Raw genomic sequence first — 72,089 nt, 5'->3', positions numbered from 1 at the left:
GAAATGATAAATAATATCGGTGGCAATTTAATTTTTGTTTTAGTTTACAATCTGCATTCGATACTGTATCACAATCATATTTGTTTAAAATTTTAACAGAAAACCATATACAACCAAACGTATAAGCTGCATACGCAATCTGCCACTGTCAGCCACAAGACTTGACAATCATTGTCGTGATGATATTCTGTAAGTAACAATTTTTGTCATTTACCTCAGAAGACGGTTGAAATACTGTACTGTATGTGTGTATACCATTGAATGGTGTGGTGGTGTGAAGGAATGTGTGACGGAAAAAAAAAGAAGTCACAAGTTCACATTTTTATTTAATCCCAATATTGTTTATATAAAAATGGGGAAAAAGATACAGGAGATATACATCTTTGTGTAACACATTACCCTAAATTATTGTCCAATAAAACTTTTTGTAGGTCTGACCCTTGAAGAATACGGAATATAATAACATTTTTTTTTTTACTTTTTCTTTTATAGAAATACCAGCAATTATATGCGATGTGTTGCGGCAAAAGAAGGCATTATTTATTTTGTAAAAAAAAAATGTGGCTTCAGCTACGAAGAAGCAGACGCGGGCAGTAGAGCTACTGAATTTAGTCGCCGGGAATTCATCACATCGCATAAGACATGGAATCGTTAATTTCCTTTAAACTTACGAATGTTGAGTCTTCCGGTTGATCTGGTTTTTTTTAAATTACATTATTTTTTGTAAATACTTTTTTTCAAATGCGTCAACAACCGCCCCAGGATACTCATAGCCCCATTAATAAGATCCCTAAAATCACAGATAAGGATGACATTGATATAGACTTGTCATGCTTTGAGCGTATTGCAGCAGTGCCAAATTCCCCCTGAAAATTGGACCCTACACCTTCTCCCAAAATTAACTGGTAAAGCCAGGGAGGCCTACAACGATATGCCTTTACTGAACTTCGCATACAACGACCTTAAAGATGCTATCCTCTTAAAGTACCACCACACAGCCAAAACATGTCGGAAACAATTTAGACAAACCCCCAAACCCCTTTCAATGTCCACTAGAGAGTGGGTTGGAAAACTTGATCGAGACATGACGATGTGGCTCCGAAGTGCAAAAGTTAACCTACAAGACCCCAAGGAAATTCTTGACTTTTTTCTTTTAGATCAGGCAATCCAAAAACTCCCTTTCCACTTGCTTCCCTCATCAAAGAAAGAGAGCCCAAAACGAGCAATGAATTTTCCTTAATTGCCGATACCTTGATTGAAATTAAAGGTAAACCCTGGATGGAATCTATCTCTAAACCCAACACCAGACCTTCCCCAAGAATATCCACCCTCCATCAACAGCCCCGCCGTTTCCTAGTTACAGTCCCGCATCCCAAGGCCCTTCCCAACCTACATCGAGTTATTAATTAATTTCATCTTGTATGTATAATCTTAAATATAATACGCTTATTTGCTTATCAGATTGGATTTAGTTACATGTAGTATTAAGTTTACTGCCACTGTCATGATGATGTGTATGTTGAATTGTGTTTTATTGGTTCTCCCGTCCTGCCCACTAGATACAAGAGGCTTTTCACAACTATGTTCCCTGAATGAAGTTAATTACAATGGATCACAAGAAACTTTAACACTTACTTGAGAATAAACGATTGATAAACTATTTCACTTTATTCCATGGATTGATGATAAACTTGAATCCCGAAATGTACACTTTTTAAACATTTTCTTCAAGATATAATGAGCAGTCAGCTGCAGTTATGTTGTTCTCAGATTTTTTTTGTTATGAACTGAATTTTGGGAAGCAGGTCAACTTGTTTCTAGGCAACAGCTGATTGATGTATCCATCGGGAGTAAATGCAGGAGTTACTGAATTTATGACCAACTGACTTTTATTTTCAACTGAACATGATTGCTGAGCTATATATTATTATGAACACTTTATATTATTATTATGACTTTTAATTTGAGAATTTTGACCAATTTTACGTTTGTATATTTTGCCACGTTTGCCGATTTATTGATTTGTGACGATTTGCATTACTTTTTCTTTTGTTTAGATTTCAGATGTTCATAGTTAAGTTTGTTTTCTCAATACATTTTTGGCTCAGTGACTCGTTGGTTTCGAAGACACGGCTGCGAATTAACGAGCGGGGGAATGTAACATGGTGGTCATACTTCCTGTCCCCTTAATATAAATATATGTTTTGTAGTTAAGTTAGTTAGTTCGGGTATTGGTTCTTGAGACTATAACATCAGTCAGAATCACTACATTTTCACATTGTTCTATAATATTACTTTTGATTGAATAAATATATTTTGTACATTGAATAATTTTGTGCCATCGTTGATATTGTCTTGGCCCTCGACACGACTACCGTTACAAACTTGCACCATCCATAGCTATTGTCTACGACAGATTTCACGATGTTTTAGACGCCAATGAAGTAGATTTAAGCGCTTGTACAGTCAGAGTTCAACCATGTGCTAACGTTCTTTAAATGCAATCAACCAGCAAACGTTTGGTCACAGCTTTTCGCGTTATAAATATACTGGGAATAAGGCACATCTTGAAGATTGCCGAGCTGTGTATCTCACTTCCGATTGGCAATGCAGTGACCGAACGCACGTTTTCGTTCTTGTGGCGCATATTTTCGAAAGAACGTCAGTCACTCTCCAACGCAACTCTGAATGACATCCTGCGGCTACGTGTAGATGACAACTTCGCGGACGAGCGGTACAATCGTACTATCGACCTTTTTTTGACTACTAACAGAGATGGTGTAATCAGAAAGAAAAAGAGACTTCCTGATGGCTACCGTACATCACAAAAGAAAAGGAGAACCGACGTCGCCGTTGATGACGAGACATTGTCATCCGAGTCGTCTTCCGAATCAAATACCAGTATTACATCAGACTCATCATCGGACGAGTAGCTGAAGATCGTCGGAGATTACCTCCCTGCTACCTATTCTTGTCAATTATTAGCAGACTATGGGCCTAATATTTTACATTTAATATTATACTCTTTACTTGTCAATGTTTGATTAAATCAGGGATCTCCCTGACTACACTTGCTTACGTTTTTAATTTTTAATCATTTTATTATTTATTTATAATATGTACAAAAACATTTGTTTTATTTAAATAACCAAATAGGAATTAGTTTAGAGTTAAAATATTGAGATGATCCCTCAATCTGCTCCACCACACTAACGTACCTGTGTAAAGTGTAAAACGATCCCCAATTCATTCGAATCGCCACAAACACAACACCACCACGCAGGCGAGCGATTCAATTGTTATCAGGGTTACATTTTTAATAGGTAGGCCTAGGCTAGTATTAAGTATATTTTAGTTTTCCTCAACATAGCATTAACATTTATAACATATTTCAATATTTAAACAATGATTTTTTGTATCACTACACTTTATTCTAGGCAAGGCTTCCTTCTTAGTCTAAGTCAGGCATAAAAACGTCTTTAAACCTCTATCACCACCATGGAATCATGCCTATTACTTAAAATAAACACTTTAAAAAAATGCTGACGTGAATTGTACAGCGCCGGCGATTTATTGCCGACGTACTTTCTTGCTAATTTTGAGGGCTGCTAATAATAATACCTAGTATATTAATTACCTATACTAATCACATATGCCTATATAAACACATTTCACCATTAAGAACGGCTGGCAGAAAAACGTTTTGTTCATGTTGTCCCATAATTAATAAAGGGGGGGGGGGGGCAGTATTGGCCGGGGACCTAGCAGCTCTATTTTTCAAAATGTTGTATAACATTCTCAGGCAGATAGGCTCAACACAGGTGTATAGTAGCTGGTGTGTACTGCATAGGGCGTATCTGATTGGCAGCCCGCGAAATTTACCTCGGCATTGCCGAATGCCGAGGCAAATGCCGAGGTCCTGCAAGCTTACCACGGCATTGATTTGCCGAGGCTCTTTTTATTGATTTACCGTATATTTCGGTGTATAAGTCGCACCTGTGTATAAGACGCACTCCCTAACTGAGAGTAAAATATCGGTATTTTTTATATCGTCGATGTATAAGACGCACTTTATATTTCATCTAAACAATGTTTTTTTAAATTGTAATCAATGTTATTGTAATAATATATTTTGTTATATCTACAACGGCGTCCTTTATTTAGGTTTTTTCTTACCTAGGCTCGGCCGCGGCCAGCCTCAACAAGTTCTTTCTAACTTGTTATTCATGAGTTTCGCACCCTCAACATCGAGTGCATGACCGTGTGTGTAACACGCACGTGTGTGGGCTAGCCTCGCTCGATCATTTCGAGAGGGCGCACGTTTTCACGGACAATCGTACTCGATTAGTATCTATGTATCCGAGAAGTGTGTACGCTAGGTCCATGCTAAATCAACTGGAGAATATACTAGTCGAATACCGTACACCATGTGGCCGCCAAGAAGGGCTTGCGCTGGGGGTACGGCGGTCGTGCATATAACTCTAAATAAATACTAGCCTAGGCCTATTCCAATCGTAAACGTTTACACATGAAATTTTATCGGAGTGCCTAAAACAGCTCCATAATGAACAAATCTTTTCATCATATTTAGTATAACATCATGCTCAAATGCCTTGAAAACTAGGCAGAAGCAGGTTGCCGTTACGTTAGTACACTGTAGCTAGGCCTAGCCTACTCAGGCCTAGCCAACGAGGTGACGATATGTACAATCTGTGTGGTGAGGCATTTATGTTCGGTGTATAAGACGCACCCTTAATTTTGAGGTCAAATTTGCGTGTCAAAAGTGCGACTTATACACCGAAATATACGGTAGGCCTTGGAGTAAAATCAAGGCTACCACATAAACAGCAAATAAATAGTTTTATGCCTATTACAGTTTTTTCAAATTTACCTTCGTTACAAGTGAATTAAATATATCTTTAAATATTTGTACGTTGGAGTTATTATTAGGCCTAGGCCTACACTGGTTTTATTTTAAACACAAGATAGGGCCGGAGAGAGAGAGGCGAGGCCAGCGGTGTTTACAACAACAACGAACCACGCTCAGCTCTATCGTCGTGTGATGTGAGTTTAGTGAGGCATGACAAATCACATGACTTATTGTTACTTGGTAGATTCCGGTTTTTCTGCTGTGATCATTTTATTTCTTTAGTCATACTAAAATTGTTGATTACTTTTATCAATTTTTATATGAACATGTAGCCTTTAAAGTTGTAATATGAATTAACAATCAATAAATATTTAAAGGGGGGTTCCGGGTTTAAAATGAATAGTAAAAAATGTAAAATATATTTGTTTGTCTCTTGAACGGTAAAAGTTTCAATTTATATAAGCGCCCAGTGAAGCAGAACGAAGGCTGTGAAATGAGGCCAGATTACAAGTGCAGCTACGGCAAAATCACACTGTGGTTACAGAATAGGAAATTCGTGAAATGGTCAATCTTCCGACGACTCGTTATCATTAACCATATCAATTACTTTTGTAAAATTATACTTATCTAATGTAATTTTAATCGGTCTTCCCATTTATAAAGTCAATTTTTTATGAAAATCCATCAATCGGTCTTCCCATTTATAAAGTCAATTTTTTATGAAAATCCATCAAAACAGTGAAAAATTAGATATGTTTGCACTTTACGTTTGCCGATTTACGCACTGACTTAGGGAAAGCCTTCAAAATCAATAAAGCGTAACGTATACATTCCTGAGCGAGGAGAGCGAGACGACGATACACGTGCTCTCTCTCTGCCCATGCCTGGCATCGTCACGTGATAAGCAGATACAATATACAATACCAAACTGGTCGGGTCGAGTATACCCCGTCTATAATCACAACATGAACGATGTACAGTATTTGATTGAAGGTCGACTCGACCTACCGGAATGGTATATATAATATAGCTCGAATGAGAGAGTTGGAATATTTGTAAACATAAGTACAGTATTACTAATTTTAAAAAGTGTAGCCTATAGTAAAAGGCCTGGTAGTATCAATTCGCATAGGGTCCACTACACTAGCTAGCTCAATTTTTAACTGGGCCGGATCGGCCAGGTCTCTTTCCTACTACCTGGTCTACTTGCTTGATGCAGTATCCGCTTTTTGGAGAGTAAACTAGGCCTATTTTAGGCCTACTTAGACGATCGGGACACCATACGTGCGGACGGCGATCGGACCTGGTTTTGCCTCAATATTTACAGCCGATTTTGTAGAACGTTTTAGGTTTAGATTGTTTAGGAGTTTGGTTGATAGGATGGGTTTGGAATCCACTGAGTTTTGTTATTTATGGGCCAATCGTTTAGTAGTAGGCTAGCTAGGCCCATGATGGCCCCAATGTTTTAACGTAGCCATTGTGGCATGGAATCCCTAGTCAGAAATGGCTCTCACCCATGAATAAAATGATTTAGGCTAGGCCTAGCCTAGTACGTGAAGCCGATATACGATCTGTACTATTCGAGGTATAAAAATAGTATATAATTTATGACTCCGTAATCTGTACTAGTAAATTTTGTATTTCAATAAATGTCAAATAAATATATGCTACTACTGTTATTATTACACTTTAGCCTAAAGTTTAGGCCTAGCTTAGAAAATCTACAAAAAATGTATTTCACAATGATCGGGTGGTCGTCGTTTGACAGGGGAGAGAGCTAGAGATGCAAGTTGACAAACACAACGTACAAGCTTGACGTCGCGAGTTTGGAATCCACTGATGACGTGATTTTGTGAATATCTCATGAATATTAATGAGCTTCCCTAAGCTGCTGAAAAACAGACTTTCCATGAATTTACCCTAAAATGTATATGAAATTTAATTTTTTTAATTTCTCGTTATTACTTCTTCATTCTGACATGTCTATATTGTTATAATATTTTTTATTTAATAAATAAACGATATTTAAAAGCAATTTTAAACCCAGAATCCCCCTTTAAAACATTATAGTTGTATTGTCAGTTTATTTCTTATTATTATATAATGGAAGAGTCCAACTTGTATTGGGGATTGAAAACCGCCAGCGGATATCACGTGACTTTAGCAAGCGGTGCGTGTACACAATTAAACCATTCAAGGCTTTTTATTACTACTAGTTAATAATCTACTTAAATCCTTCTTTCTGATTGGTGAGTTGTTTCATCATTGTATAGCGTTATATTGTTTGATAACGTAAGATGATCACCAATACTACTGTTATTAGGCTGCCTTATTATTTTTTTAATTGTAATAATAACATAACGGCCCCCATCCCATGTCTATCAATTAAAATATACTACAATTAATGTTAATTGGTGACAACAAATATATAGGGTCTATATTTAATGTTAATGTCATTATTTATGTAATCGATCGATAACAATTTAATTAAAACATTTATTTGTATAAAAATTATAATGAATAAACATCTTTTGATTCGATCATTGGATGGTGTATGTGTAGGCCTTCTATTTGATTTTATGGAATATTCATATTGCAGATTATGCCTTCTAAAAAAGTTGTATTAAAGTGGGGGTTCGAGGATGACATTGTTAAAAAAATATGATGCAAAACATGCCGCGAGTTTTGTAAAATTTGCGAAGAGACACCCTCGATGCGAGCCCGTACTGGTGCCGTTAAGCCTGATTGTTTTGCCCGAGGAACTTCAACAATTAAAAAGAACAATTTTCAAGATCATGTTAAAAAAAGCAGGGCTCATGAAATTTCTGTGTTAAGACTCACAGAGTTAAATAAAATGAAAGAAACACCAATGGAAACCTCTCGTAGCAATATACTTTGATGCCATACCTTCAGGGCATGTCACTTAAACAACACAATCAACTACAAAAAAAATTTCAATTGGCGCATTTCTTAGTTGGCAATGCCAAATCATTCAAATTCTATGCCGATATGGCCGAATTTGAAAAAAAATATCATGGAGTGGATCTTGGAACCGGGTACATAAATGATAAGTCGTGTAGAGAAATCGTGTTCTATATTAGTTAAAGTTTAAAGTTAGAAAAGATTACTGAACCACTAAACAACAACAAAGCAAATTACTACAGTATTCTTAACGACGGAAGCAGCAGTGCAAAAACCATGGATGAGAAAGAGTTATTTCTAATTAAGACTGCTGCTTTCGGTGTTCCGACCTTTAATGTTATGACACTGGAAGAGCCGAGTAGCACAACCGCTGAAGGTCTAAAGGATGCTCTTGACTCATCGTTTGCCAAGATGAATTTTACGTTCGATAGGAAATTTAAAGAGTTGGGCATGTGCAGTGACGGTGCAGCCGTCAACTTGAAACTACACAGGTAATTTTAGTAGTAATAAACTTATATATATTCTTTACTAATTCAAATAAATAATCAACAGTATAAATTATAGTAGTAATTAATACAGTACAGTGGCGGATCTAGCAAGGGGAGGCGTATGGGGCATACGCGCGCCCCCCCCCCCCCCCCCCTATTTTTTTAAGATTTTTTTTTTTTTTTTTTTAAATTAAATAGATTTTAAAAACATGTATCGTTTCGACGGTCATCAATCACCGATGGTTTGCACATTTTCATAGTGAAAATAGTACGTCGGAGCACATCGTCAGCTTGATCGCATTCCACCAAGCATGTACGTTGACATCCTTTGTGTACTATCAATCTCTAGCGTTACCAATGATCATTCACAGTTAAGTGTAAAAGGAGCAAGTTGATAAAAGCCATGTGGTGAGCTTGGTCGCGTTCCACTAAGCAGGTCGGCATCCTTTGTGATCGTCACTCCCGTATTGTAGAGTAGCGGTACCTCCGACGATCAATCACAGTCAATGAATAGAGTTGATGAAGCCACATGGTCAGTGCTACTATACTACGCGCCCATTTATTAAGTACAATAAAAACAAAGGCTAGGACTGTATAGTGCATACGAAAAATATCCCGTCTATATTTTATTAAAACGTATTACTATTAAAATATTAACAATGCTGCAGCATTTCATGACCCTTGTTGTTTTATTTGCTTTTCCGTCGATGATTCTCATAAACAAATCGCGATAACAAAAGAGGTGTTTTGTTTTTTTCAAATCACTAAATATAATGTAATGATGATCGAGCCGGACCGCTAATTTTTAAACGATCGTTTAAACCAGGCCGTTGAATAAGCCATGATTTTAATTGTCAAAAACATGATCGTCAGTCGATGGCTCGGAGTTTCGATAAATCTCCCGTCGCATGTGTTACGTGGTGGTGGAAAACACTCTCAGCAAGTTTGCTTCATTAATATACATGAGACTCTGTGACGACCCGCTTTAACGTGACGTCATTTTACTAGCTGCATGCGAAGAAGTAGTCACCGCGATCGACTCGGCGCGCATGTAAGAAAATAATACCGGCCTAGGCTAGGACAAGTTTATGCTTATATAAAAGCTGAAAAACATCGTAGCGTTGTAAAAATTTAGATGTAAAGTACAGGCAAGTTGTTAGCTTGCTTTGGTACCCTAGGTAAGTATCAGCTGCATGTTCCACATGTCGTAATTTGCGAGCTTTAAAATGTTTGGTAAATGACAATGATGTTGATGTTTGTAAATCGTTTTAAACGACTTACAATGCACTAGAACACCAAAATTTCCAGGGGCCGTCGGCCCCTGACCCAGATGTTTGCTCGCTTCGCTCGCAAAGCTACGCCACCCCTATTTCAATATCCTGGATCCGCCCCTGCAGTATGCCTAAAATAAAAAACAGAATATTTATTCAATTGTAAATAATTAATTAATTTTTTTTCATCATTTGTATACAGACTAATAAAAGAGGAAATCGGGGAACACTATACTTTTACTCACTGTCCTTCGCACAGGGTTGAGCTGGCCATTAGAGATGCGTTTGGCATAGTGACCTCATCAACGGGCAAATCTCCGATGGCGACTTTTCAAACAACACTCGCAACACATCGGACAGGTCTACCGCAAATACAAGCGACCTAATGGAACCAGGTGGACAGAGCATCAAGCTGCTGGATTGTCATCATATACATGCACAATCTTCCTATATTAATTAGTTATTGCAACAACCAAATCGCCCAACCCACTAACACAACCATGAAAAATCTTCAGGAATCACAAACAACATCACAAAGTTAAATCATATAATATTCAATTAAGCTAGATATCTTGAAATACCTGACCCCACTCACAAAATCACTGCAATCAACAGATCTAATCTTGCCCGACCTAATTTCTATCACAACATCCGTTCTTTCACAAACATCAAAATTATCTCAAATTGTCCACGAAAATGACACGTCCGTATTTCAAAATGATACGTATTTCCCCACAACATCTCAAATCCTGAAAGATGTCGTCGTTGATGAGAACCCTGTAATCCAAGAGAGACTTACACTTCATCAAGCCGAGGGCGATGATGGGCATATGACATATGTTCTGTGGCTACCTCGTTAACACTTTGACTGCCAAACACGAAGATCTTCGTGTTTGGAAACACAACGCTTGACTGCCAAACACAAAGATCTTCGTGTTTCACCTTTTTTTACGAAATCCGGTAGATAGGTTAATTATTGGTATATACTATAAATATGGACACTATATTCGGTCTGGACCGTCAATATTTTACTATTTGAAAGTAACTAATCTGGTTACGAACAACTGTCAAAATGGTACCTTTCAAAATAACATACACCGCGCATCACAGTAGCGCGTAGAGCGCGATGGCTTGGCGCATTGTGTATCGGTCGCGCGCTAGCTATGCCGCCGAAGCATTACAAAGGTTTTTGTGGATTGGCATGTTTGTTTGTTATCTGAATAAAAAATAATAGAGTCATTTTCAATATGAAGTCTTTAATTTTATTAATTATTTCACGCAACAAACTTGGCAACAAATGGTATGGATATTATCATCAGTTTACTAGGCTAGTAGTACTAGCCTAGGCCTAGTCATAAAACGGTTACGGACCAACTTTAGGCCTGGTTAACTAGGCTTGGTGTCTTGGATTTTGGCGAAACATTGATGTAAGATTTATGATCTATAAAATGTAATACATTTTTCGATAGTGATAACTTGTTTTTATAGGCCTATCGGTGCCGTGTAAGTAACTTTTTCATTGTTTGTTGATCTCACCGGGTGATATTTTCATATTGTGATGTCTTGCACAAAATCGCGAATATCTCGACTTTCTTGCGCGAAACTACGAAAAATTCAAAAAGTGGGTTACTTTTATTTTACTATTACGATTTACATATTGCGATTTGAAAATCGTTCTTGGTACCATTGTAAAGCTAAAATCTTTATGATTATTTTAGTCTAAATTACATATAAATCAGATCACATACATAGTTTCAATCAGCTTTAATAAAAACATCAAATTGGGCTAAAAACGCTGGCGGTGGCAGTTTCTAACTGGAAAAACCTCTGGCAGTCAAAGTGTTAAGGGCAACCTAAATCAGGCGAAACAACAAAACTTGGCAGAAGTCCGGAAAATCCTTTACAAATTAGTAAACGCCTTCAAAGACCGCTTAAGTTCGATCACAACTGACGATGTGTTTGTTGCCGTTGCAGAGGTTCTAAACAGCAAGAATTACAGATATAAGGAGAGCGAATCTATTTACGATAATGTGAAAGTGATAGTCGATAAGGGAGCGTGCCCAAATGTTTTTACTCCGTTTAACTTGTTGTAACGCAACTAGTTTAACGATTTACCGTTATATGCAAGCTAATTTAAATGGGGTTGGGCGTGTTCAGTGAGGCATATCAAGCCCTCCGTTTACTAGCTACTATGCTGTTGTGATCACTCCATTGTTTAACGCGTAATTAACGGGAGACCGGACATGCCGTTCAGTGTTGCGTAACGATGATTCCAACGCGTTATTAACAGTCCTTGTTATGGTATGTTGCATGAAATCCTATGATGACTCAAAATAACGGGTTATTAGCAGTCCGGTCATTGTTGTTACAACGCGTTGTTAACACGATTGTTAATTCGTTTAATAGCTTTTTGGGCTCGTATGTTATGTTATAATTATATTTATTAAAATAATCATTATCAGTATTATACTGTATCCTAGGCCTACCGTAAAATAAAAATATATATAGGCCTAGGCCTACACGGTAAAATAAAAATATATAGGTCTAAGCATACTATTTACGATCCGATTCATGGTATTTTTTAGCCTGGTACGTCGGGCGACGCGTGTCTAAATTTCTAATAGCCGACTTTCACCTGAAAAAAAATACGCATTTTTGATCCCTGGATGTAACATGATATCGACGCGAATACCGCACTACAGAGAGCTAGGCCATGAACGATTCGTTAAAAGTACACCGCCAGACAATCGCGTAGCTATTGTTTAGATTACACTATAAACAATTAATAACAAAGAAAGCCTAGAAAGATAAGCTCCTCATCTCGTTAAAATTGTTAAATAATTTTGCTTTGACTGAGCCATTTTGTGACGGTTTCAACTCTTATCCATAACATTTCATTAATTAAACAATCAAATATAGATTTGCACTTTAGACAATATTTTTTAAAATGAAAATTTATTGTATCAGTTCAGACTGTGAAGAACATGGAATTCGAAAGGTACACTTTATTTAACGCCAGGAATTCTTCTCACGGAAAAAAATGTGCTGATTGCAATCTGCATAAGCAACCAAAGATCCTGTATCTTTCTGGGATTCTGCCTTTTCCCCAGATGTATTGTTATTTGTATATGACATAAAACCTCAGTACTGTGGAATGATGCTACTCTATATAGGCCTACTGTCATTCAATACTATCGTTCGTTAGCTCGGCGTTTAACGGACACAAACACTCAGTAACCTGTGGAATAATGCTATACTCTGTATGCTGTCATTCAATACTATCGTCCGTTAGATCGGCGTTTAACGGACACAAAAACTCAGTAGATTGTGGAATGATTCTACTCTATTGTAATTCAATACTATCGTCCGTTAGCTCGGCGTTTAACGGACACAAACACTCAGTAACCTGTGGAATGATGCTATACTCTATCTGTCATTTAATACTATCGTCCGTTAGATCGGCGTTTAACGGACACAAAAACTCAGTAGATTGTGGAATGATGCTACTCTACTGTAATTCAATACTATCGTCCGTTAGATCGGCGTTTAACGGACACAAAAACTCAGTAGATTGTGGAATGATGCTACTCTACTGTAATTCAATACTATCGTCTGTTAGATCGGCGTTTAACGGACACAAAAACTCAGTAGATTGTGGAATGATGCTACTCTACTGTAATTCAATACTATCGTCCGTTAGATCGGCGTTTAACAGACACAAAAACTCAGTAACCTGTGGAATGATGCTATACTCTATATGCTGTCATTCAATACTATCGTCCGTTAGCTCGGCGTTTAACGGACACAAAAACTCAGTAAATTGTGGAATGATGCTACTCTATTGTAATTCAACACTATCGTCCGTTAGCTCGGCGTTTAACGGACACAAAAACTCAGTAGATTGTGGAATGATGCTACTCTACTGTAATTCAATACTATCGTCCGTTAGATCGGCGTTTAACGGACACAAAAACTCAGTAACCTGTGGAATGATGCTATACTCTATATGCTGTCATTCAATACTATCGTCCGTTAGCTCGGCGTTTAACGGACACAAAAAGTCAGTAAATTATGGAATGATGCTACTCTATTGTAATTCAATACTATCGTCCGTTAGCTCGGCGTTTAACGGACACAAAAACTCAATACAGTATACCATGGAGCTATAAAATTGTATAGCTCCATGAGTATACTGTGGAATGATGCTATACTCTATATGCTGTCGGCGTTTAACGGACACAAAAACTCAGTAAACTGTAGAATGATACTACACTCCATATAATAGGCCTACTGTCATTTAATAATATCGTCCGTAAACTCGGCATTTAACGGACTCAAAAACTCAGTAAAACTGTGGAATATGATGCTATATAATACTGTCATTCAATACTATTGTCCGTTAGCTCGGCGTTTAACGAACTCAAAAACCCAGTATACTGTGGAATGATGGTATACTCTATATGCTGTCATTCAATACTATCGTCCGTAAACTCAGCGTTTAACGGACACAGAAACTCAGTAAATTGTGGAATGATGCTACACTCTGTCATTTAATACTATCGTCCGTTAGCTCGGCATTTAACGGACACAAAAACTCAGTAACCTGTGGAATGATGCTATACTCTATATTATGCTGTCATTCAATACTATCGTCCGTTAGATCGGCGTTTAACGGACACAAAAACTCAGTAAACTCCGGGAATGATGGGTATTCGAATGATGCATACTCTATATACTGTCATCTATCGCCCGTTAACTCGGCGTTTAACGGAACAACGCACTGAATAGTAAATTCGCGCTTGGTTGAGAGCAAGTAGGGGAATTCCCTTTTTTGCGACGCCTCCCTACTGCAAGAAGGCAATTGCACATTGTTTTTATATATTTATTTTATATATATACTGTATAAGTGTTTTGCCTATTACACCATTTAGGCCTAAATAGAAACAATAATTGTTAATGTACACAGTTTTTTTTTGTATTTTGTAATAAACATGACACCCTTGCAGCAGTATCACAGAGGCTGCCAAAAACACCGTTGTGCGTGTGTACATCGCATCGCGGTGATAAAAAACCATGTGCTTGCTAATAACGTGACGTCATATCGCCCAAAGTTTCATCCTCTGTTTTTGGACACATTCGAGGTCAGCGATAGTTAAAGTAATGATTTATTTACGTAATACAATAATTGTTAATGTACACAGTTTTTTTAGTATTTTGTAATAAACATGACACCCTTGCAGCAGCATCACGGAGGCTGGCCAAAAACACTGTGGTGCGTGTTGTACATCGCTTCGCGGTGATAAAAAAACCATGTGCTTGCTAATAACGTGACGTCATATCGCCCAAAGTTTCCTCCTCTGTTTTTGGACACTGCTACTCCTCGCGCGGCAGCTACAGTCAGTAAATGTTTTAGCTCTAGATAGACGGCGACCGGTTTCTATATTGTTTGGTCCATACCATCTCCATAAAGGCTATACATGCTGATACTATCGATACGACAGTCGGGGTTTTATCTGTGTTTACAATTTCGCCATTTTTTTTTTCGGTCAAGTGTACAGGGTAAAAAATAAAAAAGGAATTAACGTCAAGCATGCTAAACAAAAAATTAGTATATTATAGGAATGTTCTATAAGTTGAAAATGTTCAACAAAAATTGTGGAATTGTAGATGCTGATAATTTAATGTTGGGTAAGGTTGTTTTAACAGCATTTTTTTGCCGTCGAAATGACGGTTTACCACATCATCTGCAGTTTCAAGGCCCTTTCTACAGCAATTGCCGTCGATCTTCATATTATTATTAGATATTATTGTATTGAACTCTGTAATGTGTGGTGTGATATTGTCAGTACAAGGGTCCGTTAAATGAGCGTTTAACGAATATAAAAACGATCTGTTAGGTCGGCGTTTAACGGACGAAAACAACGGACGTTGTTCTTCCGTTGTACGCGTTAGATAGTAAATTCAATTTCATTGTACAGTATTAACCATGATACGCTCTGCTGAGTACAGACCGCCCAACTCATTAACGTTTTGCATATTATTAACGCATTTAAAAGTCTATTAACGGAGTAAAAACATTTGGGCACGCTCCCTAAGTACAAGCCATTGCTAGAAGCAAACAGCTGTATTCTGACCAAAGTGTATACAGAAGTAGACATTTTACACAATCATATTTTAAAGTTTTTCAAAATTAGTTCTCCATCCAAAGTTTGGCCACAAATATTCAACATGAAGCAGTCACCTGGCATTGTCAATATTTTGCACATTGTGTATTTCTTTACCAATTGGCAATGCTGAAACGGAGAGAGTTTTTTCTTTTTTATGGCGAATTTTTTCAAAAGAACGCCAATCGTTGTCCAACGACACCCTTAATGACATCCTTAGATTGAGGGCCGATAGGGACTACGATCCAACACGATACAACAGGGCCATTGAGCTGTTCCTATCGGTTCATCCTTCTGGGGAAGTCCGCAAACGTGCTCGCCGTCTAGATGGTCACGCCACAAAAAAACGGCGAGCTGGCGAGGACGGCGATCATGTCAATTGTATTTTTGTTCACTAAAAAATCAACTTTCCTTACGGCGCTTTTGTAAACAAACCGCTAACACGAATCACGTCATGTTTGGTACCTATCTGTTTGAAAATATATCAGCTACCATCATTTTTAACAACCTAAGGGATTTTTTTTAATCTGGCCAATGGAAATTGGTTTTATTAAGGTGTTAGGTTGCTGCAATTTCTAACAAGAATTTGTGAATCCTTGACTGTGATTGGCTATAGAGATAAATTACGCTCTCTGATTGGCTGATGCTCTTGTTTACGATGAAGCAGCATGGCTTCCATCGTAGTTTCTCGAATGAACGTTTCAACATTTTGTGAATATTTAGGAAGTTAATCGTTATTTTTATCCATATATTTTTTTAAATAACAAAAAATATAATATTATGTACCACACAGTGATATATTTTCGACTAGTTTGCCGTTATTGAGAAGAAAATAGAGAGTTTTGACAGAGAGTCTTGTCGCGTTGATAGCGGGCTAGGCTAGGCCAAGCTAATTGGCGTCGCTACTTCATTGTTGATTTTCTCAAAATGAAGATTTCCTGAGCTAGAAAGTCACTCGTATGTTTTCATTAATAACTATTCATAAATAAACCAATTTTAATAAACAACGGCTCATTTTAAAGCTTATTAAATATAAATTACGAATATATAAAAAATCTTAAAAAATTATTATTTCCGACACTACGCCGATTTTGTGATGCCATGCCTCATATTAAGATAAATTAAAAATTTTTAATAAAATATTTCTTACATTTGCATAATTCATACTCCGCCAAAATAAGTTGTAAAACAAAATTTGATAACATATTTGAAAAAAAAATGTCCTTGCCATTATTTTTCTTTTTCAATTTTTTAAATTACTGTGTTTAGAAAAAAAGTTACAGATGCTTTTTAGGTCCCAGGGGAGCAAAATAAACTTAGGGGTCAATGGGTTAAAGTGAATTATTGTCAAATGAGAGCAAAATTAGAGCAAAATCAGAGCTATGATGAACCTGGCTGTAACCACACTGACTGGTTGAGTTGGCATGGAATGACCCTGTGTGTGATTTAACCTAATTTTAATACTGATTTTATATTGTAAAGGCTACTACTACTTAGTAGGCCCAACTATGTCCTAGGCATACTTTTCTAAACTTACCAGAATAGATTATATTCAGTCAGGGTGCCCAGAATCAGTTCAGCTCGCTGACCGCACGCCCATGTGGTACCAATGACATACCGAAGTCCTGTGCCTGTGTACAAACAAGTTTACAACACTCCAACAGGCTTGCCCTGTTGTTCTTCTTCAAGCATAGCTGAAACACTCAAGTAGTAAAGTGTATACATGAACTAGAGGCCTATATAATTAACTTCTTGCGAATTCTGGTTGATGGACACATATGGACTGCATGATTGTAATTTGTCATGCTAGTCTCTTTAGTCTAAACCATAATGGTTCGCCTCTGCCTCATCCAAAATCTACAGCGCAGTCAGTGGGTGTGACTGTGATGGGGAGGGCATAAATCATGTAAGTTGGTGGATAAGTTGTCTATGGGCGGCTATCGACCATAATAAGTGAAAGTTTGATGGGTTTTTTGGTCTTTGTGGCTTCATTACAATCAGGCTTGTTATGGTAGGGCCTGCTTTATCAAATTGAAAAGTTACGTTTTGCATAGGCCATATTGTTTTTGAAACAACTTCCATATTCGATTTATTATGTGTTCATGATGTATAAAACACAGAAATAAGAAATTTATTTATGAGTTTGCTATTTTGTAAAATGTTTTCTTTGGTTTGGATACGTTTATTACACATTTATTCTTTACATTTACATACAACTAATAAATATTATTGAACGTTGAATTTTCTTATGATATTTTATACACATTATATTTTATTAATTATAAATTAATTTTAATACAATTATTTCAACTTTAATATTCTTTGCTTCTAATACTTTCTTACATAAAAACAATGTTGATTCAACTTGAACAGTTATGTGACGTCTTTCTTTTTATGGAAACTTTCTTCAGACTACTTGGATCGTTTTTACAGTATTGTTTACAGTGTAAAAAGCTGACAATGTTCAAATGTACGCTAGGCTATAAGTACAGAAGGAGTATGCAGAAATATAATTATACTTCTCAAATAAATACTTTCTTTCATTCCTCGGAGCATTGCTAGTTATATTAACAATAAATTTTTATAAGCAAAATAAATGAACTTAGCAAGGTTAAAATTATATACTTTCTTTTTTACTTGACATTAATATAAAGGACATTGTAATAAAAAATGAAGCTCGTTTTCGACTAAATTATTGAAACAAACTTTACAAAGTCTTTCCTTTTGGCGTTCTTTTCCATCTAGTAGAGCAGTTAATGACATGAGCTGTGCATTTTATTACCAAAGCATGAAACTTGGCACAAAGTTTCTTTAATGTATATAGATTCAAAATATCGGGGGGTGCCAAGTGTCCAACGTCCGGTATGGCGGCCATCTTGATTTCAAAATGGCCACCATAAAAACAAAAAATGTTCATATCTTGGCAACTATACACATTAGAGACTTAATTCTAGTCTCAAATTGTTCACAAACTATATATTTCTATTTGCTCTAATAAAAATTTTTGTCCAAAAATGACCGGAAATGACGTTTCTTTCAGTTTGACCTTTGACCTCGTATTTGTATATCTCTGGAAGAAACGTCATTTCCGGTCATTTTTGTACGAAACTTTTCATTAGAAATAGAAATATGTGGTTTGTGAACAATTTAACACCAGAATCAAGTCTCTACTGTTTATAGTTGCCAAGATATGAACACTTTTTGTTTTTATGGTGGCCATTTTGAAATCAAGATGGCCGCCATACCGGACGTTGGACACTTGGCACCCCCCGATATTTTGAATCTATATACATCAAAGAAACTTTGTGGCAAGTTTCATGCTTTGGTAATAAAGTGCACAACTTGGCTATTTTTATGGCGCTAACTGCTCTACTAATCGTCCTTTTTCAATTTCGAGGTCAAAACACCCAATGTAAACTTAGTTATAATTTGTTTACTAGCAGTTACTCGTGCTCCGAACGGGTTTTTCTACTTTAATGTGGTTATAGACTAATTCGCATGGGAGGAGTAAGTATAATAAAAGCGCACCCGGCCTTTCCTGATAAAAGTACTCTGACAACACAGATAATTGCATCATTGGAGTGGAGTTGTGGCTTGGTGGTTATGATGATTGGCTGCCACTCCAAGGGTCCTGGGTTCAAGTCCCGTCACATGTCAGGATTTTTTCTAAGGACCAAATTACAACTCCACTCCCAAAGACTTGTAATAAGACTTTGTTTATGTAGAGCATCTTGTGTATATGTTTGTATTGTGAACCTCTGAGGGTCCCTAATGATCAGCAATTGCTGGATGGATCACCCTCATTAAATATGGTTTAAAAAAAAAAAATAAAAAAAAAATCAAGAAATCAAATTCGGAACTATTAATATAACGGCCACTGATTTTGTTGTAGATAGACGAAGTATTCTTTCAGTTTGAAAGAATATCTGTAATCTAAAAAATGAAAGCAATACTGGATGTGGAACTTTATTCTGTTAAGACTTTACGAAAATAAAAGACGCTAAAGAAATATTGTGATGTGTGAATATTAATCTATGGTGCGCATTAAAAAGTGACAACGTGCATGTGCAAGGAGGACAGGAAGTAGATGAGAGGGACATTCACGTTGAACTCTGTCAATCAGTTGGCAGTTTAAAAGTTTAAAATATGAATTTATAGAAATAAGATGTAAGCCTAATGTAATAATAAATAATAAAACTACAGCTGCTTACGGACTTGAAATCAACACAAAAAAGTGCGCGTGGTGATGGTGGTCGAAATTACATGATGCGCGGACACTAACGAAAGTATAAAATACCAAACTATATATGGTTTTTTGTGCAACTGCATCAATAACATTTTCCCGTTATCGCGGACCATTATTCAATGGAATGGCACCACGCGCACTTATATACAACGTCATACGTTCACTGGCACGGAAACATGTCGTAGTGCACGTCCTCTTCTTAAAACGTAAAGTCCCTCTTTATAGTTAGGACACTACTTCCATTGTATTTTACTAGGAAACAAATCTGTGTTTATCTGTTTCTCATTTCATATAATGCAGTCCATCTGCTTTGTATTAATTCAAATTAATTTTTAGATGAGCTTATTCGAAACGTCATAACAGCAGAGCAGAAAAAAAGATTCAAAGATCCAAATATTAGACCACCGGTATGGAGAGCAGGTAAATATTATATTTCAAAGATGTTTACTGATCCAATAATTAAAACAGCTGGAGAAGACAAAGCACATCATTTCAAGAATTAGGATATCTTCCAAAATTCCAGATACTCGTATATAAAGTATGAAAGGGGAAATCGATAAGACAACCTTACTTCAATATTTATCTTATAAGAATAGTGGGCGACCGATACTACAAACTGGTTTTACTTAAAAGCTTACATGAAAGTAAAAGGCTTCGATACAAAAGAATAAAACTCTATTGCAAATATATATATTGAACAAATACAAATACATACAGATTATATTGACATGCCATCAATTATATTGCATCACCAAACACATTAAATGATTCATGAAGCGGGATATCATAATACTGTACATGTATTATCTTTTCCACCTTGGGCAAAATATATTTTGGTACAGTTATAATGCTAGCATTGTATATTAGTTTAGATATGGAGTTTTAATTTTCTTAGTTTAGTTTTCCAAAGAACGTAAGATTTCTCCTCTTTCATAATCTTAAGATATTTTCTAAAGAAATAATCTTATCGTCGCATTTTTTCTTTTCACATAATTTGTTATCGTATCCAACATAATTTCCTAGAAACTTTACAGGTTTCTTTGTCCATGTAACATTACATGGTTCTGACATATTATATTTACTCGCACCAATCCACATACCATTTGTTTTTCCTTTGTTCAATCTTAAACCTGATATTCTACAGAATAGCTCAATCTCATGTAAAAAACAATTCAACGATTTTTATCTTTTGTAAAGATGATAGTATCGTCTGCAAGCTGAGCTATCTTAACAGTACATTCTTCATCATTTATTTTTGGCAATTCAATTCCCAACTACCAAAATAAATAACAAGGCCGATAAAGGACACCCTTGTCTTATTCTACATTCCATCTTAATGCTTTCCGACATCCAACCATTATTTACCATTATACTTTCTGTATCAGTATATATTACTTTAATCCATTTAATAAAAGAAGGACCAAATCCTAATTTTTTTAGCGTTTTTAACATTAAATTTCTGTTTACCGGATCAAACGCTTTTGCAAAATCGAGGACAATTAAGGCGCCGGGTTTGTTTTTGATATTAGTAAAAGAAAGTACTGTTATATCTTCTACAAGTCTTATATTTTCACCACCAAACCTTCCAGTAATGTAAACTTTTTGATCAGAATGTATTATAGTTGATATTAATTTTTGTAATCTGATTGATAGAACATAAGCTAATATCTTATAATCTACATGTGTGTGAGTGTGATAGGTCGCCAGTTTTATAACTTCTCTCTTTGTCCACTTTTGAAAAGGAAATGAATTATACCTCTCCTTTGTGAATTGGAAAGTATATATTGTTGTGATAATTATAGTTCAGAGCTGTGCACAGCATTTCTTTTATATGGCCCCAAAACTTTCTGTTACTTGCACTGAAAAGAGGATAGAACTACCCCTGAGTCCTGAAAGCCCTGCTATTCATTTATGGCGGTTTTATTTAGCCTGTTGCAATTACTTTTATTTATATCTCTCCAGCCACTGACACCCACGGAAGTTTAAGTAATTTTTTTACCACACTAAAACGGTGTTAAATACAACTGTCATGTCGATTGGTATAGAGATGCTTGTGACGATACACCGTCGTATACGATTTTAAATTGTTATCATCATCTCTAGGTGGGCTCTAGGCATGTAACGCCAAATTTGATTTAGCTGACCAATTTTGGACGTCAAAACTGGGTTAGGATAAAATCGGTCATGGCAGTAGGAATTTTTTGGCCGCCAATACCCGGGCCAAAGTGATATGCGCATAATATAATCATGTTTATATCATTCCAAATTTGAAACGATAAGATGAGGAAATCTGTGAGAATGAGAAAAAGTAGCTCCAACCGAGATTTGAATCCGGAACCTTCTGCTTGATATGCAGATGTCCTAACCATTAGACCACTGGGACTCGATTGGATAGCGACTCTTTAACATTCTCGGCGTGGTTACGGCGTGCATAGTACAATTGAGGGACTAGGCTAGTGCTGTTCCGCCGCCGTACCACGCCGAGAATGTTCAATTACAAAAAATCATTTAATGAAGAAAGAACAATAACTGTTACCTCAGAAAGTCTTGTAAGAAATATTTCTTGTTGTATAGGCCTATTATACAATCTGAATGGCCAGAATAGCCGCCCATACTACACTAAAAATGCAGAGCTGCTGCACTAATGCTTTGCATGCTGCACACGGCGGCATGGCATCAATAAAGATAGGTTTATTACTGTAGTAACTTTGATGGCACACAGTCCATCCGATCCCCAAACCACTTGACCACCACATTGCAACGACACAACCATCCAAACAGTCAATACATTGGACAAAGAATAAGATGGTATATCGTTGCAACGTGCTGCTACTGTAGACATACGTCACTCTACCATTATTAATCAGCATTCATCCATCATATAGGCCCTAGGCTAGGCCTAGTAAAAAAAAGTGAAGTGAGATGATAGATGACAGTAGGCGGCTACCTCTACTAGCTAGGAACAACTGAACTAAACTTTTAAAAAGCGGCGAAGATTGAAGGTGAATCAAGGTAAATCAAGAGTATTTCTTAACTAACTGACTACTAGATTATTATGGGGTGTTTCGAAAGCAAAAAAAGTTACGACAACATTAAAATTATATAGACTTTACTCATAAATAAAACAGGAGATCATGTTCTAGCCTACTAACCATGAGAAACATAGGCCTACCTAGGCCTAGTCTTTTATTTCATCAAAATTGAACAACCCATTATTTATTTTTATTAATATTTTTAAAGTTGTGTATAGCAAGTTGTATGTAAAAGATACGATTTTTGGCACTTTTTAACCATTTAACACATCTCAACCATTTATAACATTTATGTTTATTATTAACACTTTGACTGCCAAACACGAAGATCTTCGTTTTTGGAAACACAACGCTTGACTGCCAAACACGAAGATCTTCGTTTTTCGCGTTTTTTAACGAAATCCGGTAGATAGGTTAATTGTTGGTATATACTATAAATATGAACACTATATTCGGTCTGGACCGTCAATATTTCACAATTTGAAAGTAACTAATCTGGTTACGAACGACTGTCAAAATGGTACCTGTCGAAATAACAAACACCGCGCATCACAGTAGCGCGTAGAGTGATGGCTTGGCGCATTGTGTATCGGTCGCGCGCTAGCTATGCCGCCGAAGCATTACAAAGGTTTTTGTGGATTGACATGTTTGTTTGTTATCTGAATAAAAAATAATGGAGTCATTTTCAATATGAAGTATTTAATTTTATTATTGTATGTATACCCTAATTGTTTTGGTGTTTTACTGAAAGTGACCGAGTTTCACGAAACAAACTTGTTTTGAAATGGTATGAATATTATCATCAGTTTACTATCTAGGCTAGTAGTACTAGGCTAGCCTAGGCCTAGTCGTAAAACGGTTCCGGACCAACTTTAGGCCTGGTTAACTAGGCCTGGTGTCTTTACTTTGTGGATTTTGGCGAAACATTGATGTAAGATTTATGATTTATAAAATGTAATACATTTTTCGATAGTGATAACTTGTTTTTATAGGCCTATCGGTGCCGTGTAAGTAACTTTTTTGTTGTTTGTTGATCTCACCGGGCGATATTTTCATATTGTGATGTCTTGCACAAAATCGTGAATATCTCGACTTTCTTGCGCGAAACTACGAAAAACTAAAAAAGTGGGTTACATTCATTTTACTATTACGATTTACATATTGCGATTTAAAAATCGTTCTTGGTACCATTGTAAAGCTAAAATCTTTCTGATTATTTTAGTCTAAATTACATATAAATCAGATCACATACATGGTTTCAATCAGCTTTAATAAAAACATCGAATTGGGCTGAAAACGCTGGCGGTGGCAGTTTCTAACTGGAAAAACCTCTGGCAGTCAAAGTGTTAATGGGGCATTCCACAGTATTTGGTCCGTGGGTTTAAAAATTTCATTTACTGATTTTGATGTAACTCTGGCAAAGAATATATATCACAAGAATGAGTAATCCGCGATTTTCCCTGTAACAGTAATATTGTCCATGTGGTAGGGCGCCGCCATAAGTGAGGATGTATACAACTTTTTGTGACGGTTACACAAATCTAACGCAGGGTTTTCATGATAAAAAATGTTATCAACTACATGCCAACATCATGTTAAATGCTGTTTGGATATTTAATTGTTTGTTTCATGCAATTTATGTAGTAAAAACTGCCGATTAAACAATTCGCTTCATCAACCGGGCGCTACTTGGCGTGTTGTCGTTTTCACGAAAGATAGTTTAATAATATTTCTATATTTAACTTGTTTCTGGTAAAACAAATAAATGTTAATATTGTATCATAATTAATAACATGTATTTTATACTAAATGATATCATAAAAACAATACTTAATTTACCGGGCGTAGATTAGTACGCGGCAATGGTAAAGAATAGGCCGTGCTGAGTAACGCTTCGTTGATTTTTGGTGTTGCTGTTCGGCCTTTTTTGTGAACTAATTTAGCATGGCAGTAAATAATTGTCTGTAGAAGTAAATGTACACTAGTTTGTTATTAAATATGTATTATAAAATGTTTTAAAATTGCAAAATATATTATCATAATTCTATTTAATGTGACATGTATAATATCTATTAAATCTAGTCGTATTTAGTCTGTATACATCCGCCCTTATGAGGGCAGGCATCACTCTCTGTTACAAATTTCTCATGTAAAAATCGCAGAATATTCACTCTTGTGATATATATTCTTTGCCCTTGGCCATTTCTCAAAGTAGACATGTTGAAGTTTATTAAGTAACATTTTGTTTATTTTTCTGATATTTATTTTTTAAGTTATTGAATATTAAATATGATATATTATATATTTGACATTATGGCGGGACATTTTTAATCCTATTTATTTCATAAACTATGTATCTTATTACTGTTTTTACACAGTACACAGTACAGATAATAAATACTGCAACATTTGGATGCGTAGACTACGTTTTGTACGTGTGGCAACTTCGTAGGTTTCGCGTGGCGTAATTTACGCAAGCTAACCCAATGTTCAGATTATTGTGTACTGTGCTGCATGCACCACACACGGAATTAGTTAACGAATGTGAATACTAGTTTTCATCAAATTTAAAATGCGAGTTAATTACTGTGAAGTAATAATAAATGTATTAGTATTAATTACTGTGTGTTGTGTTAAAATGGGACATTTATTTTTAAGAAAGAAGAACAAGCGTACATCTATCGGCCAACGTACGTTAATGACGGCGGTCGTTGTCTGTTGTATGAAATGGCCTTCGACTAGGCCTACTGTAGCTAGCTACTGTACAGTAGCTAAAAAGGTAGGTTTACCTACCGACAGTTTAATTTTAGGTATGCCTAGCTAGTACTTGTAGGCCTAGTTAGTAGTAGTACTGTATGATAATCCATACGTTAAATATGATACATGGCGTGAAAATGTGATTCACTTTGTGAATAGTATTTCCCAAATGGTATAGGTGACAGGATATTTCCTCGATACGACAGTTTTCATCGTGTAGCTGCTGTTTACCCACGTGTGTGTTTCGCGCAGTAATACTCTATTGCCTGAACTATGTTTGTTTACTCGGCTGTATAATAAACGATGTTTCGTTTTAAAATTGCGTTTAAATGAAATATTACGCTTATTTAGTACTATGGGATAATATGGACTGTTTAAATACTGTAAATGTCAAAATAATAGAATACAATACAAGTACGATATATTATTTTTGTTCCAACGGAAATCGAGACGGATCACTGACTCCATTCGTAATTCATTCGCCCAGTGTGTTTATATCCACGTGTGTATGATCCGTGGATGGATACTCTCTCTGAACTGTACTTGTTATGTTTTGTTTTTAACCTTTAATTTAGTGAAGTTGAACTTTTAAATAAAGTCTTGCATATTTCCCAAAAAGCTTTGGGAAAAAATCCATTGTTTAAAAAAAAATACATACGCCAACAAAATTACAATAACACAACAAATATGAATTTGTTCAATGTCAATAAATATAAATTTATTTTGATAACAATGCTGGCACATCTTTATCCAATATAACTTATAGCATTGTAATGAAACTTCACCAATACAATATTAACCATTTGATGCAGCCCCAAAAGACAAGAATATACATATGTGCATAGTTTAATTAGTGTAAATCAAAGCTTGTCGCATGTAATGGGGACACCAAAACACAATTATTCAGTTACAACAACTTTAATTAGAATTTCATACAAAAATGTGTATATTGTTTGGATTAATTTTCATAACTTTCAGAAATATTATGAAAACATTTTTTAACTTTAGTTGCATTAAAACTTTTAACATTCAAATTTTAAATATTAAACTGCATAAAAATATCACTTCCATAGTACAATATTGTAATGTAATACTAAATTAAATTAAATGTAAAAATAAACTAAATTATTCAAGTGACATTGATTTAAAACTGGGAAAACTGACTGGCCACATTATAGGTTTGCTTGTCGCGTGTAATGGGAACACCAATAAATACCATTCCCCAGTTTTTAGTAAAGATTTTGGTTACAGTATCATTTTGAGCTCTAATAACATGCTCGTGATCAACTATCAATTCAACAAAAGGTAAGTTTCTTCATTATTTATCCATTTATTTGTTGTTTTTCTTTAAATATTGTTGAACACACACTTTAAAGTTTGTCATTTACACACAGCGATCCTATTTCAGATGTTTAGGATGTGTTTAGGCAATGTTTGATATTAAAAATTACATTTTATTATGTTAACAAACCTACACAGGACAAGAATACAATCAAGCTGAAGCTTGTTTTTTCATTGTAGTCCTGTTTACAAACTGTGCAAGTCAAAAAATTATTAGCCTAACTTAATTACTAACTACTTTACAATATTATTACGCCAATTCAGAGATGCTTCGTCACTTACACAGGACACTTGTTTTTCATTCAGTAAATAGTTTTGTAGCTCTGGTCAAGTTGAATTTAAACAATAAACAGGAGCCTAAGGGGGCATCAAGTTTCTATTTAGTGTTTGTGTCATCCAAGCCTGTCCTCTGCCAGCCACACATGACAAACAAAAACAGCTTAGTGTTCTGGTGTTGATGTTATTAACACTAAATATACTAGTTTGAACACTATGGAAAAATTTTGTTCCTTTTACTGTTTTTATTTGTGTCTGTTGTCAACCTCTCTCTACATTATCTACGAAGTAAAAACTTCTAAGAAAATGAATACATTTTTCTGCACAACTATCTTTGACCAAATTTATTTGACAGTATTCAAAGAGGTCTCTAGCATTATAACAGCGGAGCCACTTGTTACTACTGTTGATGCATGGCTCTTAATTACAGTGGATTCACCATCTGATGGTTCCTTTCCATGACGTGACCCAAAGTAATTATGGTGGATGACGTAACCAAATTCTTAATTTGAAGAAGCGATGTCACTTGTCAGCTATGGACCCTTTGGACTTGTATTGTGCCTCACATCCATCGGAAAACCAAACCATTGTGGAAACTGTGAGGTTTTGCTTCTGATTAAGATGCACAGCCAATAACTGCATATATGCATGTACAACATCATGATCATGTTTGTTGTCATCTGATATGAATACCACTGACTCCATAACTTTCTCAGCGCACCTCTCACATTTATAGTAGTGAATGAACTAGGTGAATGGTCACTTGGGCTGTGTTTATACAACACGCTTCTTATTTACACGCATGTTCGTAGGATGCGTGTTATCACAGATCAAGGTCAATCCCCTAATCTGCATCGTTCATACATAAAAGATGAACTACTGTGTTGAACGTTCGTGCTTTGTGAACAGGAAGTTTCGTCAGATACAATAGTATTATGGGATGCTAGGTCAAAAAAACAAAACACCAGCTTCCGTTTATTTCGCGCGTTAACGATTTTCGTGAATATATACACATCGCCAAGTCATCATTTTTGTTAAATTATATTTGGTTTGTTTTGTTATATTGCCGTCAAAATGGAAGAGTTTATTCTGTTGATTTTGGCGATGCTATCTGCTGACGAAGGCCTAGGCCTCCAACAACAACAACATCGTCAGCGACATGGTCGTGGGCAGCAGATTATGCGTTTGCGGATGGTCAACGATGATGCTGCAGTTGTAGGCCTACATCTGCAATTTTTATATTTTGTACATTTATTTGCGTTTAACCTTATGCGATTGCATAACGAACAGGAACAAAGGCCACGAATCAGAAGGTTTGGTCACGTTTTCCGATCAGATGCTTGGTGGACCATTGACGTCGAAAATGTTACCAATCGTCGGTGGATAGAAAATGTTCGTATGTCCAGACCTTCTTTCAATTTGTTATGCGATAGGCTGAACGACAGTATTATGAGGAAAGAGAATAAATTTGGCCGAAATTTAACAAGTAGGAAATGCGTTGCAATGACATTATATAGATTGGCAACATGCTGTGACCTCCGAACAATTGCTAACTTATTTGGTGTTGCTCGGAGTACTGTGTGTGTGGTTGTGCACCAAGTGTGCCAAGCTATTGTCCAAGTACTTCGAAATGATTATATTGTTTGGCCACAGGGGCAACGTTTAGAAGAAACAATAAATGGGTTTCGCCAAAAGCATGGTTTCCCGCAATGTGCTGGGGCCATTGATGGCTCACACATACCCATAATTGCACCAAACAAGTATCCCTCTGATTATTATAATCGCAAAGGCTGGCATTCAATTGTGCTACAGGCTGTGGCAGATCATAAGTTAAGGTAAGACAGTTTATAAGTGACAATGTTTATATTTGTAAATTTACAAATGTATTGAATAATTACTGTTGCATCCAGTGACGAAAATTATATCAACTTTTTGAAAAAATAGATTCACAGACGTCTACGTAGGATGGCCAGGGAAAGTCCATGATGCACGCATCCTAAGAAATTCTACACTTTTTGAACGGGGGAATGAAGGTGAACTATTTCCAAGGGTTAGTATATTTTGTTTCAGCATATTTTTACAGTGATTTTATTGTTTCTGAACATAACTATCAGGTACAGCATCATAATAAAATACATTAAATTAAATTAAAAATTTTAGAACCAGATTACAGTATTATTATTATTTACTCAGGATTTCTGTTTTTTTGTTGGCTTCGCAGTGGACTGAAAACATTCACGATGTACAAGTGCCTGTGATGTTATTGGGAGATCCTGCCTACCCATTACTAAAGTGGCTCATGAAAGGCTTTCCGGTAACAGAAAACATTGCGAGAGAGCATACACTATTCAATTACAGACTTTCAAAGGCCAAGATGGTGGTCGAGAGATCATTTGGTATGCTAAAGGGAAGGTGGCGTATTCTTATGAAACGAAACGATAGTGCCCTTCGACATGTATCTCAAATGGTGGTAGCATGTTGTATCCTACACAACTTCTGCATTGATGAAGGAGAGATATACAATCAAGAGTGGGATGTTGCAGATGAACATTACCAGCAGCCACATGTAGAAGATGCCATTATAGGGCAGCTTTAGTACAGTACTTTGCCTAGATACTGTGATGTAGACAAGCAACCATTCTGTAATAAATATTTTTGCTATCAGTAAATAATGTACTGTAATTTCATTCAATTTTTGGGTAAACATGCGACTTTATTCATAATTTAAAATATACATTACAGTAATAATGAGATAAAAAATAACTTGGAAAAGAAGACATCGAATATTGAATGTTTTTTTGTAATACAGCAATTGCATAAAGATACTGAATATGTAAATATGTCTAAAATTTTATTTCTTAAAAATTAAAATGTAAATACAGTAATTTCACTTAAGGTCAAATACACCAATAACTTTATTCACAATTATACAGCAAAATGATGCAACAAGTAACTTTTATAATGCAATATAAGCAACTGCATAAGGCCATCCATTCTGTAATGTACATATGTAAACATTTTCTATTTTTCTTTTTTTTTAATGTAAACAATTTCTGTTAAGTTTAAGTACACCAATGAATATATTCACAATTAAAATTATACGGTAATGATGAATAGGTTTGCATAGACTCTTGTATTATGGTGCATTGTTGCTGATGTAACCCCTTTACCGATTGCTTTTAAGTCAATTTGCACATACAGTACAGTAGTGCAATAAATAAATGCTGTAAGGTTTCATACAAATACATTTTTTAAAACTGGGAAAACGAATGTGCAACATGCAATAATACGTGCAAATATTTAAACACTAAAACATACACTATTTAGAGTTCACCAGTAATGACAAGCTTACAACCACGGTTTGTGTGCATCAAACTTTGCAGATGAAGATTGAGAGTTTATATCTGGAACATTGATTTGAGCAGATGTGCTTGGGTGTGATGCAGAAAGTGGGGAATTATAACTTGCTGCTTGAGAAGGAAGAGATTACTGCTGACTTGACTGGTAATAATGTGAAGGATGAAATTGCTGATGAGGAGCAGGAGCTGAATAAGGCATTGCATTTGCTTCATTTGTTTGTCGGTTATTGAACATTTGTCCAAGCACTGTATACAATTCTAGTTGTCGTTGATGAGCTCGTTCGGCATCTTTGCGGCGTTCTTCAGCTTCTTCTACTCGTCTCCGTTCTTCGAACATGAGTAAGTTTTGTTGAAGTTCCAATTGGTGGCTATGGTGAGACGCACCAAATTGTTTGCTGGCTTCTGCAATGGACTCCGTAAAACATGATACCATTTCATCTACCTTTGCCTTTTTTTACCTAGATAGAGAAAATTTTAAAATACATTTAAAGCTAACTATATCTATATAGTTTTTAGGTAGTTTGGCTAAGCAGTAAAGACTTTCAATTAATATTAGGTGAATATTAGGTGATATGGCTGTCTTTAAGCCAAGTTACTAAATCAATGTTACTTCAGTCTACATAGGATCATCTTATTTAATTGTTCTTAATTAGAAATGATTAGATTGCATGTAAACAAAGGTACCTTTGCCTTTTGATTGTTGCTTCTCCTGTTTATGTCGAAGATTCTTTTCTTTTTCTTGCAACTGGTGTAAATAGATCTAGATGAAAAATGTTTGTGTTAATGCCAAAAACAATGAAGTACTATATATTTATTCTTAACTGAACATATTTAGATTTAGTAGGTAGTTGTTGAATGACCATGTTTTTTCATTTGCAAGTACAACCTAAACACTAAATTTGTTTTACAATGCAATTGTCAATAATGGTCACTGATAATTGTTATTTAAATGTAATGGACACACCGTTATTAATATAATTATAATTAGTACGCCTACCATCAACTGCATCCTCTGTCGGAATGTCATCTCCCTGGAGAAGATCCAGAAGATTAGAGTTGCCATCGTCTTGTGTCCCTTTCGGACAAATTTGATTCATCAGTAACTGTAAATTGAAACAATAATTTTTAATTTAGTATAAATAGGCAGTGTGTTGACCTTGTTTAAAAAATAATTAAGTTAAGTTGCTGTAGGCATACATGCCATTGATGAAATACAATTTAATCTTATTAATTAAAATTTCAAAGCTAAAAGTCAGATTTGTGTAACATCGAAGCTGTTCAGTTAGGCCTAGGCCTACATCAGCTAGCCTGCCAGGTTATACCCAAACTAGTGTCATTTATAGTAAAACATTTAAGGGTTTCCCAAACAAAGGGTTTCCCAAGCAAAGGCCCAACCAAACAAAGGCCCTGCCCCTCCTGACTGAAGAGAACAATAATATCGGCCTAGATTTAGGAAATAATATCTCCGATTATATTGGTAGATAGTTGTTAATCTTACCTGATGGTTCATTTGTTTCAAAAGTTGTGGCATCCATTCCATCCAGGACGATGTTTGGCCTGCTGACAGGTCGATCTCCAAAAATAGAGTCCATTTCGTGGAAGTACAGCCATTCTGTAGGAGGATTGCCAGACTTGTTATTTTTATCTTTTGCGGCAGTGTATTGTCGTCACAAATTCTTGCATTTGTTGATGACTTGTTTATTGTTGAAATCGTAGCCGTTTTCACATAATTTTTTTGCGATTTCAACATAAATGGACACGTTTCTTCTTGTCCCGTCAAATCCAACTTGTATGTGCTCTTCTCCCCATATTTCTATCAACGCACGTGTTGCAGCGTCACTCCAACCTCGGTTGCCTGTTGCTGTCTCCGTTGCGTTTTTTTTGCTCATGTTTTTATTTTTTGGCTGTACTGTAATACGTCTTCTCTCGTGCAATTTTTGTAAAGAAATGCTACCTGTTCTTATTACGAGATTGGTTAATACAATAGAAAGGCTATCATTGTGTATTAAATGAGTTAATTGCCGCTTTTATTTTGTATTAATTTATTTAGTTTATTGATAAAATTTAATGTAGTGTGAAAATTGCCAGCATGAAACAAAGCCGGGCCCGACGCATCGTCTTTTGAATGACTTATCTTTTTTGTTTTTAAAAAATAAACATTTAGAAATAAACATTTAGCGTCACACAACGATTTCTGATTTATGTACTTTAAAAACGATAAGATAATACACAAGCGGCATCTTTTGAATACTTATTTTGGTATCAGTCCTTCCTGAATACTGTAGGCATAGGCGAGGCTAGATTACCATAGAGATGACATAATATCCGACGAAAGCTGGTTAGTAATAATTTATTACATTGGAGAGGTCAACTTGTCCCCCGAGGCTACTTAAAAAGGCTACTTCAGCTACTCCAACCTGTCGTCAAGTAGCCTTTTCAAGTAGCCATGCCAATGTCGATGCGTGTAAATTTAGCGTGTTGTATAAACGGGCCCATAGCTATCTGGTAGTCCATATCTATCTATCTAAAATAGATAGTTTATTGACAGTTACTGGCTATTATCAGTTTGTTTATGTCTATTAATAGGTTGCTGGTAGCCCTTTTTATAGCTATTATAAGTAGACAATAGATAGATGTATACAACTGTGTTACGCAAAGATTAAAAATAGTGAAAAATCTATCTAATACTATTAGTGAGGGTTTTGAATTATGCTAATGAGGTAAAACCTATTAGGAACTATCTAAAATCTATCTGAAATGTACTTATTAGTAGGTGCTTAATAATAGGTAATAGAGCTATATCTATTAAGGCGATAACTTATAAGGCTAATAGATATAGAGCTATATCTACTAAGACTTTTGTTATGGGCATGCAGTATCTACATCATAGCTATGCATAACTTGGTTCCAATCTGTGTTTTTTATGGTATTAATAAATTCATTATCGTTACATTTTTTAAATGAACGTGTTTTAATAATTTTAGGTGGAACCTCAACTTTTTAATTTTTTCGGATTAGGTAAATTAGTGAATGGTCACTTAATCCAAGACTATGAACTCCAGCAGTTAAAATATTTTGGTTGGAAACAAATAATAAATCTATTATGGTTTTACTTGTGTTAGTTACTCTGGTGAAATCTTTAATTAGTTGTATTAGATTACTATATTTAGCAATTTTGTTAATTTTATCAGCATTACACTTTTTAGCTATATATCAACATTGAAATCACCAAGTATCACTACATCCTTATAAAGCATAGTACAATTTTGAAACATGGTATCTAATTTACATAAATATTCAGATGTGGCACTTGGAGGTCTGTATATTGTACCAAGAAGAATAGGTTTATTGTGTGGTAAATTTATCTCAATCCAGAGTGCTTCCACATCATCTTCTCTTAAGGTACTTAATTCTTTAAATACGATTCCAGATTTAATTAATATGGTTGCACTTTTCACTATTGTTTGCAGTTATATCCTATGCTCACGCTAACCATTCGCGTTTTCGCAAATTGCGATTGAGTTGTCAATTTGCGAGAAAAAAAAAATTATATCATTCGCAAAACTTGCGAAAATAATTTTTCCTTAAAACTCAAACTTCGTCCGCTTAGGCTTCAAATATTAAAGTTTTATGTAAACCACAACGACTTCGCCGCCGTCGCCCAGCCTATAATAGGTGACAGCGATGTAGCGTTACTTGCCATTAACAACGTTTTTTCGTGTCACGCGAATAAATTAAAACAAGTTTTCCGTTAGGAGGCTTATTAATTGTACAGGCGAGTAGTTGTAAATCGCGTTATCTGTAAATGTACACGCGCCCGACTAAGGAGAATTTATTTTATGAATAGACATGTTTTTGCGAGTGAATAAGAAGCATATAAAACACAAACGAAAACTATTTATTATTTTATATTGTTTGTGATAAAAAACTTTATCCAGGCAGGCTGCATATGCTGATAATTAATAGAGGCCGGACGCCAATCATACATGACTCAGCTGTGGCATAGTCAACCATTGAATAGGCCTCCTATAGGCTATATGGCCGTGGCGACTGGTATCACGTCAGGCCGGTGAGGCTGCAGTAGATAGACCTAACATATTTTAATGCGGTCATGTTTTATTTGTATTTTTAATCACACATTTTGAATGAATAAAGATAAAAACAATACAAGACAACAACCTGTTATATTTATTTGATATATCTACCAACAAATTTAGCCATTTTCATGGTTTTTAATATTTGCTAAAGAATTTTTTATTTTGCGGAAAAAAATTGGCGACCTTTCGCAAATTTTGCAAAAGAAAATTTGGCCTTAGCGTGAGCGTAGATATCATTATTACAATTCTTATTATTTATTTTTTCCTTGTTTAAATCAAACTTAATATTAGTTGAAAAAGAAGAATCTAGTTCATATTTGGTATCTTCGGCTTTATTTGCTTTGCCTTCATCTCAGTAGACAGTTTTGTTGCAGAATTTAGCTTTATTAAATAAATAAATACTAGAATCTAGTACTAGGCAAATTATGGTTGTAAATTATTACGAAAGTATTATATGTTTAAAAAACGAAAAACCAACGCAACAGTGGGGACGCAAAATCGTTACGTTGGCAGTGTATTTTTAAATTTGCGATAGCGAGACAAATAATAGACCGTTAATCGTGAAACTTGGCATATATGGCATCATTTATAAACAGATTAAAATGATGTAATTTTTTTATATTTTCGTCTGTAATGTAGATATATATTGCAAATATTACCAATGCCTTTATTTGTCACAACTTTTCTTCCAAAAATATGGGGACATGAAGACAAAAATGACACATAGCACAATATATTAAACAAATGGTAATTAATTATATATCTTATCAAATAACCCTAAGGTAGGTACTAAACATGGTACAAAGTGGAGATGTAAATATTTCTTATGTAGGCATAAAAATACAATAACATTTATTGTATGTGAAAAATCATAGTGGACCCATATTTTACAGAATGACCCATATATACATTTCAGATTTCATAATTGTCCCACCCGCGGCATTTTAATAGTAGTTTTATAGTGTTTATTTCAGTTAAAAGTATTGATACCACAATTTAATTTTTTTTCTTCTTTTATAAACTATATGCAATACATTATAAACAAATATTTTGAAACTTTTGGTGAAAATATCATATTCAAAAATATATTGATGACATTTTTTGTAGGAATGGGACAGACATTTTTGTTAAGGACGGGACATATCATTTAAATCCTTTTCATTTGATAAAACCATGCATCTTGTTAACATTTTCCCCAATAAATATACTGTAGTTAACTTTTTATTTCACAGTAAGCTTCAATTGTTCATAATCAAGTATTTTATTAAAATTGTTTATTAATTTCATACTTGCATTTCAAAATTCATAATTGTTTATACTTCTTAGACATTTCGATTGGGGTTTGTTCCTCACTTTCCAAGTAATGGCTCCAAAAAAAATGTTTGCGCGCGCGATACTTAAAAAACGTAAAAAATATGATTTTTTTTTACAAATCGCATTCTACTCACCATCCTTAGTACATTTACCAAATTTGAGTCAGTTCCGACCTAAAATTAGGTATCCCAATGAAGCGGATTTTCGTTACCGCGATTTTAACACGTTCGGGAAATTTCAAAAAGTGACGTGTCTTTGAAGTTAAAAATATACTATTTCTTATGTACCCTTGTGAATAAAAATTATATGTTTGGAAAGATCTTGTTTAAGGGATTATTTTTATATATTTTTAATCTATGTTTATTAAACATTTTAATAGAAAACGCGAGTTAAAAATGAGGTACAAAAGCCGGCGAGCCGAAATCCGCTCGCTAAAAATAACTTTGGAAAACACCTACCCATTTTGAAAACACGATCGCACGAGGTCCATAATAGGTGGTGGAGTAATTTTTGCTGCATGTTATCAGGCTTTAAATACTCTTTATTTTGGTATGTAAATCGGTTATTATTATTATGTACATCCGCCTCAAATGTCAATTTTAACGATAAAAATTGAATTTTTGAGTCATTCTCATTATCAAAATTTGGCTAATTTAGTATTGAATTGAAGCTAATTTATATTTCTGTTTGATAAACCACATCGTTTTATTTGACTTTGCGTGGACCTCGTGCGAAGAGGCCAACAAGACCAACCACTGAAAAAAATAATCCCTACCATAAATATCAGTGTTTACCATTTTCCTTACGGGGGATTCAGTTCTCCGCTTATTACTAAATTACCGTCGCACCGGCAATGTGCATGGTATGCATTTATTAGCGCGTTAATTCATGATTGGATACCCCCGCGCGCAGTGGACTGTTCCATTTTCTGAAGTAGTCTTCGCCGCACACGAGGCATGTCGAAAAATGTCGCCTCGCATGGAATATTTGCTTCGAAACGTCAATTTTACCGATTTATTAAATTATTATTAAGTGGAATATATATCAATCTGCTATATAAAGCAAGTACGTTAGGAAGAAATGTACCGAAGAAATTTAAGAAGCTTTGAATTTGCTATGCAGCGGCCGTAACCCATTATATGTAGGCGGCCGAAACGCGCTTTGGTCGGGGTTGCCGTTGTATATGTACTATACACTGTTTCTTGGCCTTATTTTATTCCGTATATTTCATTTTAAAGTGCAACTTTCGGTTACAATAATCGAAAGGGAAGTAAAATTAAATATGTTAACATTATACTATTGAGGTAATTACTTTGTTAAATTTAAAATTCGTCTGTTTCTTCTCGATATTTCTTAGGCAGAATTTAGCGTTAGGCTTTACTTTAGGCCTATATATAACTTAACTTGTAGGCGCGGCCGAGTCTACGTCCGGCCGGGCGCTCGAAATGAAATCGAACACATAATAAGTACGGGCTTAATTAATATTTTTGGCGGTTCGAAAATCAATTAAAATAACATATGATTATAATTATAAATTTAAATACTAGAATTATAAAAAAAAATTATACTTACGAAAAATAATATTTAATGAAAAGAAACAATACCCACACAGTATTTTAACACAATGTATATTTTTTTTCACATTTTCAACATTTTTTAACAATATTTTATGAAATAAATGAAATACCTACCTGTCAATATAAATAACCTTACTTAAAATACATATTACATTCTAATGCAATGCACAAAAAAAGAAGTAAATTCACACACTGGTTCAAAAGTTACGAATCATTTAAAGATAGGAACTTTTTTGACATTTTTGAGACATTGGGAAAAATACGCGCAAAAAGCCCTCGGACGAATTTTGGAGGGCGATATCTAAAAAAAAAAATGTCGAGGACACCCCAAAAAAAATATTCTTGTACAACTCTGTTGTATCTATAGGTTTGGCAAAAATAGGAACTTTAAAGTTATTAATATAAAAGTTATAACCCTTCAAAAATGGTTCCAAATATAATTGGAAAAAATGCCATTTTTCAAGCAAAAATCATTGTTTTTTGGGCATTTTAACGGACCATAACTTTTGAATGGATAATCCGATTTCAATCATTTAAATTGCAAAAGTTTATGTTCAGTAAGTTCCTTTTGATTAACTGAAAGAAAAAGTACCATCATTAATTTGAATTTTGTCATTGGGATACCTACTAAAATAGCGCTATACGAGCAGGTTAAAAATGACAAAATGCGCAAATAAATTGCATCAAAGTGCTGAAAATGTTGAAAAATAAGGTATTTTTAAAATGAAAATACTTCTTCAGAATGCACGATGACCCCCAATTTTTTTTACGTATTCTGGAAGCCATTGAGTTGTAGATATGAATTCATGTACACATTTTACGTACAAAATGTTGTGATGTCATAAAATGGCCACTTGAATTTAAAATTAAGTTTTTTTTCTCTTTCATCATATTTGATCACATTCAATAGAACGCATCTCTATTATTTTGTGCCCGATTTTCGCTCAAATTTTATTATGTGATTGCTCAATTGATTGACTTTCTCATGACTTGCCACTGTTTTTAATTTGATGACGTCATCACGCATAAAAACTTGAATAACGTAGGTCGTGTAATTTCAACTTTGCCGTAAATTTGAATATCTTACAACTCTTCAGAATTGAAGGTTACCTTGATGATTATAATTTATTATGAAAGCTGATGAAATGTAGATATGAATTCATATAAAAATCAAGCCTATCGGATGTTGTGACGTTAACATATGGCCAGATGAAGTTATAAAGTAGTTTTTTCATCAAATTTCAAAGAGCGCGCACAGCGCTTCTACGTGCCAGATTCTCTTCCAATTCTTATATTTATTTGCTCAATTCATTATCTTTCGAAATTGTCATCTTCGAGTTTATTTTGATAATTCCATCATACCAAAAAATTAGAACATGATGCGTGTCCCGTAATTTCACCTATGCTACACTGTATATACTGTACATATTGTATATGGCATATAATGGGCACAACTCAGCACTATAAGCATATAATAGGATGGTATACATCAACATTTTTTGATCATATGTTAACGTACGTGCATGTTTAAAAAAAAATAATTTCAGTAAAAGGATAAAAATGATCACCTATAATTCATCAAAGTGACGAATTAAATTCTAGTTTTAAATCTTAATTTTCAACTCCTAAGGATACTAAATTGCAATAGATTTTAACAAGGTTTTTTAAAACTTGTATTTTTTATTAAAAAAAACATTACTATCAAAATTTATTGAATGTTACGGATGGGACATTTTTTTTATGGATGGGATGGCATTATTTTAAGAATTAATTACTTAATTATTGGTGAATTTGCAACCAAGAACCTTTTATAAATCAGATACTAAATAATTAAGATTGAATTTTAATAGAATTAGGCCTACAGTAATATCAAATTCAAGCAAGTATAGAAGAAAATTTCAGATGCAACTTGGAAGGATCCACTAACAAATTCAGACTCTTCGAATAATTAATTTTATAAATAATGTTTCATATTTATGAATTTTAATATTTTCACTTGACATAAACTTTTAAACAGTGTTTCAAATGTTGAATTATATTTTTATTTGTAAATAAAAGATTACATTGATGTAAAAAACTAATTTTTAAATGTATTTAATTATACAATTTTTTAACCTGGACCAAAGTGTCCTGTCCGCGACATTCGAAATGTCCCGTCCCTAAGGCGTCATCTACAAATTATTTCAGACCACAAATCAGCGTCCAGACGCGTTTTCTATTGTTTACCCAAAAACGCGTCTCAAAACCCGTCTGATTTGGCTGCGTCTAGACGCCAATATGCATGTTCGACTTTGGCCCCGCCCCTATATACGGCTGACTGCACATTCTTGGTTATACTGTGTACTGGCGGTAAAGCCTGTTTTCCTGTCGACGTTATTCGACGCTATCGTCGGACGATCGTTTGAAAACGATCAAGTTGAAATGACAACGATAGCGAGTATCTTTTCCTGTAAATCGTTAACATTTCAATGTTTACGTAAAAGATCGCCGATTTTTGTTAACAATAGCGTCAAAAACGTCGACAGGAAAACAGGCTTAAAACGTGCTACATACAAGTGAATTCATTGCCAGCGTGATATTAAATTATTATTTATAACAATAACTTTATAATTAGCATTTGACTCCATGCTTTGACATATTTTAATTAGTTTGTGGTGTTATTTAGTGTTGCGGATGTTCTTTTTTTAAAAATCCATAACAAAATATCCACAATATCCGATTTTTAAGCACATTGTAGATTTTTTTTACAATGGTATCCACTGTATCGGTCATGCAGTGCATAACATAACAAGCGGTAAAGACAACGAATCAGTATTCGTCGCCTCTGACCTAGTTTCACGCGTACTGGTTTGACCTTGTTTCATGCCTTTGAATTGCGTATGCAGTATCGCCCGCCCGCACAACCGGTGGTAAAGACAAACAAATCAGTACGGGTATACCCTTTTACAGAGTATACTATAAAGCGCAAATTTTCGTTTTTATTCGCAACCTTTTATTTTTCTTGTGCTAAAGAGTGAATTTACCACATGCAAAAAAACGTAAAAGAACATGGAATCACTCAAACTATTGACCTTAGACCTAGCTAGTCTGCTGCTAGTCTATCTTAACATCCATCGTGGACAGACCTTTGGTTGGTCTTGTCTAGGCCTAGCAAGATAGCTAGGCTAATTTAGGCGAACCCATTTAATTAGGCACAATCGATCTAGCTAGTTTTGGGCAGGTCTCTAGGCCTAGCCAGGGTATCAGGAAAAACCGCTAGTTATGATATAATTATATGCTATGTGTTCATTTTGTTGTTGTATGGTTTAGACGATTCCATTTTCATAAGGGATGGTCATAACATCATGAAAATTACAATACAGTAATGTAGGCCTGCTGTTCCTTTATTAATTACCTAGGCTATATAAATGGTACTTCCGTAGTGGTTTTTCAGCAAATGGAAATTCCATGCGATTGTTTATATTCCCACGGTGTTGCTGGTAGGCCTACATGTACGTTGAATTGTGACCATGGTGTCAGTAAGATGATTTTTATGATTCGTAAGACAGTTTTAATATAGAAATGAATCTTGGAAATTAAAAGTGTGAACAATTTATTATTTTATTAATATTTTACTTATATTATAACGATGATTTTGAAAAACAATATTTACAATTTTATCTTATCTTATAACCTTTTTTTATTTAAACAGCAATAGAATCGTAAAGAAAATATGAATAACAGTGTTTTTTGTATTGACCCATCATTTATTTACATTGATTTAAAAAAACAACTTAAATACTATATATACAGTACAAACAATTAAATCTGGCGACACGAACGGCATTTGCCATTGACGGCTTCTTTCAGGGCTCTTTCTTGTGTTGTAGTCGAACCGAGAAATACAGTTTCCACCTCTATAAAAATACCCGTCATTCTTCTTGGAGATAGTGGTGCCCACTCTACTCGCTTACCATTTAATTTCGTAGCTTTTCCATGTAGATTTGATTTAGCTAATTCCTCGACTGTAAATAGTTTGCCAAGAAGCAGTCTCGTCAGGGCCGTTGCTGTATGGCCAGATGCAATGCACGTTTTGTAAATGTCCTCATTTAACGGTACTTTGCCACCAACCATTACTAGACCGTCTGGCCCAGCGGTTCGGGTCACGGGATTGTTATTAAATAGCCGTCTGTTGACTACAGCTGGTTGATGTAGTTGAGCTGGTTGATGATGTATTTGAGTTGGTAGAGGTATATGAGCTGGTGAATGTGGATGAGTATCAGCTGGTGAATGTGGATGAGTATCAGCTGTTGAATGTGAATGAGTATCAGCTGTTGAATGTGAATGAGTATCAGCTGGTGAATGTGGATGAGTATCAGCTGGTGAATGTGGGCTAATATGAGCTGGTGAACTATGTTGTTGTTGCATGTTTAATAACTCCTTCTGATTTTGAAGTATTTGTAACAACATCTCTTCAACTCGAGCTTGTCGTGACGCCAACTGCTCTAACACCTCTCCGTGATTGCAAACATCTGTTAATAATAATAAAAGATTAATGTACATGTACATATTTCTTATTTTTTTTAAAATAAATTAAAAAAAATAATGTAACTTAAAGCAAAAAATAGCCAAATTATTTGTCAAGGCAATTGGTTACTAAGTGAAATCAATAAAAAAAAAACCTGCAAAATGGCATATAAAGTCTGATTTTTGGTAATCAATGTGTTAAGTTTTTAAGGGGCAGGTTTAGTTAGTTAATTTTCACTGGCGACACAATCTTAAATACTATTACTATGGGGTATACCATTTTGTAAAATAATTAGAATTAAATAATTATATTCAGTGTTACAAAAATTCAAATATAATTTATATATCGAAAGATGTCAGAATATGAATGAAAATATGCAATAATGTAAACAAGACAATTGTATATTAAACAAAATTATTGAAATTGTTCGTTAGTAGTCATCGGGGTCGATTTGTACAATACACGAAGAGATAAAATTGGATGCGTGTGTTGGATGAACAAAATAAAAACAATTTACTTACGATGAATTCCCATTGCTTCGTTTAAGAAATCGTGGATGATACTGTCATCATTGCTAAGAGTAGCGTCTGGTGCAGAATCTGGTTCAGAATCTGGTTCAGCGACTGGTTGTGCGTTTGGTCCAGAATCCAGTGCAGTTTCAGAATCCAGTGCAGTTTCAACACATCGTTTTTTAGTGGTGCTGCATTGTCATCTAAAAAAAGTCAATGTTAAATAAAATGTAACAACATATATTACATAGGACAATACCGTACATAAACATCTACATTATTATGGAACATATTTTATTTTTTGAATATGTACACAACTGCATTACAGTACGTTAGAAAAAACATACTGTACACGTGTGTGCATCTATTATTAAAGGGATTTTATATTTCATCATATTTTGTGTGTACGGGCTTAAAATTGTGTCAAATGGTCATTGCGAATGATGATATGTAAACACACTTTTAAAACGCAAAATCGTCCTAATGGTGATAAAATGATGAGTAAAACCCACAAATGGGAACATTCGTCTTAAAAGACATAATAATTACACAAGGCATATACATATTCACTACAATTTAATATAATTAACTTACCATTGTTGTCAGCGTTGTTATTTTTGGTTTTCCAAAATTCGGCGTCTACTTTAATGAGAGCATCGCTGTCATCGGACAGTTCCAAGATTTGGCATTTCAGGTTCTTTCCACTGAAAGTAATTTCCGCCACACTTTTAATGTTTACGTCTCCACGAACTTTTTTGGATGGCACAATGCTCGTGCTTTCATCGAACTCGAAATAAACTAAGGTAAACTCTGGATTCCTTGATAAGCGACGGCGACTCATGATTTACTATGATATTTGACGAATTTAAAGATGTATTGTCCCCCAAAATCATGAAAAATAAAGATTTTTAAAATCGGACTTTGAATAGGCCATTTTGCAGTTTTAATGAAGTTGTTCACTTCCATAAGAAAAAAAACGGGGGAAAAAAATTATTTCACCTATAAAAAGACAAAATAAACAGTTAAATTACCCAAAAACTCATTGTCTTCCAGACAATTTGACAATTTTTTGCTTTAAATTACATTTTTCTCAGGTAAATAAATTTTTTTCAGACCCAATTTTTTGTGAGAGTGAATAACTATTATGTGACATTAAAATAACATATTCAACAAAAAAATTTAAAAAAAATATTTTTTTAGGGGGACAATATATTTTTAATATTTGATGTATCTAAGGCAATTGCAGAAAGAGAAGTGAATTTAATTTAGCTGCTTAGATCCTTTATTAGGTATACAGGGAGTTGTAGGAACTCCCTTGTTTGTGCATTGAAAGCCGTTTCAATTAATTTGCTTATACACAATTAAAAGCTAGCACCTAGACCGTTTTCTTTTGTTAAGTTTATTTTTTATAGAACAGCAACACCCAATTCAATTAAGAGTGAACAAAAGTGTTGATTTATGGTTTTAGCAACGCCTTGGCCTATGCAAAAACAAATTCTCTTGATGGCAAAACGGACTACACCCTTCAGCAGAGAATCACATCAGTATACTATTATTATACTATTATTACTATTCCAAGATGTTACCAAGTCCACGTTCTCCGAATTTTTCTTCAAAACTAGCCTCGGCCAATTACTTTAGAACCAAGAAAACAAAATGCATATCAAATATTAAACCAGTTGGTCGTCCGTCCATTACGTCCAAATTTCCAGATATGATCACTGTTGCAAGACAATTTGTAGAAAACAACGGGTTTGAAGCCCATAGGAGACGGCAGTCTACCACAGGCCTTTGTGGTACTGGATTGAAGGAGCTACGAAGGCACCTGCTACAAGAAATTGGAGGACTTCGCGATCAACATCCACAATTTAGTAAGTACAGTATAAATGTTTTGAGAACGAAAGTTGACAATATTTACTGCTTTTTATTATACATTTTGTTTTTAGTTTTTAGTTTTAAAATATAAATTGAAAAAAATAAAGTTTGACAACAACAAAATATATTTTTTCATACAATTTAAATTACTCTATATATAGATATTCTTCAGATGATTAGCAGATTACTTTTATTGTAATGGTTTTACAATTTATTTTTTTATATCATCATTGCCCACATCGTTTGTTATATTATTTCTTGCTTCAAGTTATTCAATTTTTTTTTAGGTGTTGATACTGTTCATAAAATGTTCAAAAGTCCACACGAAGGGAGAAAAACCTCTGCGCGTTACAAAGGAAACATTAATGCAAAAGTCCCACCTAAAGACAACTCAAAGATGAAGGAGAATCCAAATGGACACTTCTACAGCGCCCGTGTAAAATATTGCCTTCAACTGTCTGCTAGCTACCCAGCTAATTGTTGCGTGTTTTCAGTGGACAACAAGAACAAAATTAAAATTGGTATGTCAATTAAATGCTTTTTCTTTAGAGTCCGCATTTTATTCTAAATCACGGTAATCACAATTTATACACACAGTCTAATTTTTAATCGCGGGTTGTTTTTATTTACCTTTCTTTACAAAAATGCGTTCGCGTAACGCAAACAATTTGAAACACGCCATTTTTACAAAAAGTTTGCCCTTGATTAAATTAAACTTTTACCAAGTGTATATTACCAAATATATTTATTATTTAGGATCGGATGTTCTTGCAGTGGATAGACACATCAGCATACGCCGTTTTTTCCCGTGCAACGACAAACCTATATACAGTGATCATGACTTCCCTTCACGTGCTGGCAACTTGGTTACTCCATGCGGGTATATGAAGCTTACTCTACCGAACCCTCCTGAAAATACATCAGATAAGCATGGTCGTAAGGAACTTAAAGTTCATCGAAGTGGACCAGTGACGATTGTTAATAGAGGACCGATGACAAAATGTACGATTGCCTCGCACATAAACGACTTGTTACCTTTAGTGATAAATGAAGTTCGTAACGGCAAAACGATAGTTTCTATTATTGCAGATGGCGGTGGGGATTTCAACACTGGACACCATACGAATCTTCTGTATTATGCAAGGCTTTTCCGAGAAACTGCTCTGGATGCCTTAATAGTTACCGCTTACGCTCCTGGTCAATCGGCATTCAACATGATCGAACATGTATGGGGAGCATGTACGGCAGCCCTGACATCTGTTTCCATACCAGATAAACTTCCCGGAGAAACACTCTGTCCATGGCAACAAGGTCTATCAGAAGACGAGCAACAACAGAAGGAGTGCAGAATGTACAACATTGCGATGCAGACTCTTGGCAACTATTTAAGTAATGTGGAGTTTGGGGGGCTTCCGATTAATGTTCAGTATATTCCCTCGTCGGGCCAGGAACTACCATATGCTGATTATAATGAGGTTTATGCCGTAATGTCGAGTAACAGTGGTAAAGTCTACAGAGAAAGTCAACTACAGGATGAGGTTAACTTTATGCTTAAACATATAGATAAATGCATAGGATTTATTTCATTCATCAAATGTTTAGACAATACTTGTTCTCACTGCACAGCTAATCCAATTATTGCCAAAGATATATTACGACCGATAATTCAGACTGGGGGGTTTCCATCTCCAATGTGTAATGAGAAAGGGGACCATTACTTGACGTTCAATGAAGTTATAAGTCTACCATCATGGGACACAACCGACATGGCAATGCGTGCGCCTGTCGGTCGTCGGTGTCACTTTTGCCCATCATACACTTTTAGCAGCAACGCAGAGGTAACATCACACAGGAGAAAATATCACCCAAGACAAGATGTTTTAAAAGAATAGGCAATGTTTTGAAATGAAAAAGGTTATATGTAAATATGTGTATTATAAAGATATGTTTTGAAATTGTCATTTTTAGTATACCTATAAATATAAATAAATAAGTCTGCTTGAAATTGTAATTATTTCTACTTATTTGTCTATATACGAAAACAACGTTTAAATCCCGTTTAAAAAAATTGTTTTCATTCAGTTTGCCGACGACATTTTTTTTGGCTTTGATATGAAATATGAATCAATACCTTTACGATTGACGATTTAGTGACGCTTATCAGCATGTTAACGCGGGTTTCAATCGTGACTTGATTCGTGTTAATGCGAATTGGCGCGAAGTAGCAAGATAGTAGGTAATGCAACGCAACGATTTACTGTCACTCTCGCTCGCGATCAATTAGGCCTAGCATCAGGTAAATTTCGGTTAGTTTTACATTTTGCCAGAGACATATGATTATGCGTTTGTCGGGGAATATAATATACAGTAAAAATCGTTCGCGTTCACTTCGTAGCTTCAGCGCCTAGAAAACCATTACCTTCCATTGACCGTAAGTAGACCTACGTCAGAGGGATATTATGCACTTTATATGCATTCATTATTGCCAGCGATCTAACTATTAAACATAGCTAGGTACGCACTTGTCTGGCGGTATCGCTTTGTACGAATCGTTCAGCGTTAGGTCAACACGCGTGATATCATGTTCCATCCAGGGACCAAAATGTGTACTGTAGTTACTTTCCAGGCGAAGTTTACAGACGGTTACTTCGTGTACGACCCAATGGGGAAAAACCTCGTTTGTGGGTATAAACTTGTATACGCAGATATATTTTCTTTGCAAGTGGCCACAAGTTCCAAATAAATTATTATTAATAATTCATTTTTTGTACTGTAGTATGTATTACATTTTTTTGTAATTCGCAGATTTACGTGTATGTTAAGTAATAATTAACGTTTTGACCTAAACAATGATAAGCTAGGCCTAGTCTCAGATTTGTTGGTTCTGTGAAATGATTCCAGGTTGGTTAATAACATAGGCGGTAATACGCGTCTTCTATCTATTGTTTCACCATACAAGCAATACAGACGGGTTTTAATCACTCAGACGCGTTTTCTATTGTTTTACCTACTAACAGCAAAGACGGGTTTCAATCACACAGACGCGTCTTCACCGCGATTGGGTAGCTCATGAATATTCATAATAGATCGTTAATGAGGTTCAGCATTGGACAGACGCGTCTGATGAGTGGCAAGTTTCCAGACGCGTCTCTGTGGTCTGAAATAATTTGTAGATGACGCCTAACAACATATACATATTTATTAATAAATTTGCATTTAAAATGATAAATAAATTCAGTTATCTGGCAACATGATACAAAACAAAATCTCTTTTAAATGAGGAGATATATTACAATACGTAAACCTTCTTAAAAGTCATATCCATTTGCCGTCCCATCCGCGACGCATACAATTTACAATAAATTTTTTTTTGTACAGTTTTTTTTAAATTTTATGACTTTCATAATTAATATTGGTCTTATGTATACATTTATTCTACTTTGAATCTAGTATTCTTTTTTATTTCTAAGATATGTCTAGTTATATTTTTCAAAAATGTCCCGTCCTTAACAAAAAAATACTGTGGAACTCCCCAAAAATGAAGATTAATAAAATCAGACTTTGAATAGGTCATTTTGTAGTTTTAACAATGTTTTTAAATCACTTCCGTAGAAAAAAAACCTCGAAATATATGTTTTCACTTATAAAATGACAAAATAAACAGTTAAGTTCAACTAAAAACCCATTAACTGGCAGCCAATTAGACTATTTTTTACTCTAAATTACAGTTTTTTCAGTTAAATAATTATTTTTCCCATCCACTTTTGGAGGTCAAAGTGAATAACTATTATGTGACATTATATTCAGGGGGACATTATATCTTTCAGAGGTAGAGCATTATTTTTTTTCAATGTTTTGATTTTGAATCCGTTGACGCGTTAATTTGATTTATTGCTGCATTATTAACAACATACTTGACGGAGTCCCCTCAGCTTTCTTCTTGGCATCAGCATCCGTCTCCATTCATTAAAAAAAATTCCATGGTAGTACCTTCTCTGCTTTTTTTGGCATTTACCTCTCTGTTTAAGAAAAATGTATGCACAAGAATTATATTGTGCAATTCTTTTTTATGCACAATAAATTGTCGAATAAATGTGAATGAAAGATTTAATTATGGACCGCTCAGATTGGGAAATAATGGGCAACATTATGTCATTTACATTATGTAGACAGATAGAAATGGTTTTGTCTACGTACTGCTTACCATACATATTGCAGTATGAGATCAAGTTTTAATTACATCATCTTGGTTCAACATGTTTGTCTTGTATTGCTTTACTTATGTCAAAAATAGATTAAATATATCATCAAGTTCAAGTTACCTTGATTTAGTCTGAAATGTCTCTAATGAGCACTTCCTAACCTCTTCACCTGCAGCTCGTGCTGCGGCTACATCTCCACTCTCTAATCTTATATTTAAGGCATCTTTCTCCTGACTTAGCAAATCTTCTATAGCAGTATCCATTTCTGATAATGCTGGTGGAGCGATACCAGACCCTCTTATCTCATTATTCAAATTTGCCTTCAACCTGTCGTTTACTAGATTTCATCTTTCCCTCACATTTCTTCCATCTAAGTTGAAGTCGAAAGATGGTTAAAGATTGTTTGCAACGTCTTTCCATACTTTTCCACATTGCTGCATTCTTTCCCTAAGCTGGTAAGGATCCAGACAACTTCTTGGTCGGAGATAGTTTTTTTGCTAAAATAGGATAAAAAAAGGTATGTAATATCAATCAATAACACTACAGATTAAAAATATTCGGTCATTAATGTTGTTATAGCTCAGTATATTATAGGCTTGGCCTTAAACCAAGTCTAGGTATAACCAAGGTAGACGGGACTGGACATGAAAAATGACGGGTATGACCTAGCTAGCCTCTAGGACCGGGTTGCGCCAAAAGCTAAAGTTTTATGTCTAGCTAGGGCCTACTACTGGCATAGTACTAATACTAGGCCTAGGCTACTAGTACCTAGGTGGCCTACAATTAGAGGCTAGCCTAGTAGTAGGCCTAGTAGTAAGTAGTAAAGATATAGGGCTTAGAATTAGGGTGTGTAGAAAGCGACGACCTCGAATTGGACGACCCCAACGACCCGGGCGACCTCGAATTGGACGACCTAGAATTGGACGACCCATAACACGAAACCGACGACCCCTATAGCCTAGCCTAGCCTAGGCCTAAGTGTGGTATAACATCCCGAAGCCGAACATAGCCAAAGATCTTTAAACCATACCTTATACAATACTCGCAAGCAAGCAATTGATTGAAAAAATACAGAAATATCGCCATTTGATACTGAATGTGTCGACACGAACAAACGAACAGATATGGAATGCCAAGAGTGCATCATTAAACTGCATTCGACTCGATTAGCACACGAAATATCATAAACATGGCAAACCAGGTCAAAACGGCCCCTTTTTCAGCGGCGGGTAAGGTTTGACCGTATACAATGCATGTGTGAAATGTAAAGCTTTCTTATGGCCCTCCCTATGCACATGTTCGCAACACGCTGCTTGGTAGGCCTATAGTGTTCGTTATAAGAAGACAAGATGTAATTATACGTCCATGGTTTAACCATGTAATGTATAATATTTATTTCTTTTTAATATGTTTGTCGAAATACCAATGACCAACCAATGACCAATCCACTGAGCAAACCTTACGAAAAAAGTTATCGCAATAGTACCATATAGTATTATTTTTACATTAAATATAGTTTGTGATCTTAAATTAGATCTAAAAAACGTAGGGAAGATGTCTTTAAGTATTCGTCACACAGGACTAAGCAGCCACTGACATCTTCCATGTACAACAGCTCCCTCAATTATTAACTTGGCTAGTATACCCAAATATGGTGGAAGCTGTGCTTTTTTCGTACGAGTCTGTACATATATTACACTATTTAGGTCAGTAGTGTTTGCCATTATAGTATCGATCATTATGATTGGTATCTAAAAATGTAATAAAACTGGGTTTAAATGTATTTTATTTTTATTTTATTCCATCAAAACCAACAGCGATAAATACCGCCACTAACAGGTTTGAAATGCTTGAATTGGAATATTAATATTAGTGATTGCGTAACTAATGTCTGAAATTGGACCTTTCGTTGTGGTTTGTACTGGTTTCCACATCAATCTGAAAATCGGTATATTTTCTTTAATTTAAGATTTCTTGTTTTGGTGAGGTGAAATTTGTGGACAGCACATGTGTCAGATTTAGAAACATTTCGCTGGGTAATATAATATTTTCTTTTACCAGTTCCCACCTCTTTCACTGAACCTCTTTATCCAGCTGATCTGTACCACACTTAAAGCAGAAATGTCAACACCTATTTGAGTATTTGTGATGATTGTTTAGCTATAATAAGATATATATTAGGTTTTTCGAAATTTTTTATGCAATTTTTACCGCTAAAATCGACGTTTGAAAATAGGATTTTTCTGACCAGTCAGCGTTTAGAGCCAACTCATTAACTTTACAGTCGTGACGTCATATCGGGTTTCGCTATCTTCCCTGAACCATCACGCTGGATGAGTACATGAAAAAAGCCAATCCTGGCAAAATGTATTCCGATTCCGAAGAAGAAACTTTTCCGTTAGAAATTCAGCCATACCAATATGAGCCTTAACCATCGTAAAACAGTCTTAAAATCTTCCTTATTGCTGTTTTTATAATAAAATCATTTTAATACTGTATTATTCGTTAGCTAGCTAGTACTGTTATGTGTAGCCTTTTCACAATTGTGAATCTACCCGACTGCATCGATCGGACGACACCAAAAAAAAAAAAAAATCACGGCCATATCCTGACATATGCGGCCAGCGAGGAAGGTGACGGCAAAGGGGAAAGACATTTTGTTTTGGATCAAATTTGTTGATTTTACTAGGCTTTTGAGTATATTTTATTTTTTCGTAATTATAGGCCTGCTACACTCTATAATACTAATAGGCTAGCCACAGTTAATAGGCTATATTCTATTTCTACTAGCTAGGCTAGCTACAGAAGCCTAGCTTTTGGGGCTTTTTTTGGTGGGATAGGGAGGACCTTGCTTGTTATCTTGATTTTCATTTATTAGTATAGTAACAGTATATAGTATATATTTGAGTGCTGTAATGTTGATTCTATGCAGGTGCAAGTGCTCACATTGTACAGCAACAACTGCTGTTGAGTCTGTATGTTGTTATGAGACAGAGGAGATGGCAGAGAAAATGGGGGAGCAAGCAGTTGGATGCATAACGCAACATACCGGTTTAAAAAACAACTGCCTGGACCGCGATGTTTTGGAAGTGTCCTTCTGGCATTATGTGAAACAGGAAGGTCCATTTGACGATGACCATCCAGTGAATCAGTAAGTTTGAGTAAATACTATATATTTGAATTAACGCTCAAAATAATTACGAAACAGTTTGTAAAACAGTATTGTAGTGGAAATCAGATTTTTAATGACAAAACTGATAATAAATAAACCAACTACCGACCCAAAGGTCCGGCAAGTTTCTAGAAAAACAATGCAACTTCTTGTCTTGTAATGAGACATTAAAAATGGTAAATTTATTTTGTTAACTAATCACAATTTTCTTTATGTTTTCAGGCTATATCGCCATGTTGCCTACCGGAGGTTTACAACTTGGATATGGAAGCTACTTGGGAAGGGCAAAAGAAAAATACTTCCGTCTTGCGTAGTGTCAACTATTAGGAATGCATTTCCTGCGCAACAATATGTAGGCTTTAAATATCCCAAAATTCCATGACTAATTAGCACATTGTACAGTTGCATAGATTGGATATCCACCAAAGTTCAGTTCCTACAATTAAAACAATACAACAAAAGAGTTATTCAGTTTAGTTAAGTTTATTCATGATTGAGGATAATGAAATAAAATTTTGAAAACTATTTTTATAAGTTTATACTGACAAGAACATATATAATTACTGTATGTTTTGCCATGTGTATTGTAAGGCATGAAAATAAGTACTTTATTACCTTGATTATTAAAATGTTATTTAGTTGGAAAACGAGTACATCTTTTCTTGACCAAGTCTGCTTTGTCATACGGTTGATATGTGGCGTTAACGGCCGGTGGTGCTTTTGCATAATTCATAAGAGCATCTTGACTGGCTTCGCTGTATGTAGCAAACTCTTGTCTTCTTTCAAACACTACAGTTAGCAACTTTTCAATATATTCTATTAAAAAAATATACAAGAAATGATTTACACAGGACATATTATTTATTATTTTCAATAAACCACTTTAGTTTACCATCAATTGCATTAATGGCCTCGTTTGTTGCAACAATATTTAGTAAACTTTATAACTTATTTAAAAAAAATCTTACTGTAGGTCGGATCAACTTTAATTTTTGATGGAACAGCTTTCTCTCCTTTCTTTGACTTCGGGTATGACACGGACCAGCACTTTTCACCATCTTTCCTAACTGCCTGTTTTCTGTTTCCATTCCCGTTAAAATGAAGGGCTGCCAAATATATTCTATCAAACACAATGTCAAAATTTTACCTCGATGCTTTGAAATTGTAAAAACAATACTAAATACAGTACATGCAAATAAAAAAACAAGTGTAACCTAACTCACCTCACTGTCATCGCTTTATAGAAATAGTGCGTGTGCTTTGGTGCGAAGGCAAGGAGGTTGCTGTGGAATACCTCTAAGCCATAAGTTTGTAACCGGGGAGATAACTTGGGTATATCCCTAAGGAGATATGATGACATTACAACTTCCGACAACAATTTGTAATGCTTAGAACCTGACGGGTAAAAGATTCATAAGACAGTATTAGATTAATCATTATTTTAAAATGTTTTTTTCCAATTTTTACCTTTTTTAATCCACTCTCTATGCTCCTCAATAGGACCATGTACGCACTGTTTGAAGTCTACATCAAATCCAGTGTGGATGTTACAGACGTGCAACATAATTGAGCACCACTTGTCCACCTTCTCTTGTTCGTTGTCACCGCTGCTTGATGCTACCCAGTACATGTGATTTACCACCGATTTAATCCACTCACGTAGATCTTGGTTGTCTTTCTTTGAAGAAACTTTCATTAGCTTCTTATTGATTCCTACGAAGAGTAAACCAAAAGTGAAAACTTAAAAGCACTGTCAATTAACTTTAAATTTAATGAGGTGGTTATCATGCTTTGGTACAAACCTTTTGCAACATGCCATACATCAAAGTAATGATTCGCACCTTGCCACTTTTCCCTCATATACTTTTTCACAGAGGCGTGTCTATCTGTTACCAATGCATCGACTTGAATGCCTTCCTTATCCAAGGTTGCCTGGCATCTTTTTAACCCCTCCAATTCCATGGCATTTGAACTGGTTGTTTCATTGCACTGTAAAAAATAATATAAATATTATAAAAATGAATAGAGAAACTTTTTTTCTTTTTGTCTGTATTAAATTACTGTGTTTGATGGTTGTAGTGATTTTTATTCTGTTGGGCAGTGGTTTAATGAAATAGAAGAAATCACAAACAATATCTCACTTGAACTAGCTGTGTATCCAGGACAACATTTTTCTCCAGGTCAATAATCGTATATGATCCATATTTGGCAGAATGACCAGGACTGTCACACCGGCCATCCCCTCCAATAGTAATGGATGTTCCTCTGCATGACTCAAGTGCCATTTGCCGTTCTCGATTCCAAACATCTGTGATAGACGGAATTAAATATGCATGCTGTAGTCGAAAATATGTCCTTTTACTGAAGCATAACAAGTTTAGATGTTTAAAAAACAAAATTATCTTCTCCGGACTCCTTCCACTAAATAGTGTAGTTGCAGCCATGCACAAAGTACCGTGTGCCATTTTCCCCAGCATGGGCTGCGTCCTCCATGTCTGTACATGGTTTTCTTCACACTCAGCTGAGAACACCGCCGCACATCCATTCTTTGCAGCTATCTTTACCAGTGTAGGTGCACTGCAAGTATTGCACTTCGAAAGAAGTTCACGAATGCATGATTCGTAAACAATGAATTTGCGTTCACGATGAGGTTCAGCATGAGATGATAGGTAATTGTCACAATCATCCTCATCATATTCATCATCTTCTGTCTCAAAGTCATCGTCATCCTCTGGCTCATAATCATCGCTGGAGCAATCACCCGATTCCGATGACGATGATTCAGATTCAGAGTCGGACTCGGAGTTTGGTTTATTTTCCCGAATTTCTGCTGGTGACTGTGTTAAAATTGTGGTAATATCACCGATTTCGGTTTGTGTTGATCTGGTATTGCTTGTGTTAAGTTGTGGTCTGGTTTGCACATATTTTGATTTCACAATGTATGATGTTGAACAGCTCGGAGCAGCAACATCCTGCATTTCAGTCTCGACAGGTACTGGGGGCGCATCATCAACTGTCGCAAGTCTTTCTCTTTCTTGCTTTTCTATCATCAAGATTGTCTTTAGAAGTAAAAGTAACTTGTATTACTATTACTATGCAAATAATATCAAACATGAATAAATTAACTACTGAACTGAATTAGCAATAAAAAACATAAACCTTCCTGAATTATTTTTATTGTAAGTACATAAGCTATTTTATACAGCATATTGTTATTTGACATAGCCTATAATAAATCAAATAATAACATATAAATTGTTGCATCATCAGCACACACCATCCTCTCACTCGCATCATTTATAATCCTAACTGACAAGGCATATTAAATTATTATTATTAATCATTAAAATGAGAATGTGTGGAGGCTAGGCATAGGGCCTGTCCTGTCAATCGAGGCAGGTAAATTCGGCGGTGGTGGTAAGCCTAGTGCAATAATAAAACAGTAAAAACAACACTTACTTCTCTTCGCCTACGTTTTTGAAAGGCGCCTCTACTAGTACTACTACTAGCAGCTGGGCCTGGGATCTTCTCAGTGGCGGTGCTTTCTGAAGGCAATGTAACCTTCGAAGGTATTGCCCCGTCTTTCAATTTCCAATTTACTTTTTCTTTGAATCCCATTTCACGAAGTTTAGGTGGGTATTTCGCAAAGTCTTCTTCCAAGAAGTGCTCCGAACATATCGTTGCGAATTTGCTAGGCTGGAAATTTTTTCGTCTGACGGCGTGGATCCATGCCTTTCTCAGAGCTGAAGACTTTGGGAAGGAAAAAAATCCTATATTCCGGTCGCGATTTTTTCCTCCACTTGTTGTATTGGTACAATTAAATGCTGCACAATACGGCATTGTGTTTTGATTTAACACCAACAAAAGTTAACTTTAACAAAAGTGCCTCAAGAGATTGATTACGTGAACAAAAGAATGCGAAATACAATAGAGAAATACAGTGTTCAACAACTCATGTGTGTAACTAACCAAGCGAAGCACTCGAGATGACGTCACGGAAATATTTCTGCATACGAACCGGAAGTAATTGAATTGCTCGAGTGGCTATTTTAAATTTGCTTTTTCGTGATAACGGCGAAATCTTAAAAATAACGCTAAGGATGAGCCGTTTTTATTAGTGTATTACTTTATATAGATTTTATTAATGTTTTAGTGACATTTCTGCTTTAACACATAACCTTTTAATACAATCTAACATATGGTACTTACTTTCTTCTGGTTTGGGGCACAATGTGGAATTATTTAAGGCATAGTGGTCACGAATAGTTGGCAATTGTTTAGCTGCTAAGTATGCATTTAAAGTGTTGAGTTTAAGCTGAATATTGGCACAATACTCACAAAGAAAGCCAACTAGTTTTGCGTTCTTCTGTGGCTTGACATTTTTTGGACGGAGACTGAAAAATTGTTATGGGTTTTTGCATGTTGTCCACTAGTGCCATTTCAACCCTATATAGACAGATATATATATATCCTCTAACATTTGCTTCTTCTTTTTTCTCCAGTTTGTTGAGGATGATGTGTCTTTGGTTGGTTTTCTTTTTGTTGAAGCAGCATCTCTATTTTTCGGGTTAAACGCAATTTTGAACAGTAACATTGTTAACACTGCTAATCTGAATTTTTTTTATTTGATTTTTATCTCTCTTGACACAGTTCGTCGCATTCAATAGAGCGCATATCGTGTAAACGTTATCAATTTTCTTCCAATTTTCAATATGTTATTATCCAAACAATTCTCCATCAGACATATAAACGTTTTTTTGGAAATTTGAAAAGGTCATCATATTCAAACAATTGAATAATCATGAGTGGTGTAAAATAAATGGATCCATACTATTCTGTTCGTACAATCGTTGTAGTGTAGTGTTGCTACAAAATATGACAGTCATTAGTATAAATGGTGAATAAACTCAGGAGAGAGCAACCCTAGGGTGTACCAGTGTAATTGTTTTTCTCTCCGAGATATCGCAGCACACACAGCTAAAATGTGTCTCTTTGTGAAATAGAAATGTTACCTTTGTTGTTGTGGCGAATCTCGCCTCCTTTATTAATGTTGGTGCAGACCACCTGATCACCAATTGACAATGAAAGTACCTTTTCACATATTTTTGGACATGGTATTATTTCTTTAGCAGGTGCTGCACTTTCCATTTCGATCCCTTCAATCACCATGTATGTATTTTATTTCTGAGCCTTTCATTTTCCTCTCTTTAAAAGCTTCCACAATAAACAGTTTGCAAGTGCACTTCCCCATTTTGATGCAGTAAACACAAAAAATGAAGTGAAGTAAAGTTCATGTTTCCTCAACATGCATAACTAAATTTATTGGAGTTTGGAGAGAATTTTTTGTAAATATCTAATCTATCCCATACTCCTGTGACTGACCCATTATAGTTCGCATGTCAATCTAATAAATGTTCTGATGATATAATACTAATAATCTTATTTTTTGAACAACTCTTTTTAATGAGTGACACATAAAACAATGGTGCGTCGATCCATAAATTTATTAAAGAATACAATAATTAAAATATTTAAATACCAGAAAAAACAGGAAAGCATGGCTTGTGTATGTTCAAACACACAATAAATATCTTTTGAAAGTTATATTGTTATAGAATTGCGTGCTAATGCTAGGACATACTGAACTTTTGTAAATAAGTCACTAAAAATAAGATTAACCGAAGTACAGATAATCTTAAATGCTATGCCCAGGCCACGTTCATAGAACATAGGCATTTAATACGCTACAACAGTTAATGCAAATCCATTTCTTTATGTGATAGGGAACAACTAGTTTTAGTATCAGGATGTCTCTCTAACAAATTTTAACTAACGTTGGATCACCCCAGGTCTGTGTCGTTTCACTGTTACTCTACGTTTAATATATTAATGACTGTACTTTTCTAATTGTAATGATAAAGGCTGTGTTTAAATATGGACGTGCAGTGTCGAATTCAAAATATTTTTTTTTTATTTTCTACACAATAACTAAAAATTATCAAATCATTTTATTTCGTCCTCAACAGGAAAATAATTTGAGTGCATTATATACTGTAGTATTACATATAAAAATATATAATTTGTTGTTATTTAATTTTTTCATATAATTATTCATAAATTTGTATTTGTTTGTTTTCTTTTTTATTTAAAAATACTAGTGAACACATACCAGTTTCATGAAATTTCATTGTAGCAGTTCTCAATGATTGAACATAGGCTTGGTTGTTGCAGTCACCATCAGTCTTCACAACTACTACAGAAACAGGACAGCCGTCTGATGAGCAGTTTTCCTGGTTCAAGTCCACTCTGAACAGAATTAAATGGGCCAACAATCGTACTGCCACCTCTTCCTTTTCGGCTGTCACATATCCGGTCACCAGTGTTGTGCAATTTCTTTGAAAGATCAGTGTTGCAGAAGTTAAAAAACTCTTCAGCATTAGATATAACAGTTTGACCATTCTTATCGGCTCTTGTTACAGCAGCTTTTAGCACACCACCTTCACCGTCACAAGGGCCTTTACCGTGTCTAGATAAAAATAAATGGCGCTCCAGTATTGCCTTATGGTCTAATTTGGAAAAGGAGATATCACAGAAAGGACCTCGGAATTTGTATTTGGAAGAAGCCCCATCAGGATAACACGGTGAATTACTACCCCCTTATTTCAAAGATGTTTTATAGATGATTCAACAAACGTTGCAAAAGCATGGCTGCCCCACTCTGGCCATTGTGTTCACCTCAACAGAGTCAGAATCAACATCTTCGATGATGCCAGGGAACGGTACGCCATCGTACAGAACAACACAGTATTTTCCAACCTTTAGAATTGAAGTTGACTCACTTTCATTTGGCACTGTACGTTCAATAATAACATCATTCTCATCAGGTCGTCTGTCAGTCGCATCTTTAGTTGTATTAATATCTTCAGCCTGTTTAGTTTCACGTTTTAACTTTAAATTTCATGACGTACACCTTTTGGTATCACAATTTGATGGACCATATTATATGGGTCATTCTTCAGTAAGTGTTTCAGCTTTACACAAAATCGATTTTAAAACTTGCATTTTTTTAAATTCAAAAGTTTATTCACATAATTAAATAGCCTCTCGCGAATTGACGATGTTCGCCATCGCTCCACTGCCGATTCTGGATTGAAGTTTTTTGGTTATGGACCCTCCGTACAAATTCTCAACAGGTTGTCAAGTGTATCCAGACCAAGTTTCAATCGCCAGTCTCCCAAAAAACGCTTAATATATGAGAATTGCCTTTCGACCTGCGATGAAGCAACAGGACAAACTAACAGAATTCGAATGATGTGGAGAACATTCAGATATAAATTGATTTAGAATTTTCTTCCACAATGCAAGAAATGTTTCGGTTTTTGCATTTCGAACGATGTCAAGTTTCAGGCTTAGCCATTCTCGTTCAATGTCGCTGACCTCGCATCCCTTCGCAACCAGTATGTCGTGAAAATGGACAACCATATTATCCAAGTGATCATTTCCGTAAGTAGTAAGTGCTTCTACATCACTTGGATAATTGGTATGGTCCAAAATGTCTGCTGCCAGTAAAACAGGGTCTTCCCAAAATATTCTCATTATAATACCGTTAAAGCCTTTCTGCTATAATCGATCCATCGCGTGCCTTGTGCTCTAACGGGTTTAACGACATGCTCGCCCAAAGCATCCCCTACAGCTTTCAACTCTTAACATTTCTTGGGAGATCTTCTATACGTATAGTAAGTTTGCATCATGAAGTCATCTATCTTTAAAAAGTATTCCTCCTTTAGGGCCAATTCAAGTCTGTGCACTATACAATGCATCGTCACCATGAGTTGAGTTAAAACGTTGCTTTTTCTCCCAAAGTTGACGGATGCACCATCGGCTGCCGTTGCCACACAACTACTCCAGAGATCAAGCTGCATTGAATTGCATTTTTCTGTCAGTGATTCGTAAATGGCTTCAACAGTACCCCTTTCAGGTTCTGTAATTCTGAAAGATTAACTAATTCGTTTATGCATGAGTAAAATAAATCCGGTTTCGTTACAGTATATCATTAGCGAGATTAATAATTTATTGCGTTTTTCAGCTTTTGGTTATGCACAACCAACGAGAATAATACAAAAAAAAACATTTAAATGTAAAATTTAATTTAAAACTACTGCACTCACCCCAAAAGTTTAATAGTTGGTGTTCCATTATCTATCACTTCGATGCTTATAACTTCCCATTCAGATATAGATTTATCAGTGCTGCCATCGAACAAGAGAGAACAGTAAAAAGGCTCATCTTTTCATCATACAGCCACCGATTTCCTGAATGAAGTTGTGGCAGGCTTTATCATTGGCATACGTTTCCCCTAGATGGACATTGTGTTTCCTCTCAACGCTAATGAGAGTTTCATACACAGTGAAGGGAAGTTCTTTATAAGCGACCACATACACCCAGTCCATCAACTTACACATTTTGTTTGCGCTTGCTCGTCCATTTCTTTGAAATCCCCTTACTATGGCGGGCACCTCATCCAAAGAAGACATTGCCTTGATAGCTTTAAAGTGAATCTTGCTCTTTTGATGGAGTATAGCAGTATCTTTTTTGATATTTGAAGTTCCCTTGATGTATGCTTCGAGATCGCAAAGCTGTAACTCTCCAGGGTTGCCGGTTGGAGAATGTTATCATAATAACGTCTACAAACATTGCACCACACCATATCAACATAGCCATCCCGTTTTGTTGAACACCCCATTCAATCAAACGCTCACGACGTAACCGTAGTAAGCTTGGTTTTCCGTTTCGGTTTGTCATCGTCAGGAGGAGGAACTTCAGCGGGAACAACTACAGCGGGAACTACAGCTTCACCGACGACTTCATTTGTCAATTGTTCAAGAACGCCTGACTAGACGTAGAAGCCGAATCTTTTGAGGTTGATGGTCTATAAAAATTACATTTAGTTATTAAAATTTAAAAATTAAATAAGCAAAAAGATTGGTTAGCGGGACATGACCTACTATTACTTTTCAAATTTAAGGCCTAGTAGTTACTGTATAAATGTTGCATTTATTACTCAAAAAAACTGCAGTATGAAAGCCTATCTACAAACATTTAGAAATAACTTACCTAAACAAATCTGTTAGCTTGTGCATTTACTTGCCGCTGCTGACATTTCTGACGACTTTCGTTTTTCAACATGATTCTTTCTATCTAGGCATTGCGAGATATATATCATAGTATGTAACTTACATTTTAGCGAAATTAATGTTTTTAGATGTCGACGGACCGAAAAATTATGTTGGAATGAAAATTTAGAGTGATTATTTTAATTAACCACCTGTCAATGTAGTGTGATTAATTATTTTATTGACCATCACAAATGGGTCTAAAAGGCATCACTATCACCAAAAAACCAACAACTTTATAAAGAAGGACACTAAGTTAACGAAAGTACCTTTAAATAAACAACAAGGCCTTATATATATCAAACAGACAAAACACTTTCAATGGAACGTAAATATTATATATAACCTAATAGAACTTAATATATATATATATATATCCAATCTGCAGACAGTACTGTTTCGATCTTATTATATCGAGGAGCGGGGTTCAAAGGTGGTAACAGTACTGGTGCCGTGGTTGTTACAGGCGCTGAAGGTGTGGTTACTGCAGTTGGTACTATTGCACGGCTTGTTGATGCAGGCCTAAAATAATGTGTCGCAGATGAACATTTCAGTGATATTTTCAGATTGCCATTTCTTATTATAATTCAAATAGAATATAATATTAGGCCTAGGGCCTAGGCCTAAATAAATATACAAGATACAGAAAATATATATGACTGTATATATATAAACACATTAGGCAAAGAACATTAATTCTAAACCGCCCGGTGATATACTGAAATTTAATTAATTAATTTGAAACGATAGAGATGAGGAAATCTGTGAGAATGAGAAAAAGTCATCCCAACCGAGACTCGAACTCGGACCGTCTGCTTGATATGCAGTTGCCCTAACCATTAGACCACTGGGGCTTTCATGGTATTGTTCAAACTCGATTGGATAGCGACTCTTTAACATTCTCGGCGTGCTACGGCGGAACAGCACTAGTCCTCAGTTGTACGCACGCGCGACAGAGATCAAATTGATACGCCCTCATCTTTCAGTATTTTTATTCACGAGGCGGGATCTCCGAAGAGATACTTTATATATAAACACATTAGGCAAAGAACATTAATTCTAAACCGCCTGGTGATATACTGAAATTTAATTAATTAATTTGAAACGATAGAGATGAGGAAATCTGAGAATGAGAAAAAGTCATCCCAACCGAGACTCGAACTCGGACCGTCTGCTTGATATGCAGTTGCCCTAACCATTAGACCACTGGGGCTTTCATGGTATTGTTCAAACTCGATTGGATAGCGACTCTTTAACATTCTTGGCGTGCTACGGCGGAACAGCACTAGTCCTCAGTTGTACGCACGCGTACTGTATGACTGTATATATATATCCAAGTAAAAAGCCAGATCCAATAAAATAAAGTGACGAACTTGGTTACTTCATGTCATGATACTTTAATATATACTACAAATTTGTTTCATATGACATATATATATATAGGCCCTATATATATACAGTGGTATTAATTATATTTGGCAATATATATATATATATATTACTACTATAGGCCTACATACGTAGGCCTAGCTAGTACTAGTAGGCAGAATGGGGCATATAAGCATATAGCCTCGGCCCTTACAAAAATGTTCTATAGAATTCTATAAAAAAAAATTCTATAGAAGATCTATAGAATTTTCTATAGATTTTCTATAAAGTTTTTTATAGAAACAATCTATAGAAATTCTATGGAAACTCTATGAAAACTCTATGGAAATTCTATAGATATTTCTATGGAAACTCTATGAAAATTCTATGAAAACTCTATGGAAACTCTATAAAAATTCTATGGAAACTCTATAAAAATTCTATGGAAACTCTATAAAAATTCTATAGAATTTCTATGGAAACTCTATAAAAATTCTATGGAAACTCTATAAAAATTCTATAGAATTTCTATGGAAACTCTATAAAAATTCTATGGAAACTCTATAAAAATTCTACGGAAACTCTATAAAAATTCTATGGAAACTCTATAAAAATTCTATGGAAACTATAGAAATTCTATGGAAATTCTATAGAAATTCTTTGGAAACTCTATAGAGATTCTATAGAAACTCTGTAAAAATTATAATAGGTCTATAGAAACTCTATAGAAATTATATAAAGCTCTATAGAAATTCTATGGAGACTCTAAAGAAATTCTATAGAAACTCTGTAAAAACTATAATAGGTCTATAGAAACTTTATAGAAATTATATAAAGCTCCATAGAAACTCTATAGAAATTATATAGAGCTGTATACAAATTCTATAACATTTTCTATAGAACTTCCATGAAAAAGTTTCACTTTTCTATAGAAACCCAACAACTTTCTATAGAAAATGAGTAGCCAAACAATGTTTATTTTCTATGGGTGGTTGAGATCTTCAGCTTGAAATAAATACAAGTCCGCTATTAGACCTTCTTTCATGCGACAGCAAATCGTTTGTTAGGCATAGGCGAAAAGAGTACTGTAATAAAATCTAAAGTCAATTTTTCATCTGTTTCAGTGCGTACTGCAATTTATTGAAATATCAATAAAATATTTAGGATAACAATATAAAAACGAAATTACACATATATACATACACATAAAAATATACTATTATACACTATTAAATATTGTTTTTGCAGTTGAATAACTAGTAGTTGGTTCGGTGTCTTTTATATATGGGGCATTCCACAGTATTTTTTTGTTACGGACGGGACATTTTTGAGAATATAACTAGACATATCTTAGAAATAAAAAAGAATACAAGATTCAAAGTAGAATAAATGTATACATATATAGCCAATGTTTATTATGAAAGTCAAAAAAAGAAAAAAGACTGTACAAAAAAATTTTTATTATGAAATATGTATGCGTCGCGGATGGGACGGCAAATGGACATGACTTTTGAGAAGGTTTACGTATTGTAATATTTCTCCTCATTTAAAAGAGATTTTAAAATTTGTTTTGTATTATTATGTTGCCAGATAGTTGTTTTAGATAACTGAATGTTAATTATAAAAAAAAAATGAAATATCAAGATTTTTGCATCATTACTTTTAAAATAAATGTAAAAAAACCGCCTAAAACGTCACGGACGGGACATTTATGAATTTGAAATGGATGTATGAAATTAATAAACAACAAAATTTTAATTAAATACTTGATTGTGTATTATTGAGACATAAAGTAACTATATCTGTTGAAAAAACAGTAATAAGATGCATAGTTTATGAAATAAATAGGATTAAAAATGTCCCGTCCGTAACGCCAAATATGACTTTTTCATATTTAATATTCAATAACTTAAAAAATCAATATCAGAAAAATAAAAAAAATGTTATTTAATAAACTTCAACATGTCTACTTTGAGAAATGGCCAAGAGTTACATCAAAATCATTAAATGAAATTTTTAAACCCACGGACCAAATACTGTGGAATGCCCCATATATATTCTGGATTGTTTTGGTTGTACCTTGTGGGAAATAGGGATAATATCACTTTAAAAAGATCAAGGTTTTGGATAAATTAAATAACTAATTTAGAATTAAAAATATAAAACTAATAATTACACATCAGCATACACTTTACCGGTCAGTTATGAGTTGGAGTAATGAATAAAAGAATTAATAACAAGGTGCAACAAAATATACAAAACATAAAAACTATTCAGTATCTTCTTCCTGCTGTGGCTCCTGTGCGCTAACCTTCTGTGTTTTGTTCATCTCTTTTACTTTGTTGGCCAATGACTGTCGCAGCAAAAAAACAGCTTTACAGTATAATCTGGTAAAGAGATGGCGAGATCTATAAAACAATAGAATAAGGACAGAATTGTTTATATCATGATATTATAGGCTTAAAACTTGTTGTTTTTATTTAAGCAATGAAGTAGGTCTTTTCTTTTGAAGGCACAAAACGAATTAAATTCTTAATTAGCTAGGCCTAGCTTCCCTAACCAATCCCAAGTCACCATATGTAGGCCTAGTAGTAGTAGGCCTTACTTTAGCTGGCTTGTTGGCCTGATTCTCATAGGCCTACTACTATTTAGGCCAAAAAGCATAGATTCTTATATTATGTAACTCATATATGGTATGTGTAAGCTAGGTTAATAATACAATACTAATTAACCAACCTTTGGCTAAGACTGTACATGATTCAAAGTATTCATCTTTCTTCAAATAAAATTAGAGGCTAGCTTGCTTGGCTGCTACACAATTAAAATCCTCCCGCCGATTTTCTTCTTGCAGTTGCACCAAGCTATCCCATGAGGCACTGCATGCACGGACCAATCCATTATGGCTTGGAGTAGTGTTTGTTAAAACCAGGGAGGTGTTAATTAACGACTCCCATTAATTAAACAATGAAAAATGATAATAATTGATGATATACAGTAAGCAAAAGTTGATATAATTCAAATACACAGTATTGATAATTAGTTCATGTTAATATTACAAATGTGTTCTATAGAATTAAATAAAAATATTTTTATAGAATTTATATCAACTATTCTATAGAATTTCTATAGAATGATTCTATAAAATCTCTATTAAAATTCTATAGAGATTTCATAGAGTTTATATAGAAAAGCGTTGTATTGTTTTTCTATATTTTGTCCAAGTTAATTAGATTTTCAACAGTCTATAAAGAAAAATCATATTCCTTTACATGCAAAATTGTAAAAGGCATTATTGTATTGCTATTGGCAAAATCAAAATGTAACCCCCATTAAGCAATAAAAATTATAATAATTGATGATATACAGTAAGCAAAAGTTGATATAATTCAAGTACACAATGATAATTGGTTCATGTTAATATCCCTTACAAATTTGTTCAAATTTTGTCAAATCAAATAAATAGAATTTATATCAAATATTCTATAGAATTCGTTTATAGATTTTCTATAGAATGATTGAATAAAATCTCTATCAAAATTCTATAGAGATTTCATAGAGTTTCTACAGAAAAGTGTTATATTGTTTTTCTGTATTTTGTCCAGATTTTAATTTGATTTTCAACAATCTATAAACTGGTAAAGAAAAATCCTATTCTTTTACATGCAAAATTGCTTATCATATTATTTTTTGTAAGCGATGAAAAAAAAAATTGTTATTGGCAAAATAAAAATGTAATTATCAATCCACTTCATTCCATGATCTTTCAATAATGGTGAGACAATGTATTAATCACATATATAAATTCATAAATAAATTCTATAGAAATTCTATAAAATTATAGGTTCTATAGAAAAAAAGAAACATTCTATAGACACAAAATAAATTCTATAGAAATTGAAATATGTTTCTATAGAAATGTTGTACTTCTATAGAATACCATTAGTCCAGTCAATCTAGTGATATTTAGAGGTAAACCCACCACAAATTGCAATAGTAACGAAACATTAATTTTTTCATTCCAAATGTAGTTTATAATGACATATTAAAAGTCACCGAAAATTGAAGCATTGGAACACATTATTTTTTACGTAATCTCAACAACTATATAGTGATTTTATTCCATAAATATTTTGGGGTAGGGGGTAACATTTATGCCCATAACTTGTGGTTTTACAATCCAATCTCAATAATCTTGATATCAATGTGTAGAATATATATTTCTTTCTAATATGCAATTAAAAAAAACAAAATACAACATTTATTTATATAACTAGAGGTCAAAAGGTTATTGACCTTTTACAAAAACTCATTTTTTTCCTTTAAAAAATATGCATTTAATCAAAATTGTGTTTTATCTGTACCTATCGATATATAAAATAGGAAACATGATGTTAACTAGAAGAATTTTAAAAGTAATGATGTACTATTCTTAATTGAAATTGATTCTTGATCAAATGTAATGTAAACAATTTTGGGGTAGGGGGTAGCGTTTATGCCTATAATCCATTGTTTTATAATCATATCTAAATAGCTTTAGTACCAATGTGTAGAGTATATATATCCTACTAATAATATACATTAAAAAAACAATTAATACAACAGTTATACGTAACTAGAGGTCAAAAGGTCATTGACCTTTTACAAAAACTCAAATTTTCTTAAAATAGCGTAAAACTAAATTATGTTTATATATATTATATTATATTTTGGAAGTATTTGGTGCAAATAATGTTTTTCCTGTACCTATTGTATCGTCATGAAATAGGAAAAATGATGCTAGCTAGAAGAAAATTGAAATTCATTAGCGGTATGTACTATTGTTGATTAATTAATGAGTCTTGATAATTTGGAATCAACTCATGATTTACTATAGATAGATTTTTAATAATTTTAGTATCAACGAATGTACGTAATGACAAGTATTTGATCTTCGCAGGGTTGCGTCTTCTCTCCTCTCCTGTATATTATATACACGGATGACTGTCGGAGCAAACAGGACAATAGTCATCTTTTCAAATTGCTGACGACACTGTCTTGCTGTCTCTCCTTCAAAATTCACAGGACGGTCATGGTTCCGCATTAGATGGTTTTATCCAATTTTGTGGAAACTCCTACTTGGAACTCAATGTGACCAAAACCAAGGAGATAATTGTAGATTTTAGGAAGGAGAAAGGACGCAGCCCTCTGGTATCCCCCACAAATGACGAACCAGCGATATTGTCCATTCCTTTAAATACCTAGGTACTATATTTGAGGACAATCTCAGCTGGGAATTAAATACAGAGGCAATAGTAAAGAAAGGACACCAGAGACTTTATCTGTTAAGGAAGCTGAACCATTTTAATGTCGATAAAGTAATTCTCATGGTTTTTTTATAATTCCTTTATTGAGAACGTTTTAACTTTTTTCCTTTATATGCTGGTTTTTTAGTCTTAGGGTCAGAGAGAGAAACTCACTACAAAGAATTGTTAACTTAAGTTCTAAATTAATAGGTTGTCAACTTCGTAGCTTATCTTCCTTCTGTGACATGCAAACTCTAGAAAAAAGTAGAGCTATTCTAAAAAATGTCTTGTTCGAGCTCATGCCTCATGGGCGTCGCTTTCAATGGCCCGGCATGTAGAACAAACTGGAAAAGAAATTCGTTTTTGCCAGTTACCATCCGACTCTTAAATTCTTGAACTTTGACTCTTGTTATATTGTACTGTATATTGTGATATTTTTGTATATTTTGTAAGATCATTTTAATCCAGACCTTTTTATTTGAATTGCTCCGTGTGGGATGATATTGTTTAATCCTTCAAATAGAAAAGGACTCACAACTTATATGTCATCAGTATCACTTTCTTGTTCGGGTATTAGTACAGTGCAATGCCATTGCATTCACCACATGTAGTTCTAGTTACCCCTGAATGCTTCAAGGAGATACTCAGGTTCTGGCTTTAAGTTTGTGTGTAGAGGAACCATGTTTCCATCATCTGATCTTCCATCCCCAATCCTCGGTACACATATCAACCCCACTCCATTGCTAAAAGATTGAACTTGAACATGATGTTAAGTACCTTGGTTGTGGTACGATTATGAAGTTGGCGATATGCGAGGTTGTACTTGTAGATGGGATGGAGTCAAAGGCATTCCACGTTGTCCAGGTAGTCCATTGTACAGACACACTAAACCATTTTCTCTAGCAACCACAATGTCATCCTTTGTAGCTTGTTTGCATCTGAAGACTAACAGCATAATGTCAGAAATAAGTGCAATGACAAGCTTTTTTTAGAGCCACTTGTTTTCCAATTCCGAAAACTCTGGATGTTTTGTCACCAGTATCGCATGAGCAAACAGAAGGTTATCACAGATGTCTCTCAAATGTACTGTTTGAACCAGTTTGATAGTCCAGCATCTCAGCTCCAGTCTAAAGAATATCACAAGATGTTTTAAATGCTTGACTGCAGATGAGCACTAGTAGATCCGTGTCATCGGATAATGACAGATGTTTTCCTGTTTGCTGATTCAATGGTTTTTTTACTATCCGAAAGAACATCTGCATCAGCAGCTGCATTCACTCATTGCCATGTTGTTCAAATACTAGTTACGAAGATTTATAAATTGTTGTTTGTTACAGAAAGTGATCCTATTTTGTGGAACATGTCACTGGTAAAATATACAGGGACACTACCACCTTACCCGCCTTACCATGTGCGCCGTCTTTGGTGAATGAGCCGCTTTCATAATTATCAAAGACTATGCAGAGCAATATTTTTTACAGATCTCTATACTATTCCATGGAATGCTGTGCAGTAGAGCACTACCATCTAAAATGTAGGCCTACTGGACATCATTCAGTGAGTTGGATGTATTAGATTATTCAGAAGAAGTTGTTTCCACGTGGCATCATGTTGGTTTATTAGCTGAAAGTATTGTAAGTTGGTAGTTTCAAAAAGTGTTGGTGGATAACAAAGTCACCTCGAGTCTCCTCTGGAACTGTAGGATTGATGCACACATATATGACTTTATTGCCAGGATCTTGAATACATTGCAAGACTTCCTGCCCAAAATATTCAATGCTAATACCACATTGCTAATATTCCGAGTCACCTGCAGTAACTCCCGTGTCAATGGTATGAAGTCTCTGAGTCGTAACCAAATGGATTTTTCAATTGCCATTGTGTTCCTGACGTGTGGCCATAAGGTCTTATGTTGGCCGCTGCTGGAGTAACGCCCTGATACTATTACAAGGCATTACATACATTTCAGCGCAGATTTGGTCTGGATGTACGCATTCCTATATTCTCTTGTCAAACCTCTGGTTTTCTTTGAGGCTTCTCATAGAAACTTTTTCAATCACCAGGTCTGTTGACAATCCAGCCCAGATGGTCCGAACGTCATACAACATGGAGGTCATTGTCAAACTGCTGTTGAACATCTTTGTATTTCTACTGGTTAAAAAATCGTTAAAATACTTATACATCCCAATATAAATACTGTAACCATGGCAACACAAATGCCATCTGGAAAAAATGGTATGTAGATCATCCAGAAGCAACAGGAACGGAGATGTCACTCATCTGCATCTTGAACTGGTCATGTGTATCGCGTTGGACTGAAATGTTCACCCCAGGGTATCCCTGTGTGTATACCATTGTTGTTTACAGCGAAAACAACATTTTTAGCCAAAATTGACACATTATGTTGTGTTTTTCCGCAAAAATGACATTCTAAATAAAATGTTATGACTATAAGTTTGATATCACTGAATAGGAAATTTAATAAGCTTTCGGATGACATAAATCCCACTTGTATATAATGTATTTTAAATGGTTAAATATATGTAATTAATGGGGCATATTAATTTTGACTTAAAATGACCTTTATTGACCTCTGACCCCTTGACCCAATGCTTGGATTTTCGGTGACTTTTAGTATGTCGTTCTACACATTATATAGAATTCAAAAATACTAGCTTTGTTACTATTGCAATTTGTGGTGGGTATATCATTAGATTGACTGGACTACATAGAGCTCTATAAAATGTTCTATAGAACTCTATAGAATTCTATAGAACTTTTTTGTAAGGGGGAGGAAGGGGATTTATTTAGTTAGGTCTAGTAGTAGTAGGGGACCCTATCCCATAGGCCTCTAGCCTAGTAGTAGTAGGCTAAGCTAAGGCCTAGTTATAAACCAAAAAATATTAGGCCTTTATATAGGCCAAGCCTAGCCTAGGCCTAGTAAAAGTAGGCTAGAGGCCTCCTTTATTATATAGTTAGGCCTTTTTTTAGTTGGGCCTTAATTATGAATTAGACAATGCCTCAACATAGTTAATACTCTAGGATAGCCCTAATAATACATATATAGATAGATACCTAAACAACCTTTCAATTCTTGTTCCCTTAAACTTTCGCGGGCATATTGGTCAAATATTTCACGTAAATTACGATCCGTCATTTTGCTGCGAACACCAAAAATGATCCTACTCTGGTTTTTGTCTGGCCGCAACAAGTATATTTAACTTTTCTGAACGTTGGTGGCGTTCTACAAACCCTTACTGCGCATGTCTACTAAAATAATTCTCAACAACTAGCGATGTGTGTATAAAAACAAAGAACTTATAACACAAGAATCTCCTGTTCGTCCGAAGCGCGTAACAATTTCGAAAGGCATTGTGGGATAGAATAGAGCTAATGGGTGGCGCCATTGTGAGCCATGGAGTAGGGCGCCCACATCAAATTAGAAAGTCAAAATCATAGAGGGGATCTGCTAATACTCTGGGGGGATAGAGTAATTGACCGAGGAGTAGGGCGCCCACATCAAATTAGAAAGTCAAAATCATAGAGGGGATCTGCTAATACTCTAGGGGGTAGAGTAATTGACTTCCTAGTTTGGAGGAGGCGCTGCTCCATGCTGTGAAATGGCGTCGCCCAGTTTGACCTTTTAACCCTGTACTTCCGATACTGTGTTTTGAATGCAAATTGAAGAACAGGAGATTCTTGTGTTATAAGTTCTTTGATAAAAACAACTCGACCGGTAGCGATGTGTGTTTATATAAGTTCTTTGATAAAAACAACTCGACCGGTAGCGATGTGTGTTTAAAACTCGACCGGTAGCGCGATGTGTAAATCTCGTTTTTTTCATTTATTCATTTAGCATCCATTCAACAATACATTTAAAATACATAACAAAGAAAAAAACAAACAATTAGTTTAGACCATTAGTGATGTGTATAGTTTGTCATTAACTACTAGTGCTGTGTGGTAAACTCGACCGATAGGTATGTGTCGAGTCGATCTCGACTAGTAGGGATTTGTAAACTCAACAGCTAGGGATTGGCATTTGAAATGGTTTTGTCGTCCTGTCGTGCCATAAATATCAGACAAAAAAGGTGAAAAACATCGTCGCGTTGTAAAAATTCAATAATTGTCAGCGCGTACCTACTTTTTCACAAACTGCAATGACGTAATTTGTGAACCATTTGATTGGTCAGTTTTAACGATCATAATCGTTAAAGTTGAACCGAGTTCAACTTTAACGATTTAAGATTTTAACGATATTAAACGTTAATTTTTACCCCCTTTTCC

The 72,089-nt window shown here is 34.9% G+C and overlaps 5 protein-coding genes, 1 long non-coding RNA gene and 2 pseudogenes across 6 annotated transcripts in view; 4 read left to right on the top strand and 4 right to left on the bottom strand.

The window, feature by feature from the left end:
- LOC144838546 (uncharacterized) overlaps window positions 1-962 on the top strand; it is a 1,320-nt gene extending 358 nt beyond the window's left edge. The window contains exons 2-3 of the mRNA XM_078693952.1: window positions 100-189; window positions 493-962. Coding sequence (XP_078550078.1) covers window positions 100-189; window positions 493-655 — 253 coding nt within the window. The 3' untranslated portion in view covers window positions 656-962. The remainder of the gene's footprint in view (window positions 1-99; window positions 190-492) is intronic.
- Window positions 963-27,448: 26,486 nt separating this feature from the next.
- On the bottom strand, window positions 27,449-28,393 carry LOC144838308 (uncharacterized; annotated as a pseudogene).
- LOC144838533 (uncharacterized) lies at window positions 28,245-30,400 on the top strand. Its single transcript, XM_078693935.1, has 3 exons — window positions 28,245-29,202; window positions 29,312-29,417; window positions 29,589-30,400. Exons 1-3 carry the CDS (start codon window positions 28,442-28,444, stop codon window positions 29,961-29,963), a joined length of 1,242 nt encoding a protein of 413 aa, XP_078550061.1. The 5' UTR covers window positions 28,245-28,441; the 3' UTR covers window positions 29,964-30,400.
- A 13,750-nt stretch (window positions 30,401-44,150) lies between these two features.
- LOC144838307 (uncharacterized) lies at window positions 44,151-46,497 on the top strand. Its single transcript, XM_078693643.1, has 3 exons — window positions 44,151-44,601; window positions 44,893-45,126; window positions 45,362-46,497. Exons 1-3 carry the CDS (start codon window positions 44,310-44,312, stop codon window positions 46,495-46,497), a joined length of 1,662 nt encoding a protein of 553 aa, XP_078549769.1. The 5' UTR covers window positions 44,151-44,309.
- Window positions 46,498-48,534: 2,037 nt separating this feature from the next.
- LOC144838306 (uncharacterized) lies at window positions 48,535-49,070 on the bottom strand. The gene is made up of 2 exons (XR_013611627.1): window positions 48,928-49,070; window positions 48,535-48,624 (listed from the first exon to the last, which is right to left on the bottom strand). It is a non-coding gene; the product is annotated as an uncharacterized LOC144838306 (long non-coding RNA).
- A 1,737-nt stretch (window positions 49,071-50,807) lies between these two features.
- Window positions 50,808-52,707, top strand: LOC144837537 (P2X purinoceptor 7-like). Its single transcript, XM_078692708.1, has 2 exons — window positions 50,808-51,958; window positions 52,202-52,707. The coding sequence occupies exons 1-2, from the start codon at window positions 51,723-51,725 to the stop codon at window positions 52,359-52,361; spliced, it is 396 nt and encodes a 131-aa protein (XP_078548834.1). The 5' UTR covers window positions 50,808-51,722; the 3' UTR covers window positions 52,362-52,707.
- LOC144838304 (uncharacterized) lies at window positions 52,611-53,675 on the bottom strand. Its single transcript, XM_078693642.1, has 3 exons — window positions 53,447-53,675; window positions 52,948-53,085; window positions 52,611-52,795 (listed from the first exon to the last, which is right to left on the bottom strand). Exons 1-3 carry the CDS (start codon window positions 53,673-53,675, stop codon window positions 52,611-52,613), a joined length of 552 nt encoding a protein of 183 aa, XP_078549768.1.
- Window positions 53,676-58,216: 4,541 nt separating this feature from the next.
- Window positions 58,217-60,645, bottom strand: LOC144838303 (uncharacterized; annotated as a pseudogene).
- Between the last annotated feature and the right edge of the window lie 11,444 nt (window positions 60,646-72,089).

The sequence above is a fragment of the Antedon bifida genome, chromosome 3 (assembly GCF_963402885.1).
Source record: "Antedon bifida chromosome 3, ecAntBifi1.1, whole genome shotgun sequence".
Taxonomy (NCBI): domain Eukaryota; kingdom Metazoa; phylum Echinodermata; class Crinoidea; order Comatulida; family Antedonidae; genus Antedon; species Antedon bifida.
The sequence above is the reverse complement of the archived record's forward strand: the minus strand, read 5'-3'. Positions and strand labels throughout refer to the sequence as shown.

Coding starts and splice junctions, on each gene's coding strand:
- LOC144838533 (XM_078693935.1), top strand. CDS start 28,442: ATGGAAGAGTTTATTCTGTTGATTTTGGCGATGCTATCTGCTGACGAA. Junction 29,203..29,311: donor GTGGCAGATCATAAGTTAAG/GTAAGACAGTTT, acceptor TTGAAAAAATAG/ATTCACAGACGTCTACGTAG. Junction 29,418..29,588: donor AAGGTGAACTATTTCCAAGG/GTTAGTATATTT, acceptor TTGGCTTCGCAG/TGGACTGAAAACATTCACGA.
- LOC144838307 (XM_078693643.1), top strand. CDS start 44,310: ATGTTACCAAGTCCACGTTCTCCGAATTTTTCTTCAAAACTAGCCTCG. Junction 44,602..44,892: donor CGATCAACATCCACAATTTA/GTAAGTACAGTA, acceptor ATTTTTTTTTAG/GTGTTGATACTGTTCATAAA. Junction 45,127..45,361: donor CAAGAACAAAATTAAAATTG/GTATGTCAATTA, acceptor TTTATTATTTAG/GATCGGATGTTCTTGCAGTG.
- LOC144837537 (XM_078692708.1), top strand. CDS start 51,723: ATGTTGATTCTATGCAGGTGCAAGTGCTCACATTGTACAGCAACAACT. Junction 51,959..52,201: donor GATGACCATCCAGTGAATCA/GTAAGTTTGAGT, acceptor TTATGTTTTCAG/GCTATATCGCCATGTTGCCT.
- LOC144838304 (XM_078693642.1), bottom strand. CDS start 53,675: ATGAAAGTTTCTTCAAAGAAAGACAACCAAGATCTACGTGAGTGGATT. Junction 53,086..53,446: donor TAGAGAGTGGATTAAAAAAG/GTAAAAATTGGA, acceptor TATATTTGGCAG/CCCTTCATTTTAACGGGAAT. Junction 52,796..52,947: donor TAAAGTTGATCCGACCTACA/GTAAGATTTTTT, acceptor TTTTTTTAATAG/AATATATTGAAAAGTTGCTA.